The following is a 72089-nucleotide window of genomic DNA, read 5'->3' on the forward strand; positions in this document are numbered from 1 at the left end:
CCGTTTTGCTTCTCCCGGTGCGTACCTGTAATACCCCTAATTTTAAAAAGGATATTCCTGGTATTTAATGGTATTTAATTTATTATTTAAGTGCATTTTATTTGATTATGTGTCATTATTTTTTTATTAGGTGCTTAATTATTTTCTTTTGTGGTGATTTAATTTATTTAAATGATATTTATTTTTAGTTATTTGATTGGAATTACTTGTTAGTGTTTTAATTATGTAAGTGACATTAATGGTTTAAGTGTAATTGGTTTAGTTATTTGATTGGAATTACTTGTTAGTGTTTTAATTATTTAATTGGCATTAATGGTTTAAGTGTAATTGGTTTAATTATTCTATGTGTGTCTTATTTTATGTGTATCTTATTTGGGTTTAATTGGGTTTACTAATTATTATTTTGTTCAATTAGATTATTTGTTAAGTATTTAATGGTGAAAAGGGTAATTAGGCAAATACATCTAACTAGGGTTTTAATTACAGTATAAATTAGGGTTTTATATTATAGCCGTCGTAGGTTTCTACGTTCATTGGCTGGGTCGGTTAGGATTGTGAGTTGGACTTAAATGAACCTAGGGTTTAGGAAAACTCTATAAGTATAAGGTAGACGTCTGTGTAGGGTTTTTTTAAACAAAGCACACGTTTTATGGAAGTGGAGAAGGAAAAATGCAGTTTTTCACATTCTGCCAAGGTTTGATTAAAGGTCCGATCCCATTTCGTCCGTGGTCCGATCGAGCTGAATTTTGGAAGAGAAGTTCACGACTCAGTGACGCACAATCTGAACGGTGGAGATCAGAGTTTGACCTCGGGAACAGTGATTCGTACTCATGAACAGTAACTGGGTCGCACAGGTTTTTTTCCATTCTGCCCAGATTTCATCAAACATCCGATCCCGCTTTGTCCGTGGTCCGATCGTGCTAAAATTTGGAGGATAGGTTCATGACTCAGTGTCGCACAATCTGAACGGTGGAGATCAGATTTTGAGTTCGGGAATAGTGTTTTGTACCCTTGAACAGTAACCGGGTTTTGGAACTCGCCGGGATTTTTTAAGAAGACGATGTTGAAACTTTGAACAAAAGTTTCTGAGGCAAGATTCTATCCTTACTCTTTCCTTTAGGCTTCATACTCTTTGCACTCTTAAATGATTTCAGGATTAATGAAGATTAAACCAAACTAAAATGATATCTGTTTTGCTATGAAACTGGTAGTTACAGTAGTGTTGTATGCTTGTTCAACATAGACTAAGCATGTTTGTGGATGCATTGTGGTTCTGTGGTTCACGTTTTTCCTTACCACTGCTAGTATAAATTATTGGAAGGATGGGTCTAGATGATAGCTATCTTAACTTCTGTAATAGCAACTGTTGGAACTTAAATACTAGGAGGATTTGAGTTTAACACTAGATCGGTTTTGTGGAACACTATAATTTGAGCATGTCTATATACATACTGTGAATATAGTTTTGATGCTTACATTATCACAGTTAGTATCAACTGTGGAGGTTAGGATTTTGTGATACATACCCTACATATCTGTATGTCATTTGTAAGGTGTTAAATGGAAGTTTTAATTAATTCTGTCTTTATATCAGACTAAAGGGAACAACTTAAATTGGGCATGTATATGTTGTTGTTGTGACCCTGTTTATCAATGCTTATTTTATCACTGCTAACATTGAATGTTGGATGTTGGAATTTAGTTGATATATACTTGATTTATTGGTATTATTGACTACTGGAGGATTGGAAAGTAGGCACCGGTATGGGACGGTGGCATACTAAGGATGGGTTTGGTTTTTAAAACAATACCATTACCCACCTACTTGGAATAAGGATGGGATTAACTAAAAATTAAGTCCCGTGGATTTGAATTGTCATGGCAACTACTTGTTGAGCAGCAATACCAGGGATTTTGGATGGATTTTATATATGTACTGTTATGGTGCCTCGGTATGAGCTTGAGCCTCAGGACCGATGGCTAGGGAGCGTATATGCATCGGGATGTGTAGCTGGCTACGATGGTTGGAGGTGTACCCTGTTTAGGTATAGGTACATATGCCCACTTCGTGTGCGTTTTAGCATGTTACCTTTATTCAGGTTGAGACCGGCCTGTAGTCCAGTGAGAGTCCTTTAGTGTGACTATATATATATATTTACGGACTATTAGCTATTGTTGAATTGTTTAGGATGTACATGCGTATCGGGCCTCTGTTTGGATTGTAGTAGTATAGAACTTGCGCGTGGGCCTGACCCACTTCTATTTTTCAGGTACACGACAGTTCCAGGCTTAGACGTGTTCGTGCTGAGTAGAGGTCTCTATTCACTCTTCCGACGATGTAGGGCTCTCTCTATAGTTTTATTTCTGGACGTTTATTACAGTTGTTCTATTTTCCGTTTGGATGTTTAATAGGGGTCCACTAGAGATGGATTCCCAAGTTGTAAACTGATGGAGTTTTGGAGTTTGGGTTTGATGGATTTTAATAATTATAATATTTTGCGGATTCTATTTTTAGTTCCTTCCAGCTTTAATTTCATTTCTTAATTTATTTTGTATTCCGTGTTCATTATAAAATATTAATTGTTTGATATTCCCTCGGGTTTGGGCCTGGGCCTGATTAACCCGTGTCGCGGATCCGAGGGGTATCTCAGTTGGTATCAGAGCACTCCAGGTTCAAGTGTCTCTAGGATGTTTTCGTATTAAGTCTTCCGCGTAGCGTTTTCTCTTGAATAGAGCTTAAGTTAGGATTCATTGTATTCCTTATGGTTCGTATAGAAAGGGTACTGACGTCTGTCTTTTCGTGTTAACAGATGGTTAACGCTAGAAATGGACAGAACATGCAAGGAACTAGGAAGAAAAGGAGAACGGCACGTAGGCAACAATATCTCCTACGGCGTCAGCAAATGGAGGAAGAGCAGCAAAGGCTTGGGTTTCAAGATGACATGGATCAGTTTCAGGAGGAACAGGAGAATGTTCAACAGACTCTGGACCAGGTCAGAGATCCAAAGATTCCTCCTCACCTCAATGACCTCGTTGCTCAGGCTATAGAGGCTGGGGTAATAGCTGTACTTCGGAATCAGCCTCAGGTACAGCCGGCACCTGTACCAGCACTAGTGGTTCAGACGGATTCTTGGGGAAAGGCTAGGAGCTCTTTTACAAAGGGGAGTCCACCTGTGTTCTCAGGCTCAACCGATGCGAGAGCAGCTCACCAGTGGAAACAGGACATTGAGCGTCATCTTCGTTTGGTTCAGTGTACAGAGGTTCAGAAGCAGATGCTTGCTACTTTCAAGCTAGTTGGGGATGCACTACAGTGGTGGGAGTCAGTTACCACCTCAGAGGAGAGGATGACATTGTCTTATGATGAGTTCAGTGCTCGCTTTGATGAGATATATTTTCCCTATGCAGTCAGGGCAGCTATGAAGACCGAGTTTCTAAGTCTGCAACAGGGAAACATGACAGTGGCGGAGTATGAGCAGTAGTTCACACGCTTGTCTCTCTTTGCACCGGAGGAGGTGGATACAGAGGAGAAGAAGCGCAACAGTTTTGTCAAGGGACTGATGTGGTCTATCAAGAGAGCTATTACAGGTAGTCCAGCCTATACTACCTATGCTTAGGTGGTAGACGCCGCTCTACAACAGTATCAATTGACTGTGGACATCAGATAGGCTCGTGGTGAGAAGCGGGGAGATAAAGACTCTACTAATCAGTCAGCTGAAAAGGGGAATGGCAATGGTCACCGGCAGAATGACAAAGGCAAGTTCTAAGGACAACAGCCTTGGAAGAAGCACAAAGGTGGTTCAGATGCTCACCGGAATGGGGCACCTATTCAGAGGCAACAGAATGGGGGACCACAGGCAGGGCAGGGTCAGCCACAGGCTAACCGATAGAGGAGGCCATTTGGTACTTTCCAGGGTAGTTGTTACACTTGTGGAGAGTATGGTCATACCACCAGGCAGTGTCCTAAAGCAGGACAAGGACAGGGACAGAGACAGTATGTGTAGTAGGGACAGAGGGCGCCAGTGCCTCTACCAGCTCCACAGGTTCCACGGATTTAGGGACAGACACATCTGGCTTTACCGGCACCGCCGAAGACTCAGGGATAGACACCAAAGCAGTTGCACTATGGCAGGGTGTATAACCCCGTGCCACAGGATGTTTAGGCACCTCAGACTATTGAGGGTAAGTTTCTTATTCATGGTTTGCATGGACGTGTTTTATTTGATACGGGTGCTACACACTCATTTGTAGCTAGGACTTTTGTTACTTTGTCTGGGATGAGGACGAGGGTATGCACTAGACCTCAGGGTATTTCTACACCATTGGGTGATACAGCTATTATACATGAGAGTGATGGGCCTGTGACACTAGATATTGGCAGACTCAGATTTCTAGCCAATCTATTGGTCCTGGACATGCACACTTATGATGTGATACTTGGGATGGATTGGTTGTCTCACTACCATGCCCAAGTTGTTTGTTTTGATAGATCTATTATTTTTACCATACCTGATCAGGATATATATGTAGTAGCTATGCCACGTTCTAAAGGGGGCGGTAGCACTTATTTTTTCCATGTGGAGGAGGAAAATGAGGAGGGGATTACTGTGTCATTGGATAACATACCGATTGTACAGGATTTCCCGGATGTATTTCAGGAGATTCCAGGGTTGCCACCTAGTCGCGAGATCGATTTTGTGATAGACTTAGCTCCAGGCACTGCGCCTATTGCTAGGGCACCCTATAGGATGGCACCGGTAGAGATGAGAGAGCTGAGGGATCAGATTCAGCAGTTACTCAGCCAGGGTTTTATTCGTAGGAGTATATCACCTTGGGGAGCACCGGTTCTGTTTGTAAAGAAGAAGGATGGTTCGCTTCGTCTGTGTATAGATTACAGGGAGTTGAACAAGGTTACGATTCGTAACAAGTATCCTTTGCCCAGGATTGATAACTTGTTTGATCAGTTAAGGGGAGCCACATATTTCTCCAAGATTGATCTGCGTTCTGGGTATCATCAGCTAAGGGTCAGGGAGCAGGAAGTTCCTAAGACAGCATTTCTCATGTGATATAGTTCTTATGAGTTTCGAGTTATGCCGTTTGGGACGACTAATGCACCTGCAGTATTCATGGACTTAATGAATAGAGTCTTCCGGGCTTATTTGGATCAGTTTGTTATTGTCTTTATTGATGACATCTTGATCTATTCTCGGTCGGAGGACGATCATGCTAGACATCTTCGCATAATCTTGCAGACGCTTCGTGAGCACCAGTTATATGCCAAGTTCGAGAAGTGTGAATTTTGGTAGCGGGAGGTGAAATTTCTGGGTCACGTGGTGTCAGAAAAGGGGATAGCAGTGGATCCGGCTAAGGTTTCAGCGGTGGTTGAGTGGGGACAGCCTACATCACCTACTGAGATTCGGAGTTTTCTCGGTCTGGCAGGATATTACAGGAGATTCATCCAGGGGTTCTCCAAGATAGCTAGACCACTCACTCATCTGACCAAGAAGGGTGTACAGTTCGTGTGGGATGAACACTGTCAGCGAGCTTTTGATGAGCTGAAAAGGAAGCTGACTTCTGCACCGGTTCTAGCTACTCCGCAGAGCGGGATAAAGTATCTTGTTTACACGGATGCTTCGTTGTAGGGTCTTGGATGTGTATTGATGCAGGAGGAGCGACAGATTTCTTATGGATCTCAGAAACTTAAGCCTCATGAGCTTAATTATCCAACACATGATTAGGAGTTGGCAGCAGTGGTCTTTGCCTTGCGTATTTGGAGGCATTATCTGTTGGGTGAGTCCTTCAGATTATTCAGTGATCACAAGAGTCTGCAGTACTTGTTCACTCAGCGGGAGCTAAATATGAGACAGCGCAGGTGGTTGGAGTTTGTAAAAGACTATCATTTTTCTATACAGTACCATCCAGGGAAAGCGGATGTAGTGGCGGATACACTCAGTCGCCGACCTGTTGGTAGTCTTTCTGCTCTATTCACTACTGAGTGGAATGCTTTAAAGAGTGTGGATGAGTTATCGGATGCTTTTATGGCTTGCATGGTGGTTACACCTTCCATCATTCGCAAGGTTTTACAAGCACAACTCATCGATCAGCAGTGTGTCGACAAGGTCGCAGAGATAGCTTCCGGAGAGGTTCCATTCTACTATGTTGGGGCTGATGGAGGTTTAAGGTACAAGGGACGGTTAGTGGTACCTGTAACGACCCACTCCACCATATGGTATGATATTGTCCGCTTTGGGCCTGAGCCCGCACGGTTTTGCTCTTGGGCTTTATCCCAAAAGGCCTCATACCAATTGGAGGTGACACACTTTCATATAAGTACTTCACCTTTCCTCTACCCAGGTGATGTGGGACTGTGCACCCGTAGCTCGCCAGTGTGGTAGCCTGACAGTGTCTCTCGCACCCGCCCACGGCACACCCGCCCACAGGGTCATCACAATCACCCCCCCTTTGGGGCCCAACGTCCTCGTTGGCCACACTTCCGGCTGGGTCAGGCTCTGATACCATTTGTAACGACCCACTCCACCATATGGTATGATATTGTCCGCTTTGGGCCTGAGCCCGCACGGTTTTGCTCTTGGGCTTTATCCCAAAAGGCCTCATACCAATTGGAGGTGACACACTTACATATAAGTACTTCACCTTTCCTCTACCCAGGCGATGTGGGACTGTGCACCCGTAGCTCGCCAGTGTGGTAGCCTGACAGTGTCTCTCGCACCCGCCCACGGCACACCCGCCCACAGGGTCATCACAGTACCTTCTGCTGATAATTTGAGGAAGGATGTGATGACTGAGACTCATCACTCTGAGTTCTCTGTTCATCCAGGAGGCGATAAGATGTTTCAAGATATGAAGCGGCAGTTTTGGTGGGCAGGTATGAAGAGGGACATTGCTCTTTTTGTTTCTCCTTAGGTTATTCCTTTGGTTCATGTTCAGTGGAGTCATCACAATGAGTCTGAGTCCACTTAGGAACGAGAGGATGTCATTCGCTCACAGTTTCCTGAAATATTGGAAGAAGGTAAGAGTGAATTCCGAGGACGGAATTCCTTTTGTTAGGGGGGAAGAATGTAATACCCCTAATTTTAAAAAGGATATTCCTGGTATTTAATGGTATTTAATTTATTATTTAAGTGCATTTTATTTGATTATGTGTCATTATTTTTTTATTAGGTGCTTAATTGTTTTCTTTTGTGGTGATTTAATTTATTTAAATGATATTTATTTTTAGTTATTTGATTGGAATTACTTGTTAGTGTTTTAATTATTTAAGTGGCATTAATGGTTTAAGTGTAATTGGTTTAGTTATTTGATTGAAATTACTTGTTAGTGTTTTAATTATTTAATTGGCATTAATGGTTTAAGTGTAATTGGTTTAATTATTCTATGTGTGTCTTATTTTATGTGTATCTTATTTGGGTTTAATTGGGTTTACTAATTATTATTTTGTTCAATTAGATTATTTGTTAAGTATTTAATGGTGAATAGGGTAATTAGGTAAATACATCTAACTAGGGTTTTAATTACAGTATAAATTAGGGTTTTATATTATAGCCGTCGTAGGTTTCTAAGTTAATTGGCTGGGCCGGTTAGGATTGTGAGTTGGACTTAAATGAACCTAGGGTTTAGGAAAACTCTATAAGTATAAGGTAGACGTCTGTGTAGGGTTTTTTTAAACAAAGCATACGTTTTGTGGAAGTGGAGAAGGAAAAACGCAGTTTTTCACATTCTGCCAAGGTTTGATCAAAGCTCCGATCCCGCTTTGTCCGTGGTCCGATCGAGCTAAATTTTGGAAGAGAGGTTTACGACTCAGTGACGCACAATCTGAACGGTGGAGATCAGAGTTTGACCTCAGGAACAGTGATTCGTACTCGTGAACAGTAACTGGGTCGCACAGGTTTTTTTCCATTCTGCCCAGATTTCATTAAACATCCGATTCCGCTTCGTCCGTGGTCCGATCGAGCTGAAATTTGGAGGATAGGTTCATGACTCAGTGTCGTAGAATCTGAACGGTGGAGATCAGATTTTGAGTTCGGGAATAGTGTTTCGTACCCGTGAACAGTAATCGAGTTTTGGAACTCGCCGGGATTTTTTAAGAAGACGACGTTGAAACTTTGAACAAAAGTTTCTGAGGCAAGATTCTATCCTTACTCTTTCCCTTAGGCTTCATACTCTTTGCACTCTTAAATGATTTCAGGATTAATGAAGATTAAACCAAGCTAAAATGATATCTGTTTTGCTATGAAACTGGTAGTTACAGTAGTGTTGTATGCTTGTTCAACATAGACTAAGCATGTTTGTGGATGCATTGTGGTTCTGTGGTTCACGTTTTTCCTTACCACTGCTAGTATAAATTATTGGAAGGATGGGTTTAGATGATAGCTATCTTAACTTCTGTAATAACAACTGTTGGAACTTAAATACTAGGAGGATTTGAGTTTAACACTAGATCGGTTTTGTGGAGCACTATAATTTGAGCATGTCTACATACATACTGTGAATATAGTTTTGATGCTTACATTATCACAGTTAGTATCAACTGTGGAGGTTAGGATTTTGTGATACATACCCTACATATCTGTATGTCTTTTGTAAGGTGTTATATGGAAGTTTTAATTAATTCTATCTTTATATCAGACTAAAGAGAACAACTTAAATTGGGCATGTATATGTTATTGTTGTGACCCTGTTTATCAATGCTTATTTTATCACTGCTAACATTGAATGTTGGATGTTGGAATTTAGTTGATATATACTTGATTTATTGGTATTATTGACTACTGGAGGATTGGAAAGTAGGCACCGGTATGGGACGGTGGCATACTAAGAATGGGTTTGGTTCTTAAAACAATACAATTACCCACCTACTTGGAATAAGGATGGGATTAACTAAAAGTTAAGTCCCGTGGATTTGTATTGTCATGGCAACTACTTGTTGAGCAGCAATACCAGGGATTTTGGATGGATTTTATATATGTACTGTTATGGTGCCTCGGTATGAGCTTGAGCCTCAGGACCGATGGCTAGGGAGCGTATATGTATCGGGATGTGTAGCTGGCTACGATGGTTGGAGGTGTATCCTGTTTAGGTATAGGTACATATGCCCACTTCGTGTGCGTTTTAGCATGTTACCTCTATTCAGGTTGAGACCGACCTGTAGTCCAGTGAGACTCCTTTAGTGTGACTATATATATATATTTACGGACTATTAGCTATTGTTGAATTGTTTAGGATGTACATGCGTATCGGGCCTCTGTTTGGATTGTAGTAGTATAGAACTTGCGCGTGGGCCTGACCCATTTCTATTTTTCTGGTACACGACAGTTCCAGGCTTAGACGTGTTCGTGCTGAGCAGAGATCTCTATTCACTCTTCCGACGATATAGGGCTCTCTCTATAGTTTTATTTCTGGACGTTTATTACAGTTGTTCTATCTTCCGTTTGGATGTTTAATAGGGGTCCACTAGAGATGGATTCCCAAGTTGTAAACTGATGGAGTTTTGGAGTTTGGGTTTGATGGATTTTAATAATTATAATATTTTGCGGATTCTATTTTTAGTTCCTTCCAGCTTTAATTTCATTTCTTAATTTATTTTGTATTCCGTGTTCATTATAAAATATTAATTGTTTGATATTCCCTCGGGTTTGGGCCTGGGCCTGATCAACCCGTGTCTCGGATCCGAGGGGTATCTCAGTACCAGCCTTATGTGGGTATTTGCAAGCCGATGGATGATCTTCCCGCAATACTTAGAGTAGTTAAATGTTAATAGCTGATTCCATTGGCCATTTTATTTGCTTTATCTGTCATTTATTTATTTATGCGATGTATGAAATGCATGGAATATATAATTGTTAATTAATTATTATTCATGCATTGGATCCATGATATTTATTTAAATGGCTTGATTTATATTAATTAAGTTATGAAAATTAATTGGATTTGATTACTAATTAATTTGAGGGCACCTATTAGGAAACGCAAAATTATTTTTGAAGTGTGCCTCAAATTAAATATTAGTAAATCATTTAAGTCCAAATATTTTCTAAATTTAATTGGATTAAAATCAAGACGTTTAGCATGCATCATATCATGTATTTGAATAAAATGAAAATCCTAATTATGAATGATAAAAAAAAAAATTGAGTGGGAGCGGGGATTTTTATACATTGCCCCATGGCCTTCGTTATTAACACTATTGTAATTAGATCTTCAAAAATAAGGCCCCACGCATGATTTGAAGAGTCTTAATATTACAAGAATGGTTGTCTCATGAAAATAAAAATATTAAATGTTCATTGTAATTAGATCTTTAAAAATAAGGCATTACGCATGATTTAAAGAGTCTAGATTATAATGATAACATATTTAATGTTTTATTTTTCGTTAGAGTTTTAATAACGTTATACACTCAATCTAAAATCAATAGTGTTAACTTCCCAACGGAGTGGTCTATACTAGGTGATTTTAGAAAGGCTAAATAAAATCGGGAATCATTTCATATGATAGACAAGGCATTGTCTTAAGAGATATGGAAATGATGAGATTTGCCAGCCAATAGCAATAATGAACTTCGCCAACCGAATAAGTTATTGGCGTATTGGTTATTCGATTTTTCATGCAGTAGTTAAGGGACCCACATATTATTATTTTAATGGAAGTGCTCATCTAATAGCAAATGAATCTCTACAATAGTAATAATGAACTCCTCCAACATGATAAGTTATTGACATATTGATTGGTTGATTTATTATGATACAGAGTTGAGGGACCCGCATTAATTAAAAGGGATTGTTCACCAATAATGATAATGATCTCTTGTTCGATTGAGATTCATTATATTATGTGGTAAACAAACTCATTTTAATTTTAAATATGCATGACATTATTAATAATTCACCTTGCATATTGTATGAATGCATTTATATTAAGATTAATTATGGCTAAACCAGTTTATCTGCTTGCTTACATATTCAATGTAACTGGACCTCATTAATATTGACTGGGAAAGGAACTTAGATATTTTATTCACAACGTAAGGGTACAAATGTATTTATTACTCCTAAACCTAATCCTTTTACTTTAAGATACCCAAGAGAACATTAATGCTTTGAATAAGTGAAATAGGGCAAATGAGATGACTTGGTGTAATATTCTAGAGTTTACCTTGAATACGCTCCAAAGCTAACATTTACATTATTTTATTTTCTTGAAGTATCATGTTAAATGTCAATAAGATGTTTTGGTGAGATTAGATAGAGAGTATGCCAAAATACTATGTCACACTTGAATAGCATCAAGATAGCCTAAGGAACTTCAGTATGAAATGGAATTTTGGAAAATGATTGTTTATTATTTAAAAATTAGCTGGAGATCAATAAGGCTGACTTGGGTGGTAAGTTTCAAGTTGACATGATTATTGCCTTGTTACCAAACTCGTTCGACTCTGTTAGAGTGAACTAAATAAGGAATCAGTTTGAGTTCACACTCGCTGATATTCTTATAGAATTGGTAACAGATGAAGGGATAATCAAGAGTATGGACGTTTCTATCAATCTAACCTAGTCTATACCATTTTCTTCTAGGCCCAAGTGGACGGGCAAAGCAAAGAAGAAGGATGATAATAGGACTAGGCTAGCACAAAACATGGGTATTCAAAAAGGTTAAAGGGAATAAGGCAGTATATGTTGAGGGCGAAGAAAACTGTTTTTTTTGTCGCTAACTAAAACACTAAAGGACGAACTGTTTAAGCAATGACATGGCATAGGAAAATATATATTTAATCATTGAGCCATGTTATGTGGTTGCGTCTATTAATTCCTAATGGATAGATTCTGGAGCCACTAAACATGTTTGCAATTCATTGTAAGGATTTCAGGAATCCAGAAGCCTTGATGATATGGATATATATTTATCTTTTGACCTGATGCCAAGGTTGTAGTTAAGTCAGTGGGAGTATTACATCTGAAATTAGAGAGTATGAGGATATTAGTATTAGAGAACTATCTTTATGCACAGAAGTGAGACGCAATCTCATTCTTATTTCACTTTTGGTTTATAAAAACTGTGTTGTTATTTTATAAAACTGGTTTTATAAAATTGAATAGATATGCGATTGCTTCTGGTGCATTGAAAGATGGTTAATATACTATAATCACAAACTCTTAAGATTTGCAGGATGTAGAAACTAATGTTGCATATTCTAGATTGAATGTTAAGAGAAAAATTGTTATTCCTGACTCATTGTATTTTTAGTGTCTATTTTTGGGTTATAATTAGTCAAAATGAGATTCAAAGATTGGTCAAAGAAGGTTAATTACCTAGTGAGGCAGAGGAGCCTAATCCAAACTTGTGAATCCTGTTTTGAAGGATAGATAACTCTAAGGGCTTAATCAGCCAAATGAAATAGACATAAAGGACAATTGGAGTCGGTACACACAGACACGTGTGGTCTTATGAACATCCAAGCAAGATTACTCACGTTTTGGATAAATTTATCTGATATGACACGAGTCTTAAACTTATGGTACATTCTGAAAGTGTCAAGACTGATGTGGAGCACATATTAGGTAAGCTTATCAAAACAATCCGATCTGATCGTGGAGATGAGTATTTCTTGGGATAGTGCAAAGATTATATGGTCAATGAGGGTGTGGTGTACCAGGTTTTCCGCAATTGACGCTAAATGGATTGAGGTGTCAAATAGGAATAACAGAATTCCGCTTAACATGGTTAGATCTATGATCTGTTATGCTATATTATCTCTTTCATTTTAGAGTTTAACTTTGACGATATTAATGCACATTATGAATTGCATTCCATCTTAGTTTGTCTCAAGGATACTGTTGAGCTGTGTTTTTGACTAAATCTTAGTTTAAATCACATGCATATATGGGGTAGTTTTGCACATGTGCGCTTGATATGGACAAGTAAGTTGGAAACAGATCATACGCATGATAGATTTGATAGCTACTCTAAAGGTCACTAGGACTGATTATTTTATGATCTCAATGATAAAAGTTGATTGTTTACACTCACCGTTTATCTATAGGAGAATCATATTATGAATCATATACCTAGTAGCATAGTGTTAGAGAATATGGTATGAGTACCAGATGTACCACATATGAACACACTTATTATAATAGAGATTGAGAATAATATATGAATTCCCTATTGATGCGTTAACATCATCTAGTACACAGATTCCTGCATCGGTACATTGATGTAGTGGGAGGATTATCATCTAATCCGACAGAATTATGTTTTAGGTGAGACCGTTATGGACATCCCTGTTAAACATGAGTTGGACCCAGTAAGCTACACGGAAGCGTGAACCGATATGGATACAGATCGTTTTGGTGAGTTACTATGAAATCAGAGTTGGAATCTATGTATTCTAATAAATTCTAGGATCTTGTAGAACTTTCTAGTAGGGTGATACCTATGGAAGCCAAGTTAATCTACAAAAAGACACCAGAAGATTTCTTACTGAATAAATTTTGAGTGTACAAGGGAATGTCATTATTTTTCTAATTTTATATATATTGATGACATCCTACTCATTTAGGATGATGTGGAAGTTTTGTCATCAATAAAGAGGTAGTTGTTCAATTACTTTTAAATGAATGATTTTTCAAGATGTAAGCTATATTCCTAGGATCAAGCTTTTGCAAGATCGGGTTAAAAGGAAAATAGGCTTATCTTAATAATCCTACATTGATAAAGTTTTGACTAGGTTTGGTATGTATAACTCAAAGAATGAGTTCTTGCTTTATTAATATGGATTGCTCTCTCTAGTAAGTAGTTTTCCAAGACTAGCAGAGGAGATTGAGCAAATGAGACTGGAACTATATGCTTTAGCATATGGGAGTCTCATATATGCCATGGTCTATACCAAATAGGACATCCGCTACATAGTAGGGATAGTCAAAAGATATCAATTCAATTCTGGACTTGATAACTGGTCTGTTGTGAAAAATATCATTAAGTATCTAAGGAGGACCAAGGATATCATACTCATTTATGGATGTGATGATATGGTCCTAGTCAGGTATACTAGTTCTGATTTTCAATCAGAAGTAGATACTATGAGGTTCATGACTTAGTATATGTTCACTTAATGGAAGGGAAATCAGTTGGTAGATTGTTAAGCAGATTTCAACTGCTGACTCAAACCTACAGGTGGAATATATTGCAGCCTTAAAGGCGGCAAAGGAAGCCTATTGGTTTGATCTCACTGATTTGGAGGTTGTGGAGTACACTAGCCTGCCTATTGAGTTATGTTGTGATAATAGTGCAAAAGTAGTCCAAACCAATGACCCAAGGTTCTATAGAGGAACAAGATATACTGAGAGGAAGTATCATGTTTTACATGATATTGTCCGGCAAAAAAATGTACTTGTAGCTAGAACATTGCATTGGAACACAACTTTGTTGATCCATTATCAAAGGTGTCATTGATCAATAATTTTGATCATCATCTGGATAACATTGGAGTTAGGTGCAATTTGAATTGGCTATGAGGGCAAGTGGGAGCTGTTGGGATTTATATGCCCTGGCATAACAAATTCCTGTTTGGATTAAAGTGACATATGTTCCTGATGTTTCTGAAATATTTATGTTTTATACAATTGGTGAATTCAATGTATTATATTTCAATTCATTATAGAATTGATAGTGTCCATTTGATTACTAGAGATATTTATTTATATGTATGTGATGGCAATCAATGTATGATATATAAATAGTAATCATAAATGGTTCATAGTCGGTAATTATGGATGGACTCATAATTAATTAAGACTTGAACTGGATCCGCGTTAGGTTGAGATATATTGCGAGAGCCGTCGTATGCAATTGCTCCCTATCACCGTCATGGCATTTGACTCTTAAGCATGAGAAAATTATAAACTCTTTTATTAATTAATAATTACTTTGATTTGTTCGGCGGATTCTTCGGGATCCTTAGACCGACACTTTGGGTAGTTATATAATTAATAGTTAGAGAGTTATATTTTCAATATTTGCATCATTGCTACTTGTATTTATTTTGTATTGATTATGGTTGATCACAAAGTAAATTCGAAGGCCTTCGTATGTTTTTAGACAAAATGATTTATTATATATTTATTTATTTAAATTATTATTTTTGTCAAACAAATATTTTTATTGTGATCGAGCCAGAAATAATCAAAGATACCAAAATAAATATATTAATTAAGTAGTCGGATTGATGGCTTTATTTATCCGATAACTAATTATGCATAGAGGGGTCAAAGTGCAATATTGACTTAGAGGTTATTTATTATTTAATTGGAGTTCAATTAATTTCTTTTAGTGGAGTAGGAATTAATTTATGAATTAATTGAATTGGGTCCATGGACCGGGCCAATTATTAATTCATTGTAGCCAATAAAATAATAGGCCCAATGGATTCTCACTCATAGCCTAACTTGATATTGGAATCATATTAGATTTGAGACATGTGAATTAGAGATTGAGAAGGATTAGTTGTTTCCTTTTCTTTACCTTTATGTTGCCTATAAATATACATGGTCTATGTATATTTTAGTGGTGATTTTTATGTGAAGGAAAAAGGAATAAATTTTCTCTCTCTAGAAAATTAGGGTTAGTGTTCTCATCTAATGGAGGCTCCCACAAGCCCAATTTTCCAAGGTCATTCATGGAGGCTTATGAGTGATTCCTAAAGGCAAGACCATTACCAAGAAGATGGAGATCCATGGAAAAGGTGTCTAACAAAAGGGATCTACAATAAGTGAGAACATTCACTTTAGAGGAGAGATCTAAGGTTTACTCAAACCTTGATGTAAGTATTCAATCTTTTAATTGAATGATACATCATGTTTTATTTTTGCATAAAACTTGTCTCTATGTGATGAATCAAGATTTATGAATTAAAATCCCTCGAAAAGTTTTTAAAACTAGCACGTTTCCCAACAGTTGGAACTCTTAAAAAAAAATCCCGTAAATATCTCTTTCTCTTTGACTCATTTCCAACCATGTTATATTCGGAATTTTTTTTTAAAAGTTCCAATATGATCCAACCACGTTGTATTTGGAAGATGAGTCGACAATTGAGGTCGAAAGACTTACCACTTCTCTACATTATTAGTATAAAACATAAAACAATAGAATATATTATGTATAATATATAATTTATAAACTAAATAATCTCAAACTAAATTAAATATATTATTTTAATATATGATTTTTTTATTATTAGGTTCAATCCGAGTGCACCCTTGCCCATTTTTTCATTGGCATCATGCAACGAATCAAATTCAATTTCACGAGCCTTGTTTGTAAATGGGGGCCAAATTGCACAAAATTCTCCAACCATCTCATTTATTTTAAAAAAAAAAAAAAAAAAAGAAGAAGAAGAAGAAGAAAAAGAAGACTATCTAAAATGACTAAATTGATGGGTAGACAAAATAAAATGACAATACTATCCTTCTGTATCACCCAAAATAACCTTTGCACAAACCAGCGGGTGCACGAAGATCGAAAAACCAATGACAATCTCAACAAGTACTAACCGTTCTTCTTAGAGACGAAGATGTTGTTCGCTCTCTCAGGTTGCAGCGTTTTACTGCTCAAAACCACATTTTAAAGGCTGATGGAAAGTTGGAAACCAATCAGCGTCGCTTGCTTCTCAGGTGCTCGATCATCTTCCCGTTGTCGATCCAAGGTTAGGTGAACTCCATGCTCAAAATTACTGAAGATGTCAGACCCATATAATCTCTAAATATGAGGATTAGTTCACGGTGTGAGATGTAGTTTTGATTTTGTCATGTGGTTTTTCCGATAGGTCTTGGTTTCTCCAGAGTTATTTATTTATTTTTTAGATAAGTATTATTTAGGGTTAATTACAACGACACCCCCCTGAGGTTTGATATAATGACAACCATATACAACTTAGTTGTTTTTTTGACAAAGACACCCCTTACGATAATTTTGATCCAAACAAGCCCTTAAAACGTTAGAAAAGACGAGATTGCCCTTCAATATTTAATTCATTTTTATTGTAAAATATCAGAACTCATGAAAAGTCAAATTTGTCCTCATATATATACATTATTACCCTTAAATTATTACTCTAATATTAGTGTAATATATTAAAATATTAGCATAATATACATATAATATATAAATATAAATAAATAAATAAATAAATATATATATATATATATATATATATATATACAACGAGGAAGAGAGCACCAGCCGCCACCACTCTCATCGACGCCGCCCTACTACGCTGCCACACCTAATTCCCTAACCTCTCTCCACTACGCTGCCACACCCAAATCCCCAATCTCTCTCCACCCACCACTGCAAAGCCACACAAAACCCAACAAACATGTTGAAGTGGAGGAACGGTGGAGATTGATCTCTTTTCAGTCCGGCGATGCCGTTGATGGAGGCGGTAACAGTGGGTTTTAGATTACGGTGCAGGTTCGGGCAGAGGCCATTGCCGAAGAGTATACCGGAGTTTTTGTTGGCAGAGGCCGTTGCCGAGCAAATCAGAATTCGAGCCGGCCATAAGGAATCAGTCGCGATTCTAGCGACGATTTTCTGGTTCACGATTCGCGAATCCTGCAATGGCTCGATGGTATCCTCGTCAGTCCACATCAGTTGAAAGAACCTCCGAGACTCATCAAGGCCAACAGCTTCTTCTCTTCGACAACGGTGGCGATCGAGACGTCCTCAACGCAGAGCTCGGAACGGTAGCGGTGGCGGCGAGGCATGGCGCAGAGCTCGGCCTTTACTCCACCGGTCATCGAGTTTATCTATGAATCTGTGTGTTTGTGCAACAATTAGGATTTTTTGTGGGTTTTTCATGGGTTCAATTGGCTGGATTTTTTTTTGGTTTTTCATGTGTTCAATTGATGTGTTTTGGTTGTGGTGGCAGACGTTATAGTGGTGGGTGGAGGAAGAGAAAGAAGGGGTGGTAGTATTGGTGGCGGCGACAAGTGGGTGGTGGTTGTGGTGGTGGCTATGGTGGGGTATTTTAGTCAATAAAAAAGTAATTATATTAAATAAATTGGTAATTGAATGTGTCAAGAGCAATAATGTCAATTCAGGATCATTGGGGTGTCTTTGTTAACTTTATCAAACCTAGGGGGTGCCATCGTTCATAAATGGCTCAACCTATATATTGCTGTCATTATGTCAAATCTCAAGGGGTGCCGTTGTAATTAACCCTATTATTTATTTTTATATATATATATATATATATATATATATATATATATTTGTTAATACCAAACGAAAACACAATATCATCCAAAAGGAGGAAAGATACATAGTGTTGAGTGCCATTTGACCGAAAATGGAGTGCACATAACAACTCCATCATCACTGTTCTTATCTTATTGCCTTTCCCTTTGGGTCTGGCGCAAAGTTTCCGAAGTCTTCCTTGCCGTTGACGCAGTTGTCCCAATAAATTTAAGATACGCAATAATGCGACGTCTCTCTCTTAAATAAAGTACAAGGAAATTTTGTTCAGTAGACTTTTCGTGCATTGCTGACTTTGGCTTAGTCCAAGTCTAGTGCCCTGGTGTGAGAACTTCTTGAAGCATATACATTCATACATATATACATGTATGTATGTGTACCAGGTCTTCTTTTGAACTGTTAAGCGTAGGATTCCAATTTTAAACTCCAAAAATAGTCAGTTGGTATAATTAATGATAAATATTTGAAGAGTTCCTCGGTTAATTAATGAAGAAAATACTTGTATTATTGTATATATACAGTGTACAAATACGAGACACAATATAATATATATAATCACTTCTATAAGTTAGAAGCATCACACAGCTTGTGGTAATGGAGTCTTCTTCTCTTCATACCTTGAAGAAAACTATGATCATGGCCATGAAGTACTCTTCTTGGACAATCGCCTCTTCACAAAGGAGGTATCAACTCACATGGTTTAGTTCTTTCTTGCTTCTCCTTCTTGTCACTCTCCTCTCAACCACAGTCTCTTCTTCTACAACTCCACCCTCTTACATCGATCACTGCAGTTCAACTGTTCCCGAATCGGCCGCAACTGTTCCAGACTACACGACCTTCCCACACCTCCGAATACCGTCAGGTATCTACACTGGCGGTGACAAAATTCTTGGCAACAACTCGTCTCAATTCTTTGATTACCAGAAATATCTCTCCTTTCGTACCACTAGACAAGTTTATAAAACAGAAGCCAACGGTGTTTACAAGATTCAGGCCTACTTGATCTTCCCATCCTCCTATTCCTATGTTCTGCATAATTCAACTTATGGCCAATCGCGCTTTCCTGAATTTCGAAGACGTACACTGAGATTTCAATTACATGGGTTCTGGTCTGAATCTTCTGGGAAGCTTTGCATGTTGGGCTCAGCTAATTGGCACTCAAGAGAAGGTAACTTTCTTAAACTTGACGCTGTTCTTAAACTTAATTATGCTAAGAATGCAACTATCTTTACTAGTTTGGTTGGTGGAACATTGGAGAGCTTGAGTTCTTCTCATGATTCGAATTACTTTGAACCAATTTCAATATTGGGGTTTCCTTCCATGATTTACTACAAATACACGTTGGTTTCAGAGGAATTCAATAGTGGGTGTCCTGGCGGAATTGATATTCCACCGAATCGCTCTCTTGAATTGCAACCGAGAAGTATTTGTTCCATGCTCTCGAGGCAAATCAGTCCTTTTATGTTGGAATATTCCAGCGAGTGCAATTCTTCTCAGAATTGTACTCTTTTTGGCAAGGGTATTGGGTATTCGTTCATGTCCTTGTCTGAAATTCAGTGTTTTGTGAGTGTACAAAAGGCACAACTACGCTATCTAGTAGAGTTTTCAAACAGTAGCTATATTGAGCGTTACCAACCTTTCAATCCCAACACGAGATTGATTGCTGAAGGATCATGGGATGGAAAGAAGAACAGGCTATGCATCGTTGCTTGCCGGATCTTGAATCCCTCTGATTCTTTGGAAAATGCTCAAGTTGGGGATTGTTCAACTAGGCTGAGCTTGAGATTCCCTGCAGTCTGGTCAATCAAACAAAGATTGCATATTGTTGGGCAAATTTGGAGTAACAGAACTGAAAATGATTCTGGGTACTTCCATAGGATCAGGTTTGGAGGTTATTCCCATGACAGGTTTGGTGTTCCTGGTTTGAAGTATGAGTACACTGAAATGGACAGAGTCAAAAAGTTATGCCCAGTAAAGAAGCCTTCTGAAAACAAAGGGATGAGATACCCAAGTGGAAATTCTTATGATATGAGGTTCGACATGTCGGTGAAAGATTCTAAAGGAAGAAGTGCTTGGGGTTCTGCTGCCCCCATCTCTGTGGGTGATCAGTTTTATGAGCCTGGGTATGTTGGGATCATTGATGCAAACTCTATGGTTGAAGAAAGCTCAACTGTTGAGACAGAAGCTAACCATAGTAGTCCATTAAATATCAGCTACAACATAAGGTTTTATCCATTAGCTGGTGGCATATCTAATCTGAGTACTGATGGTCTAGAGGAAATTTCTGCTGAGGGGATCTATGATGAAGAAACAGGACACCTCTGTATGGTAGGCTGCAAAAAGCTGGGTTCATACTTTCAGGAATCAACTATGGACTGTGAAATTCTTTTGAAATTTCAGTTCTCTCCACTAAATGCAACAGGAGGTGTTATTAAGGGAAGCATTGAAAGCACAAGGAAACATTCAGATCCTCTTTTCTTTGAGCATTTGAACCTCTCTTCATCAGCTTTCTATACTGTAGAAGCTAAACGATCCATCTGGAGGATGGATTTGGAGATCACAATGGCTTTAATCTCCAACACACTCGCATGTGTCTTTGCGGGGTTGCAACTCTTTTATGTCAAAAAGCACCCTAATGCACTTCCTTTTATTTCACTGGTCATGCTTGTGATCCTCACTTTGGGGTACATGATTCCTCTTCTACTCAACTTTGAAGCCCTTTTCCTGGAAAATCACAATCGGCAAAATGTGTTGCTTGGCAGTGGTGGATGGCTTGAAGTGAATGAGGTAACCGTGAGGGTTATTACAATGGTGGCTTTCTTGCTGCAATTCCGTCTTCTCCAACTGGCACGGTCTGCACGGTCTGGTGATGGGAACCAAAAGGGCATGTGGGTTGCTGAAATGAAGGCACTTTTTGTGACTATTGCATTCTACATTTCAGGGGCACTTATAGCATTGCTCCTGAATTGGACGAAGAACAAAAATGGCAAGCTAGCATTGTCTAATCATTCTGTTCCTTACCAACAACATGGCCTCTGGGGGAATTTGAGATCTTATGCTGGTTTGGTCATTGATGGTTTTCTATTCCCTCAAATCCTTCTCAACGTATTCCAGACGTCAAGAGAAAATGCTCTCTCTCGTTCATTTTACGTTGGCACTACCTTTGTTCGATTGCAACCACATGCATATGATCTTTACAGGGCTCACAACTTTGTTCCCCAGCATTTCAATGGGTCGTACATTTACGCGAATCCTACTTCAGATTTCTACTCCGCTGCTTGGGATGTGATCATCCCTTGCGGGGGTATAATCTTTGCGGTGATCATCTTCTTGCAGCAGCGATTTGGGGGTTGTTGTATCCTTCCTCGGAGACTCAGGGAATTGGAATTGTATGAGAAGGTGCCTATAGTCACTGATGGGTAATCCGTAGTTGCCAAGAGGATCTAGCATTTCAATTTGCTGTTGAGTGTTTACATGTTGGCCTCTTTATGTATTGTTAGCACTTTAGTTTGCGTTTTACAAATGTAGGCCCTCTTAATAATACGTGCAAATGTTGTCTGTTTCTTTTTTTTTTTTTTACTTGAATATTTGCTAGTTGCAAGTCATGTTTTGGCTTCTTAGAAATGGAGGGCCGTGAAGGTGCAGCTGTTCAGGTTTATCCGACTGTTGACAGTTGTTCGGGTTTATCCGACTGCTGACGGGTGGGCGGCCGTACAGGCTATGATTCGGTAAAGAAGGGTGGAGACTGAAGAGTCAAAAGGTTCGTGTCTGATTGGGTTGAATGGGTTTAAGCGCCTGCGGTCGTGGAGATGGTTATTAGAGGAAGTTGCAAAAATTCACTATCGCTTGTAAATTATTTGTCACCAACCCTTGCAAATTATATTTAGGGAAGTTTGATTAACAATAACACACCCATCTAATTCTAAGCTCCAAATTAATAATTATATTTATGATAATGTAAATAAAAAATAAAAATACTCCTTTTTTACTATTCCCAGTCATCTTATTTATTAGTTGTCTCCATCTCCCATACACGAGAGGAGCTCAGGGACAATTCACTCTAACTCTTATCAATTTGAAATAAAGTTGCTGTTGAGAGTTCTCAAGTCAAGCGAGTCTAGCCTGTGCCGTCTAACAGGAGGCAAGGGAAATATAAAAGACATCTTCCTATACTTTGTTTACTAACAACACGCTTACCTTTTGCTATGTCCACCCTTTCAGAGTCCTCTTGACATTGTTGGTTACGATTCAAAGTATCAAAAGTGCAGGGAAAAATTGTTCAGATCATGCCATGCGCATTGCTGTGTGACCTTTTAACATTTACATTCGTGGCAATGGAGTAGTCATCTTCAAGAATCACTTCATGTATGAATTCAAATGCTTTAATTCTTTGGTTAATTTCACTGACACTTCTCAAATTTGGTCAAAAGTCACCTTCAAACATTTTTAATTTTTGTTCTGTTTTTCACTCACACCCTAACGGTTAGTTTTACCATTATAACATGATGTAAAATGACTTAAATGCCCTTTAATTTTGTCAAAACAATATTTATACCTAAAAATTATATTAAAAGACTAAAATATCGTTAAAAGTTTCGTGTATTGTAATATTTGTGTCTTATATATGTATGTGGTGCATTTTGTTTATATGTGGAGTATTTTGAAACAAAAAGAAAAGAGAAAACAAATTAAAATTTTGGTGGGACCCACCACCACACCCAAAAAGGGTTTGAGACCACAATTGGTCTCCATTTTTCTTCTCTCCCGCTGGCCCTTCCTTCTGTCTCTATTTCTTGATTTTTCTTTTTCTTTTTGAACTCAAACTTCATTCTTAGATTACTCCTTCACCTTTTGTCCGATTGAGGTACCGTTTGAGGCAAAACGAAGCTCGTGTCAAGCTCTACACATCCATACAAGCAATTTTAGATTTTGTGCCCCTTTGGATTTCGAATCTTGAGACCCATTTTCTAGGGTTTTGGTGCAATCTTGAGGTAGGGGCCCTTAATTCATGAAATCTTGTACCTTAGTGAGTTAATTGCTTCTAATTGTTGTTTAATTTGATTAGTTGTTTAAAATCTAGAGAATTGTTGATATGTATGCATATATGTTAGTTGTGTGACTATATTTGTTGATTGTTCTATGTGAAGCATGTTTAGGACTTGATTATATATGTTCATTGTGCTAGAACTTGTTATGTATAAGCATGTTATGACTTTCTTGATTATTCTTGCGAATTATGCCATGTTGCTTAAATTGGATAAAGTATGGAATGATGAACTTGTGTATATCATTGAGGTATTCATGCATTAACATTGGGCAGGAAAAGGGAAAGAATTGATTTACTTCAAAAAGGGGAAATTTCGGGAAAGTGTTTTTGATGAAATGATTTTATGCGAAACTCGGTCGCTGCGGGGTTACCAACGGGCCGGAGGTTAATATAGCCTAGAGGGGACTAGGGAGTCGCCCTAGCTAGGCCCCATAATGACGCCGCGGGGTTACCAAGGGTCAGGGACATTAGCCAATCCTCCTCTCGTGTCGCGGCGGGGTTACCAAAGGGCGGGCTGTATTAACGTTTGAAAGTGATGGTTTTGAGAATGAAAATGGGAAGTGTCGTTGCATTTCATTGCATTGCATTGTTTATAATTGGAATTGAATTGTATGTTGTATTTGATCCCCTACGTTGTATAATCCCTATCTCCCATTGGCCTATGCTTTGCTTGAATTCACAAGGACACAAGATTTGTGTCTTAAGTGTCACCTACTGAGCATATAGCTCACCCTACTAATTATATATTTTTTTCAGGTCTTGGAAAAGAACCGGTGGACGACAACCCACCTCAAGCTTGACCGATACTAGAAGCTCACTTTTGTGTCTTTTGTATATCTCCCATTATTTTTGCAAAGCACTAAAAGTGTGAAGGTGTATATGTATATTTTGCAAAAACTTTGTCATGTAATGTAATTAAGGTATTTGATGATATTTTGGATGTAAATTTGATAACATATAAACCTTATTGATGAATGGGGAGAGTAATACTAGTTTGAAGTATTATTGAGGTTATTTGATTGTGTATCGTCATCTACTATTGCCGTGAATTCGGAATTTGAGCCATGACAGGTTAAAAATGCAATTAAACAGGTTGTGATAGGCCTATTTTTAGGGGAGGTCATGCCTATTTTTTTTTTGTTTAAAAAGTATTAGTTTTGAGTCGTTACAAATTTGGTATCAGAGCAAAGGTTCGAAAACCTTTAGGACGACGGGTAGAGGCCTACATAGAGTCGCATGGAATGTTGTTTGTGTTGCTTACTTGACTACTTGCTACGTGGTATCTTATTTAAATGAGCATGCTTAACTGCCTATGTGCTTACTTGCTTACTTGTTTATGTTAAAATGTTTCTTGCATAGTCTTACATGCTAAGTGTTGTACGGTATTAATTCTTGTTGAGTCGTCCACAGTGGACCTTAGTGTAATGTTTCAGAATCGTTTTCTCGTTTTATAGCACGATGTCACGGCGTGAGGAACCTAGAAAAGTTGGCCCTAGGCCAACAAGGGGCGATGTTGGTGAGAGCTCTAGCTCCAATCCGGCGGAGCCAGTTGATGAGAACATGCTTCTTAGGGACTTGATTCCCCCAAGAGCTGTTCCCCCAAGAAGAGAGAATGTTGAAACACCCGTACCCGTAGAAGTGGGTGAAGGTTCTGTGGCACTGGAGTTTAATCGTTTGTTGCAGAATGTCGTGAGGGCAACGATTGCTGCTCAGTCGCAGTCGGCACCACAACCTACAGTTCAAGTTGAGGAGACTCCAGCTCAGAAGCGTCTCAAGATCATTAAAGGGTTTTCTCAGCTGATGCCGGTTATGTTTGAGGGCGGTGCAGATCCAATAGTAGCCGACAACTACATGGATCAAGTTGAAACTCAGTTGACCTCAATGGATGTGACAGAGGATCACTTGAAGATCATCCTAACAACTTACTAGTTTGCTATGGATGCCAAGGTTTGGTGGAAGTCGATCACTAACCAGTACAAGATTGAAGAGATGAGTTGGGACAGGTTCAAGGAGCTGTTTTATGAGAAGTATTTTCCACTTTCCAAAAGATGGGAGTTACAAGACCAGTTTCATAATCTTATTCAAGGGAACATGTCAGTGGCGGAGTATGAGAACAAGTTCACCTCATTCTCCCGTTTTGCTCCAGAAGTGGTGAGAGATGAAGCTAACAAGACTCGGAAGTTTGTCTCGGGTCTTAATGATCGAATGAGGCCGTTAATCATGGCACAGTTTATTAAGGTTTACTCTGAAGCAGTGGAAAGGGCTTTGATACTGGAGGATGACAATAGAGAGAAGGATGCAAGAAGAAAGCAATTGAAGCAAAAGAGGGGTGTAGGGCCATCCTCAGAGGGATCTTCTTGGAAAAGGAATAGGGGCAGTCCATCTCAGTTTCAGGGGCAACAGTTTACAAGATCTGCTCATACCACTCCTATGCCAGCTGGACCTGACAGGAGTGCAGTTGTTTGTTATCAGTGTTAGCAGCCCGGACATTACAAGTCCAGTTGTCCGATGAGATCGTCTTCAGTTTCATCAGCTCCGAAGGCTTGTTATGGGTGTGGCCAGCAAGGTCACTTGATTCGTGATTGTCCGAGTCAGAGAGCAGGCACCATTAGTGGCAGAGGGTCATAGCACAGGCCGTCACAATCGGCTACAGTTCAGTCAGGTTTCAGACCACCACCACCACAGCCTACTATGTCTTCACAGGGTTCACGATCAGTTAGGAGGGATACTCCTACTATGTCAGTGCAGCAATCAGGTGTTCAGGTTGGCAGTCCTCAGGCACAGGTACCACAGGGACTTGTTTTTGCACTGGCACAGACCGATGCATCTTCTGGACCGTCAGTTCTTCGAGGTATATTTCCAGTGTTTGGTTATTGGGCCCGTGTTTTGTTTGACTCTGGTGCATCTCATTCTTTCATTTCATCATCATTTGCACTTGCATCGGGGTTAGAGGTTAGTTTCATGGATCGGGCATTATGTGTTGATACGCCAGTTGGGGTTTCAGCGTCATTGAGCCGAGTTGTGCGGGATTGCTCCATTGTGATAGCCGGGGGGACTTTTGTGTTTGACCTTATCCTCCTGGAGATGACTAGCTTTGATGTCATTCTCGGGATGGATTGGTTGGCTTCATTTCATGCCATGATCGACTGTTACAGAGGAAGGGTTACAGTTTGCACTCCCGAGGGAGACTGTTTCTTTTTCATGGGAGATCGGAGTGATTCCCACATTTCATCGTTTTATGGAGTTCGTGGACGAAGTCATAGTGATTATTTCTTAGCTAGTCTTCTAGCCGAAGAAGATGATGTCGTGGGAGAAGTTTATCCGGCGATTGTTTGTGACTTCTTGGATGTTTTTCCAGAAGATTTGACAGAGTTGCCTCCACACCGAGAAGTGGAGTTCACTATTGATTTGATGCATGGTACTGCGCCGATTTCTATGGCACCGTATCGTATGGCACCAGTTGAATTGGAAGAATTAAAGAGGCAGCTTGATGATTTGAGAATAAAAGGTTTCATCCGACCGAGTGTGTCACCGTGGGGCGCACCGGTCTTGTTTGTTAAGAAGAAAGATGGTTCGTTGAGGTTGTGCATTGATTATCGGAAGTTGAATCATGCCACCATCAAGAACAAGTATCCTTTGCCAAGGATAGATGATTTATTTGATCAGTTGAGGGGAGCCAGTTGTTTCTCGAAGATTGACTTGAGGTCTGGCTATTATCAGTTGCGGGTTAGGGATGAGGATATCCCGAAGACAGCATTCCGTACACGGTATGGACACTATGAGTTCCTTGTTATGCCTTTTGGTTTGACTAATGCGCCAGCGGCGTTCATGGACTTGATGAATCGCGTCTTTCACGATTACTTGGACCAGTTTGTGGTAGTTTTCGTGGATGACATTCTTGTGTACTCACGGACTCGGGAAGATCACGAGGTCCATTTGAGTATTGTTTTACAGATTTTGCGGGAGCACCGATTGTATGCCAAATACGAGAAATGTGAGTTTTGGCTACAGGAGGTGAAGTTTTTGGGGTATGCTGTTTCAGAAGGTGGAGTATCAGTTGATCCATCAAAGGTTGAAGCAGTTTTGACTTGGGAGCGACCCAAGAATGTGTTTGAGATCCACAGTTTCCTTGGTTTAGCGGGTTACTATTGGAGATTTGTGAAGGATTTCTCCCGTTTGGCAGCTCCTATGACCCGTTTGACCCGGAAAGGGATCAAGTTTGTCTGAAATGAGGCCTATGATTCATCTTTTCAGGAGTTGAAGACGAGATTGACTACAGCTCCAGTGTTGGTGATACCTAAGCGTGGCTTGGGTTATGTGATCTATTGTGATGCTTCACGTGACGGGTTGGGATGTGTGTTGATGCAGGATGGTAGAGTAGTGGCTTATGGGTCTCGACAGTTGAAGACTCACGAGTACAACTACCCTACTCATGACCTGGAGTTAGCGGCAGTTGTATTTGCCTTGAAGTGTTGGAGACATTACTTGTATGGTGAGAGATTTGAGGTATTTTCAGATCACAAAAGTCTCAAGTACTTTTTCTCCCAAAAGGACTTGAACAACAGACAGAGGTGATGGGTCGAATTCTTGGAGGACTACAATTTTGACTTGCAGTATCATCCGGGCAAGGCGAATGTGGTAGCGGATGCCTTAAGCCAGAAATCTTGTGGAACTTTGGCCAGTTTAGCTATTTGGAAGTGGAAGATGCTTGAAGACCTGGCAGAGATGGGATTACAGTGTTGTGATGATGATGCTTGCAGTGAGTCGGTATTCTTATTTAGTCTTGTGGCTTAGCCTACTCTTATTGTATGAGTGATTAAGTCACAGAGATAGGACCTGGACTTAGATGCTATCCACGCTTTGATCTCTAATGGTGAGACAGTGAAAGATTGGGCCTTGCATGCAGATGGGGGTCTACGGTTCAGGGGTTTGTTGGTGATTCCCACATGTTGTCGTGAGGACGTCCTACGGGAGTTTCACACTTCCCGCTTTGCAGTTCATCCAGGTGGTACTAAAATGTATCACAATTTGAGACGTCAGTATTGGTGGAGCGGGATGAAGAATGATGTTACACAGTTTGTAGCTAGATGCCTTACCTGTCAACAGGTGAAGGCCGAGCATCAGAGGCCAGCAGGTTTGTTGCAACCATTACCTGTAGCGCAATGGAAATGGGAGCATATTGCTATGGATTTTGTGACAGGTTTTCCAAGGTCATGGAGGGGCAATGAGGCCGTATGGGTCATCATTGACAGATTGACCAAAACGGCTCACTTTTTGCCTATTAAGGCAACAGATGATGCAAAAAAGCTTGGTGTTCTTTATGTAAAGGAGATTGTAAGGTTGCATGGAGTTCCATTAACTATTGTCTCAGATAGGGATGCTAAGTTCACTTCGAAGTTCTGGGAAGGACTTCAAGCAGCGTTTGGTTCAGCGTTGCATCTTAGTACGACATTCCATCCACAGACAGACGGTTAGTCAGAGCGTACTATCCAGATTTTGGAGGATATGCTTCGGGCATGTGTACTTGATTTGGGAGGTAGTTGGGAGGATCACCTTCCACTTATTGAGTTTGCCTACAACAACAGTTATCAGACGAGCATCCAGATGGCTCCATTTGAGGCGTTGTATGGTAGACCTTGTAGGTCTCCTGTTTGTTGGACTGAGGTAGGCGAGACAGTCGCCTTAGGACCTGACATTGTACTCGAGACTACTGAGAAGATTAAGTTGATAAGACAGTGGTTACTTACAGCTCAGAGCCGACAGAAGAGCTATGCGGATAAGCGGAGACGACCGTTATCCTTTGAGGTGGGAGACCACGTTTTTCTACGGGTTTCTTCACGGAAGGGGTTGATGAGATTTGGGAAGAGTGGCAAGTTATCGCCACGATTTATTGGACCATTCGAGATTTTGGATCGGGTAGGAGAGGTTGCCTACAGACTTGCTTTACCACCACAGATGGATAGAGTTCACAATGTCTTTCATGTATCGATGTTATGAAAGTACGAGTCGAATCCATCTCACATTTTGAGTTGGGTTGATGTGGATATTGATGAGGATGTTTCCTACGAGGAAGGACCAGTTCAGATTCTTGACACACAGCAGAAGGTGTTGAGGAACAAGACAATACCAATGGTGAAAGTCCTTTGGAGACACCACGGAGTCGAGGAGGCTACTTGGGAGCTTGAACAGGAGGTTCGGTCCAAGTATCCAGCGTTGTTTTCTTCTTCAGGTATGTCTTGATTTCGGGGACGAAATCTTTTAAAGTTGGGGAGAATGTAATGTTTGTGTCTTATATATGTATGTGGTGCATTTTGTTTATATGTGGAATATTTTGAAACAAAAAGAAAAGAGAACAAATTAAAATTTTGGTGGGACCCACCACCACACCCAAAAAGGGTTTGAGACCACAATTGGTCTCCATTTTTCTTCTTTCCCGCTGGCCCTTCCTTCTGTCTCTATTTCTTGATTTTTCTTTTTCTTTTTGAACTCAAACTTCATTATTAGATTACTCCTTCACCTTTTGTCGGATTGAGGTGCCGTTTGAGGCAAAACGAAGCTCGTGTCAAGCTCTACACATCCATACAAGTAATTTTAGATTTTGTGCCCCTTTGGATTTCGAATCTTGAGACCCATTTTCTAGGGTTTTGGTGAAATCTTGAGATAGAGGCCCTTAATTCATGAAATCTTGTACCTTAGTGAGTTAATTGCTTCTAATTGTTGTTTAATTTGATTAGTTGTTTAAAATCTAGAGAATTGTTGATATGTATGCATATATGTTAGTTGTGTGACTATATTTGTTGATTGTTCTATGTGAAGCATGTTTAGGACTTGATTATATATGTTCATTGTGCTAGAACTTGTTATGTATAAGCATGTTATGACTTTCTTGATTATTCTTGCGAATTATGCCATGTTGCTTAAATTGGATAAAGTATGGAATGATGAACTTGTGTATATCATTGAGGTATTCATGCATTAACATTGGGCAGGAAAAGGGAAAGAATTGATTTACTTCAAAAAGGGGAAATTTCGGGAAAGTGTTTTTGATGAAATGATTTTATGCGAAACTCGGTCGCTGCGGGGTTACCAACGGGCCGGAGGTTAATATAGCCTAGAGGGGACTAGGGAGTTGCCCTAGTGTGGTTGAGCTAGCTGGGCCCCATAATGACGCCGCGGGGTTACCAAGGGTTAGGGACACTAGCCAATCCTCATCTCGTGTCGCGGCGGGGTTACCAAAGGGCGGGCTGTATTAACGTTTGAAAGTGATGGTTTTGAGAATGAAAATGGGGAGTGTCATTGACATGCATTGCATTTCATTGCATTGTATTGCATTGTTTATAATTGGAATTGAATTGTATGTTGTATTTGATCCCCTACGTTGTATGATCCCTATCTCCCATTGGCCTATGCTTTGCTTGAATTCACAAGGACACAAGATTTGTGTCTTAAGTATCACCTACTGAGCATATAGCTCACCCTATTATTTATACATTTTTTTCAGGTCTTGAAAAAGAACCGGTGGACGACAACCCACCTCAAGCTTGAGCGATACTAGAAGCTCACTTTTGTGTCTTTTGTATATCTCCCATTATTTTTGCAAAGCACTAAAAGTGTGAAGGTGTATATGTATATTTTGTAAAAACTTTGTCATGTAATATAATTAAGGTATTTGATGATATTTTGAATGTGAATTTGATAACATGTAAGCCTTATTGATGAATGGGGAGAGCAATACTAGTTTGAAGTATTATTGAGGTCATTTGATTGTGTATCGGCATCTACTATTGCCGTGAATTCGGAATTTGAGCCATGACATGTTAAAAATGCAATTAAACAGGTTGTGATAGGCCTATTTTTAGGAGAGGTCATGCCGAATTTTTTTTTTTGTTTAAAAAGTATTAGTTTTGAGTCGTTACATGTATATATATATACACACACACGGGCGGCGGCAGAGAAGATAATTGAGGTTATGATAAATCTGATTCAGGTGTCAAAAGTTTTATGAACCGAAAGCAGTCCTTTTAGCAGTTTACTCGACTCCTAAAAGACTACTCATTATCTCAATTTTCTTTTGAGCATTACATTTACACCTAACACCCTGAGTTCACACATGAAATATGTAAATGAAAATGAAGCTAAAAGGAAAAAATATTAAAGAAAGATTTGAAGAGGCTGTTGACATACCAAGATGCACCATAGTTGATCACTGCCTGGAAAAAAACATTTCCAGAAGCAAGTATGAGCACCCAAAAGAAGAATTAGGGGAAAAAAAGAAAAAAAAAAACCAATTTAAATTTTAATAAAAGAAGGTGCCCAAATTTTGGTAATCCAAAGTTGGATTGAAAAGGAGAAATGAAATTTATAAGTGGGTTTGCTTACAAGGGTTTTGGAAGTTCTGATGTGGTGAAAGATGTCCTTGAGGTTTTCATCACTTGAGGCACTCGTAAGGTTGCCATGGCGATTGCTTGGCAGATTCAGTCACAAGGCCTCTGTCGCAGCGTCCATGGTGGATGAGGATGGTGGTGGTAGGTGGGTGTAGGGTATAATGGTTATTTAAGTAATTTGATATTTTAGAATAAATGAGATTAAAAATTTAATGGTGAAAGTTGTCTTTTTCTATGCATTTAACAGAGTTTTTAACTTAAATGAATCTAAACGATGATTATTTTTAAAATATATTTGGAAGTGAAAATGGCTAAAATTGAAAAGCGTGAGTGAAATTAACACTTAATTCTTTCTTTCTTCTCTTTCTCTTCGCTGTACTTTCCACATTCTCGGTCTCTTCTTCTAGACTCCGCCCTCTTACACTGATCACTGCGGTTCAATATCCCCGAGTCAACCCCAACTGTTCCCGACTACACCAACGTGCATGCCACATCTCCATATACCCTCAGGCGGTCAATAGGTATTTATTAATTATTATTTTTTTATTGTTTAGAAATTTGGATAGATCACAGTGTTCAGTGCAATTTGACCTAAAATGTAGTGCACATGCATAACAACTCCACCACCACTGTTCTGTTCTGTTCTTGTTGCCAATGGGTCTGCCGCGAAGTTTCCAAAGTCTTCTCCACAATGCAACTTCGCTCTCTTAATTGGAGTGCGCAAAAAAATAAAAATAAAAAAATAATTTGTTCAGATGACTTTGTTTTGGCTTAGTCCAAGTCTGGTTCATGCTGTGAGACCTTGAAGCATCTACATTCATACCTATATACATGTATGTATGTGTATACCAGGTCATTCTTTTGGACTGTTAAGCATTGGATCTCAATTTTGAACTCCAAAAATATTCACTTTGTATAATTAATGATAAATATTTGAAGTGTTCCGTTAATTAATGAAGAAAATACTTGTATACATGTGCATATACAGCGTACCCACAATACTATACACACACACACACACATATATATCTATCTATCTTTAACCCGATTGAACACTATAAAATATATTATCACTGCTATAAGGTAGAACTTAGAAGCATCACACACCATATGCAATGTGGTAATCGAGTCTTCTTCTCTTCATACCTTGAAGAAAACTATGATCATGGCAATGGACTCTTCTTCGACAATCAGCTCTTCAGAAAGGAGTTATCAACTCACATGGTTTAGTTCTATATTGCTTCTCTTTCTTTCACTGTCCTCTCCACAACCTCAGTCTCTTCTTCTACAACTCCACCCTCTTACACCAATCACTGCGGCTCAATTGTTCCCGAGTCAACCCCAACTGTTCTCGACCACACGACCTTCCAATATCTCCGAATTCCGTCAGGTCGCTACACTGTTGGTGACGATATTCTTGGCAACAGATCGTGTCATGTATTTGACTACGACAAGTATTTCTCCTTTCTTCCTACCCAAAATGTTCATAAAACCGAAGCCACTGGTGTTTACAAGATTGAGGCCTACTTGATCTTCAGATCTTCCTATTCCTATGTTCTGCAGAATTCAACTTATGACCAATCTAACATGCATGAATTTCGTCCTAACTTATATGAATTTCGTCCTCCTCCGAGACGCCCACTGTCACTGAGATTCCTATTAAATGGGTTCTGGTCTGAATCTTCCGGGAAGCTTTGCATGTTGGGCTCGGCTTCTTGGTACTCAAGAGAAGGTAACTCTTTTAAACTTGATGCTGTTCTTAAGCTTAATTATGCCAAGAATGCAACTATCTTTACTAGTTTGGTTAGTGGAACATTGGAGAGCTTGAGCTCTTCTCATGATTCGAATTACTTTGAACCAATTTCAATATTGGCTTTTCCTTACATGAGTTCCTACAACTACACATTGGTTTCAGAGGAATTTGATACTGGGTGTCCTGGTGGAATTGATATTCCATCGAATCACTCTCTTGGATTGCAACCAAGAAGTATTTGTTCAATGCTCTTGAGGCCAGTTAAAACTTACAAGTTGGAGTATGCCAGCGAGTGCATTTCTTCAAAGAATTGTACTCCTTTTGGTAATGGTATTGCATATCCGTTCATATCCTTGTATGCAATTCAGTGTTCTGAGGATGTACAAAAGGCAAAGCTACGCTATCTAGTAATTTTTTCAAACAGTAGCTATGTTGGGTATGACCAACCTTTCAATCCCAGCACAAGATTGGTTGCAGAAGGAGCATTGGATGGAAAGAAGAAACAGATGTGCATAATTGCTTGCCGGATCTTGAACCCCTCTGATTCTTTGGAAAATACTCATGTTGGGGATTGTTCAACTAGGCTGAGTTTGAGATACCCTGCAGTCTGGTCAATCAAGCAGAGATTAGGTTTTGTTGGGCAAATTTGGAGTAACAGAACTAAAAATGATTCTGGGTGCATCCATAGGATCAGGTTCAGAGATTCTTCCTATGCAATGTCGGGTGCTGCTGGTTTGAAGTACGAGTACACTGAAATGGACAGAGTCAAAAAGTTATGCCCAGTAAAGAAGCCTTCTAAAAACAAAGGCCTGAGATATCCAAGTGGAAATTCTTATGATATGAGGTTCGACATGTCGGTGAAAGATTCTAAAGGAAGAAGTTTTCGGGGTTCTGCTGCCCCCATCTCTGTGGGTGATCAGTTTTATGAGTGGGGGCATGTTGAGACAGAAGCTTACCATAGTATTCCATTAAATATCAGCTATAACAAAAGGTTTAGTCCGTTAGCTGGTGACATATCCAATCTGAGTATTGATGGTCTACAGGAGATTTCTGCTGAGGGGATCTACGATGAAGAAACAGGACACCTCTGTATGGTGGGCTGCAAAAAGTTGTGTTCATACATTCAGGAATCAACCATGGACTGTGAAATTCTTTTGAAATTTCAGTTCTCTCCACTAAGTGCAATGGGAGATTTTATTAAGGGAAGAATTGAAAGCACAAGGAAAGATTCAGATCCTCTTTTCTTTGAGCATTTGAACCTCTCTTCAACATCTTTCTATCACGTAGAAGCTAAACGATCTATCTGGAGGATGGATTTGGAGATCACAATGGCTTTAATCTATAACACACTAGCATGTATCTTTGCGGCATTGCAACTCTTTTATGTCAAAAAGCACCGTAATGTGCTTCCTTTCATTTCATTGGTCATGCTTGTGATCCTTACTTTGGGGCACATGATTCCTCTTTTGCTGAACATTGGAGCCCTTTTCCTGGAAAATAACAATCAGCAAACTGTATTGCTTGGAAGTGGTGGATGGCTTGAATTGAAGGAGGTGATCGTTGGGGCAATTACAATGGTGGCTTTCTTGCTGCAATTCCGACTTCTCCAACTGGCATGGTCTGCGCGGTCAGGTGATGGGAACCAAAAGGGCCTGTGGGTTGCTGAAATGAAGGCAATTTTTGTGACAATAGCATTCTACATTTCAGGGGCACTTGTAGCATTGTTTATGAATTGGATGAAAAACAAAAATGGAAAGACAGCATTGTCTTCTCATTCTGTTTCTTTCCAACAACATACCCTCTGGGGGAATTTGAGATCTTATGCTGGTTTGGTCATTGATGGTTTTCTATTCCCTCAAATCCTTCTCAATGTATTCCAGATGTCAAGAGAAAATGCTCTCTCTCGTTCATTTTACATTGGCACTACCTATATTCGATTGCAACCACATACGTATGATCTTTTCAGGGCTCGCAACTTTGTTCCCCAGCATTTCAATGGGTCATACATTTACGCGAATCCTACTTCAGATTTCTACTCCACTGCCTGGGATGTGATCATCCCTTGTGGGGGTATAATCTTTGCGTTGATTATCTTCTTGCAGCAGCAATTTGGGGGTCATTGTATCCTTCCTCGGAGATTCAGAGAATTTTTATTGTGTGAGAAGGTGCCTGTAGTCACTAATGGGTAATCCATAGTTGCTAAGAAGATCTGGCATTTCAATTTGCTCGTGTTTACAACAGTTGGCTTCTTTATGTATTGTTAACACTTTAGTTTGCGTTTTACTAATGTAGGCTTTCTTTATAATATGTGCAAATGCTGTCTTTTTAGCTGCAAATGTGTAGCTGACAAGCAAGCAAAGTTGTCTGCTTGGCTTGCGCCCCCCCCCCCCTCCTCCTTTCTCATATGTTAGATTATATGCAGACTTCAATCATAACTTGCGAGTTGCACGTCATGTTTTGGCTTCTAAGAAATGGAGGGCTGTGATGGTACAGCTGTTCGGGTTGATATTGTGATAATTCTAATTTTCAGCATTTTAGAATTTTCTAAAAATTCGTTAATGCAAGGGCATTTTCGTCTTTTCACTTTACCATCCGGGTTTGTGGTTGGGTCCAGTTACATTTCCTACATTTTAATTTATGTGGTGATGTAGCATTTGTACGGTGCAATTGTGTATTTGTGGTGTAATTAGAGACAAAAAAAAAAAATAAAGAGAAAAGAAAAATAATTTCAAGTGGGGCCCACCACTAACTTATTTGGCCAAGAAATCTTCTTTTCTTTCTCATTTTCTTTCTCTTTCCCGTATGCTCTCTCTCCCTCTCGGTTCCTTCTCTTTTTCTTTCATTTTGTAGACAAAAAACTTTGAGGTTTGATCACTCAATCATCTTTCATCGGATTTAGGAACCGTTTGAGGCGAAACGAAGCTTGTAGCGAGCTCTACGCATCCATACTATCAATTTTCAGATTTGAGTCTTCCTTGGAGCTCGAATTTGGAGGACCTATTCTAGGGATTTCGGCTTGGATTGTGAGGTAGGGACATTTTAAGCCATGGAATCTTGCTCTATAATGAATCATGCTCCTCTATGTGTGTTATAGCATGTTTAATTGTTGTTGATTTTGATTAAAATGATTTAATTGACAACATGCTAGTTATGTAAATGTGTATAACATGGTTGAATGAAAAGTATGTCTATGTGATGGTTGTTTACATTTTTTTTTTTTTTTTTTTTTGAGGTTACTAACATGCTATAATGATGCCATGAGAACATGCTTATTTATTATTGTGCTAAGTTTCCATTTGTCATTATATTGAGATCATGACATAAGCCTACATCTCATTGGGTTGCATGAAAAAGGGAAGTGGTTGTCTTGAAATGAAAATGGGGATTTGGGAATGAATGTTTTGAAAAAAAGAAAAAATTGGTTTTGACAAACCCGGTCGCTGCGGGGTTACCAACGGGCCGGAGGTTAATGTAGCCTAGGGAGGACTAGGGAGAGTACCCTAGCGTGGTTGAGCTATTCGGGCCCCTCGACGGCGCCACGGGGTCACCAAGGGCCTAGGGACGGTAGCCAATCCTCCTCTCGTCGCGGCGGGGTTACCAAAGGGGGTTACATTAACTTTGAACGTGATGGTTTTGAGAATGAAAACGGGGAGTGACTTTAACATGCATTGTATCTCACTCCATTTGCATTTGTGTGTGATTGAATTTGACTTGTACTTGTAATTATTTTTCCCCTTCAATGCATGTCCCCAATCTCCCATTGGCCTATGCTTTATTTGGATTCACTAGGACACAAGAATTGTGTCTTTAGTGTCACCTGCTGAGCTATATGCTCACCCCTATATCTATATATATTTTTTTCAGGTCTTGGAAAGGAACTGGTGGATGACAACCCACCTCAAGCTTGAACGGCGTTAGAAGTCCACTTTTGTATCTTTGTATATTCCCCATTATTTTGTAAAACACTAGAAGTGCAAAGATATATAATTATTTTGTGGAACTTTGTCATGTAATATAACTAAAGTATTGATGATGTTTTGGATGGGGATTTGATAGTATGCAACTTGTTGATGAATGGATGGATAATCCTAATTTGAAGCATTGTCTAGATTAGTTAGTTGTATCATTATCTTTTGTTGCCGTGAATTCAGAATTTGAGCCATGATAGGTTAAAAATGCAATTAAACAGGTTGTGATAGGCCTATTTTTAGGGGAGGTCATGCCGAATTTTTTTTTTTTGTTTAAAAAGTATTAGTTTTGAGTCGTTACAAATTTGGTATCAGAGCAAAGGTTCGAAAACCTTTAGGACGACGGGTAGAGGCCTACTTAGGGTCACATGGAATGTTGTTTGTGTTGCTTACTTGACTACTTGCTACGTGATATTTTACTTAAATGAGCATGCTTAACTGCCTATGTGCTTACTGCTTACTTGTTTATGTTAAAATGTTTCTTGCATAGTCTTGCATGCTAAGTGTTGTACGATATCAATTCTTGTTGAGTCGTCCACAGTCTTAGTGTCATGTTTCTGAATCGTTTTCTCGTTTTATAGCTCGATGTCACGGCGTGAGGAACCTAGAGAAGTTGGCCCTAGGCCAACAAGGGGGGATGTTGGTGAGAGCTCCAGCTCCAATCCGGAGGAGCTAAATGATGAGAACATGCTTCTTAGGGACTTGATTCCCCCAAGAGCTGTTCCCCCAAGAAGAGAGAATGTTGAAACACCCGTACCCGTAGAAGTGGGTGAAGGTTCTGTGGCACTGGAGTTTAATCGTTTGTTGCAAAATATCGTGAGGGCAACGATTGATGCTCAGTCGCAGTCGGCACCACAACCTACAGTTCAAGTTGAGAAGACGCCAGCTCAGAAGCGTCTCAAGATCATAAAAGGGTTTTCTCAGTTGATGCCAGTAGTGTTTGAGGGCAGTGCGGATCCAATGGTAGCAGATGACTACTTGGATCAAGTTGAAACCCAACTAACCTCAATGGATGTGACAGAGGATCACTTGAAGATCATCCTAGTAACTTACAAGTTTGCTATGGATGCCAAGGTTTGGTGGAAGTCGATCACCAACCAGTACAAGATTGAAAAGATGAGTTGGGATAGGTTCAAGGAGCTGTTTTATGAGAAGTATTTTCCGCTTTCCAAAAGATGGGAGTTACAAGACCAGTTTCATAATCTTATTTAAGGGAACATGTCAGTGGCGGAGTATGAGAACAAGTTCACCTCACTCTCCTGTTTTGCTCCAGAAGTGGTGAGAGATGAAGCTAATAAGACTCGGAAGTTTGTTTCCGGTCTTAATGATCGGATGAAGCCGTTGATCATGGCACAGTTCATTAAGGTTTATTCTGAAGCAGTGGAAAGGGCTTTGATGTTGGAGGTTGATAATAAAGAGAAAGATGCAAGAAGAGAACAATGGAAGCAAAAGAGGGGTGCAGGGCTATCTTCAGAGGGATCTTCTTGGAAGAAGAACAAGGGTGGTTCATCTCATTTTCAGGGACAACAGTCTACAAGATCTGCTCCTACCACTCCTATGCCAGCTGGATCTGACAGGAGTGCAGTTGTTTGTTATCAGTGTCAGCAACTTGGGCATTGCAAGTCCAGTTGTCCGATGAGATCGTCTTCAGTTTCGTCAGCTCCGAAGGCTTGTTATGGGTGTGGCCAGTAGGGTCACTTGATTCGTGATTGTCCAGGCCAGGGAACAGGCACAGGTAGTGGCAGGGGGTCACGACAGAGGCCGTCTCAGTCGGCTACAGTTCAGTCAGGTTTCAGACCGCCACCACCATAGCCTGCCATGTCTTCACAGGGTTCACGGTCAGTTAGGAGGGATACTCTTACTATGTCAGTGCAGCAGTCAGGTGTTCAGGTTGGCAGTCCTCAGGCACAGGTACCACAAGGACATGTTTTTGCACTGGCACAGACCGATGCATCTTCTGGACCGTCAGTTCTTTGAGGTATATTTCCAGTGTTTGGTTGTTGGGCCCGTGTTTTGTTTGACTCTGGTGCATCTCATTCCTTCATTTCATTATCATTTGCACTTGCATCGGGGTTGGAAGTTAGTTTCTTGGAACGGGCGTTGAGTGTTGATACGCCAGTTGGGGTTTCAGTGTCTTTGAGCCGAATTGTGCGGGAGTGTCCCATTGTGATAGTCGGGCAGACTTTCGTGTTTGACCTTATCCTCCTGGAGATGACTAGCTTTGATGTCATTCTCGGGATGGATTGGTTAGCTTCATTTCATGCCACGATCAACTGTTACAGAGGAAGGGTTACAGTTTGCACTTCTGAGGGAGACTGTTTCTTTTTCGTGGGAGATCGGAGTGATTCCCACATTTCATCGTTTTATGGAATTCGTGGATGAAGTCATGGTGATTACTTCTTGGCTAGCCTTATAGCCGAAGAAGATGATGTTGGGAAGGAGGATTATCCTGCGGTTGTTTGTGATTTTCTGGACGTGTTTCCGGAGGATTTGACAGAGTTGCCTCCACACCGAGGAGTAGAGTTCTCTATTGATTTGATGCCAGGTACCGCGCCGATTTCTATGGCACTATATCGAATGGCCCCAGTTGAATTGGAAGAATTGAAGAGGCAACTTGATGATTTGAGGATGAAAGGTTTCGTCCGACCGAGTGTGTCACCGTGGGGCGCACCGGTCTTATTTGCTAAGAAGAAAGATGGATCTTTGAGGTTGTGCATTGATTACTGGAAGTTGAATCATGCCACCATCAAGAACAAGTATCCTTTGCCAAGGATAGATGATTTATTTGATTAGTTGAGGGGAGCCAGTTGTTTCTCCAAGATTGACTTAAGGTCTGGCTATTATCAGTTGTGGGTTAGGGATGAGGATATCCCGAAGACAGCATTCCGTACACGGTATGGACACTATGAGTTCCTTGTTATGCCTTTTGGCTTGACTAATGCGTCAGCGGCATTCATGGACTTGATGAACCGCGTCTTTCACGATTACTTGGACCAGTTTGTGGTAGTTTTCGTGGATGACATTCTTGTGTACTCACGGACTCGGGAAGATCACGAGGTCCATTTGAGTATTGTTTTACAGATTAGGCGGGAGCACCAGTTGTATGCCAAATACGAGAAATGTGAGTTTTGGCTACAGGAGGTGAAGTTTTTGGGGCATGTTGTTTCAGAAGGTGGAGTATCAGTTGATCCATCAAAGGTTGAAGCAGTTTTGACTTGGGAGCGACCCAAGAATGTGTTTGAGATCCGCAGTTTTCTTGGTTTAGCGGGTTACTATCGGAGATTTGTGAAGGATTTCTCCCGTTTGGCAGCTCCTATGACCCGTTTGACCTGGAAAGGGGTCAAGTTTGTCTGGAATGAGGCCTGTGATTCATCTTTTCAGGAGTTGAAGACGAGATTGACTACAGTGCCAGTGTTGGTGATACCTGAGCGTGGCTTGGGTTATGTGATCTATTGTGATGCTTCACGTGACTAGTTGGGATGTGTGTTGATGCAGGATGGTAGAGTAGTGGCTTATGGGTCTCGACAGTTGAAGACTCACGAGTACAACTACCTTACTCATGACCTGGAGTTAGCGGCAGTTGTATTTGCCTTGAAGTGTTGGAGACATTACTTGTATGGTGAGAGATTCGAGGTATTTTCAGATCACAAAAGTCTCAAGTACCTTTTTTCCCAAAAGGACTTGAACAACAGACAGAGAGGATGGGTTGAGTACTTGGAAGATTACAACTTTGATTTGCAGTATCATCCGGGCAAGGCAAATGTTGTAGCTGATGCCTTAAGCCGAAAATCTCATGGAACTTTGGCCAGTTTAGCTATTCGGAAGTGGAAGATGCTTGAAGATCTGGCAGAGATGGGATTACAGTGTTTTGATGATGATGGTTACAGTGAGTCGACATTCTTATTTAGTCTTGTGGCTCAGCCTACTCTTGTTGTACGAGTGATTGAGGCACAGAGACAGGACCTGGACTTAGATGCGATCCACGCTTTGATCTCTAGTGGTGAGACAGTGAGAGATTGGGCCTTGCATGCAAATGGGGGTCTACGGTTCAGGGGTTTGTTGGTGGTTCCCACAGTATGTCGTGAGGATGTCTTACGGGAGTTTCACACTTCCTGTTTTGCAGTTCATCCAGGTGGTACTAAAATGTATCACAATTTGAGACGTCAGTATTGGTGGAGCGGGATGAAGAATGATGTTGCACAGTTTATGGCTAGATGCCTTACCTGTCAGCAGGTGAAGGCCGAGCATCAGAGGCCAGCAGGTTTGTTGCAACCATTACTTGTAGCGCAATGGAAATGGGAGCATATCGCTATGGATTTTGTGACAGGTTTTCCAAGGTCACGAAGGGGCATAGAGTCCGTATGGGTCATCATTGACAGATTGACCAAGACGGCTCACTTTTTGCCTATTAAGGCAACAGACGATGCAGAGAAGCTTGGTGTATTTTATGTGAAAGAGATTGTAAGGTTACATGGAGTCCCTGTAACCATTGTGTCAGATAGGGATGCTAAGTTCACTTCGAAGTTCTGGGAAGGACTTCAAGCAGCGTTTGGTTTAGCGTTGCATCTTAGTACGGCATTCCATCCACAGACAGACGGTCGGTCAGAGCGTGTTATCTAGATTTTGGAGGATCTGCTTCGGGCATGTGTACTTGATTTGGGAGGTAGTTGGGAGGATCACCTTCCACTTATTGAATTTGCCTACAACAACAGTTATCAGGCGAGCATCCAGATGGCTCCATTTGAGGCGTTGTATGGTAGACCTTGTAGGTCTCCTGTTTGTTGGACTGAGGTAGGCGAGACAGCCACCTTAGGACCCGACATTGTACTCGAGACTACTGAGAAGATTAAGTTGATAAGACAGAGGTTACTTACAGCTCAGAGCCGACAGAAGAGCTATGCGGAAAAACGGAGATGACCGTTATCCTTTGAGGTGGGAGACCACGTTTTTCTACGGGTTTCTCCACGGAAGGGGTTGATGAGATTTAGGAAGAGTGGCAAGTTATCGCCACGATTTATTGGACCATTCGAGATTTTGGATCGGGTAGGAGAGGTTGCCTACAGACTTGGTTTACCACCACAGATGGACAGAGTTCACAATGTCTTTCATGTATCGATGTTACGAAAGTACGAGCCAGATCCGTCTCACATTTTGAGTTGGGTTGATGTGGATATTGATGAGGATGTTTCCTACGAGGAAGGACCAGTTCAGATCCTTGACACTCAGCAGAAGGTATTGACGAACAAGACGATACCAATGGTGAAAGTCCTTTGGAGACACCACGGAGTCGAGGAGGCTACTTGGGAGCTCGAACAGGAGGTTCGATCCAAGTACCCAGCGTTGTTTCCTTCCTCAGGTATGTCTTGATTTCGGGGACGAAATCCTTATAAGTTGGGGAGATTGTGATAATTCTAATTTTCAGCATTTTAGAATTTTCTGAAAATTCGTTAATGCAAGGGCATTTTTGTCTTTTCACTTTACCATCCGGGTTTGTGGTTGGGTCCAGTTACATTTCCTACATTTTAATTTATGTGGTGATATAGCATTTGTGCGGTGCAATTGTGTATTTGTGGTGTAATTAGAGACAAAAAAAAATAAAGAGAAAAGAAAAATAATTTCAAGTGGGGCCCACCACTAACTTATTTGGCCAAGAAATCTTCTTTTCTTTCTCATTTTCTTTCTCTTTCCCGTATGCTCTCTCTCCCTCTCGGTTCCTTCTCTTTTTCTTTCATTTTGTAGACAAAAAACTTTGAGGTTTGATTACTCAATCATCTTTCATCGGATTTAGGAACCGTTTGAGGCGAAACGAAGCTTGTAGCGAGCTCTACGCATCCATACTATCAATTTCCAGATTTGAGTCTTCCTTGGAGCTCGAATTTGGAGGACCTATTCTAGGGATTTCGGCTTGGATTGTGAGGTAGGGACATTTTAAGCCATGGAATCTTGCTCTATAATGAATCATGCTCCTCTATGTGTGTTATAGCATGTTTAATTGTTGTTGATTTTGATTAAAATGATTTAATTGACAACATACTAGTTATGTAAATGTGTATAACATGGTTGAATGAAAAGTATGTCTATGTGATGGTTGTTTACATTTTTTTTTTTTTTTTTGAGGTTACTGACATGCTATAATGATGCATGAGAACATGCTTATTTATTATTGTGCTAAGTTCCCATTTGTCATTATATTGAGATCATGACATGAGCCTACATTTCATTGGGTTGCATGAAAAAGGGAAGTGGTTGTCTTGAAATGAAAATGGGGATTTGGGAATGAATGTTTTGAAAAAAAAAAAATTTGGTTTTGATAAACCCGGTCGCTGCGGGGTTACCAACGGGCCGGAGGTTAATGTAGCCTAGGGAAGACTAGGGAGAGTACCCTAGCGTGGTTGAGCTATTTGGGTCCCTCGACAGCGCCATGGGGCCACCAAGGGCCTAGGGACTGTAGCCAATCCTCCTCTCGTCGCGGCGGGGTTACCAAAAGGGGTTACATTAACTTTGAACGTGATGGTTTTGAGAATGAAAACGGGGAGTGACTTTAACATGCATTGCATCTCACTCCATTTGCATTTGTGTGTGATTGAATTTGACTTGTACTTGTAATTATTTTTCCCCTTCAATGCATGTCCCCAATCTCCCATTGGCCTATGCTTTATTTGGATTCACTAGGACACAAGAATTGTGTCTTAAGTGTCACCTGCTGAGCTATATGCTCACCCCTATATCTATATATTTTTTTTTCAGGTCTTGGAAAGGAACTGGTGGATGACAACCCACCTCAAGCTTGAACGGCGTTAGAAGTCCACTTTTGTATCTTTGTATATTCCCCATTATTTTGTAAAACACTAGAAGTGCAAAGATGTATAATTATTTTGTGGAACTTTGTCATGTAATATAACTAAAGTATTGATGATGTTTTGGATGGGGATTTGATAGTATGCAACTTGTTGATGAATGGATGGATAATCCTAGTTTGAAGCATTGTCTAGATTAGTTGGTTGTATCATTATCTTTTGTTGCCGTGAATTCGGAATTTGAGCCATGACAGGTTAAAAATGCAATTAAACAGGTTGTGATAGGCCTATTTTAAGGGGAGGTCATGCCGAATTTTTTTTTTTTTTGTTTAAAAAGTATTAGTTTTGAGTCGTTACAGATATGACTATTGATGGGTGGCCGGCTTGTGCATACGGGCTATGACTCGGTAAAGAAGGGTGGAGACTGGAGAGTCAAAAAGTTCGTGTCTTGTAACAACTTAAATCCGGTGGATCCGGATCGCTACCGGTTGGTGCAACTCAACCGGATCCTTACCTGAACCCGATGACATACTAGGGGTGAAACAATCTTTTCATGATAAGGAAGAAAGGTAATTTTTCTCTTCAGAAGTTCAATGCGGTTTATTCAAGTCCTTTTTATCATGAAGTTGCATAGGGTTCTAGAGGCTAAAATAAGGATTTCCCACAATTGGGTAATCCCGGTGTAGGAGTTTTCATGACCATGCCTCACTAAAATGGGTATAACTATATGTGTGTTTGGAAATTGGAAATGAGATTGATAGCAATGGAAAGATGACTTCCAGACAGTCAGTTTGGACACAAATTTGACCCCATATGGATTTAAAATGAGCAAGTTATAACCGTTTGAAGTCTGATGTTGATCTTAATTAATTAGGATCGATCTTAATTGTCCCAAAATGCCTAAAATCACCTTGTTTTGGCACAAAATGCTAATTTAACCCTTTGGACCCAATTGTGGTCATGTAATAGCTCAAAACCTGTCCGCAAACACTACAATGAATAAATGAAATGCCAATATATGTCTATATACATGAAAATACCAAAATAGATGCATTTACATTATAACGACCCAAAAAGATACCAAAATAATAATAATAAAAATATAAAATTTCGGCATAACCTTCGCAGAAAAGTCCCTCTACAACCTGTTGAAATACAAAAAAAAAAGATGCAATGGCCTCACTGGGCCTTAAAAATAACCTATCATGTCCCAACGCACAATACAGATATTATGTCACATTTCCAAGATGGTTACATACATATGAAATGTCCCCTTCCTCCATCTCATCCAAAAAAAGGAGTACACCTTAGTTATATCAAGTTAAAGTCCATAAAATGTAGCTAAAATTTAATAGTCCATACCTTACAACATTATACTAATTAAATTAAAGTTCACGAGATAGTTAATATTACATTTACAAAATATTAGTGTAATGCTTCCAAATTTTCCTATTTATTGGGACATAGATGAAGTTTCAATGGTTATAGATAGACAAAAGAGTAACTAACCATAAAGTATAATTCACACACATTTTGACAAGTGGCATTCTTAGGACCATGGAATTAAATTCATGAAAAATCAACCCAATTCTCCTCCTCTTCAATTCGGCCGAGACTTCCTATCTCTCTCATTATTTTTATTTTTTTCTTTCTATATTTATATATATCTATATTGCATGATGCTTCCAAGCCATTTTTGGAAGATTTAAGTTATGTTTTTGCTGATAATCAAAAGGAGAGAGTTGATCCACTTGGAGAGGGCTTCCATTTGATATCAATCTTGCATAGGTTTGGGGGCTGTTTTGAAGATCTTGCTTGGTTGAGATAGGAGTTATCCTAAACCCCAATTCCTTTACCTCTTGTGAATTAATCTCTTAAGTTTCGAACTAATATATGTCTAGGATTGAAATTTTTTACAAGCATGTATATGTGAATTAAATCTGAAATTTTGTAGTTTATATAACAATGATGTGTTATGTGTTATAAGTACTGAAATTGAGCTCTTCTAAATGTTGGTCATGTTATATGCATTAAACTGAAAATTTAGTAATTTCAATGGTTATGTTGTTGTTGCTTACAAGCTGAAATTCCATGTTTAATTTGCTTCAAATATTGGATAGTTTTGTTGCAAGCTTGGTGGAGTTGTTGTGAATTAAAAACTGTCTTCATAGTTTGTTCCTAAAGCTAGAATTATGGTTGTGATACTTGAGGCTGAAATTAGCATGTAACATAACATTGAATAGCATGTAATACTCATGCATTGCATGACTAGAATTAAATTTTCTTTACAAGTATGTTGTGTAATTGAAATGTTGAAAATTTTAGCTTCTATATTAATGATGCATTGTGTGCTTTAAAAATTGAAGCTGAGTTCCTTAAATTGTTGAATGTGTTGATGTGTATAAAACTGAAAGTTTAGTAATTATAATGGTTGGGTTGTTGTAACTTACAAGTTGAAAATTTTATGTTAAACTTACCTCACATGTGGGACTATTTTGTTGTAAGGATTGTTGTTGTTGTTGTTTTTACACAAAAACTGAAATTTTTAACTTCTTTTATGGTGCGTATTGTGTAGTTAGAAACTGAAATTCAAGCTTCCTCAATGTTGGTGTTATTTGATGAGTTCGAAATTGAAAATTGCATGCTCAATTGTATTGTGTAAAGTGACACTAATGTTGAAATCAATATTATTTTTATATGTTTAAAGTACCTTGGTGATGCTGCTGATTTGCTGCATGAATGATTGAGTTGTTATGTTTTAAAAAAAAAACTGCCATGTTGACTTGTTATTAAAACATGGTGTATAGAACTGAAATTTTGATGTGGAATGCTATGACATTATGAGACCATGAAGTGTGTCGTTCATGCATTACATTGGGTACTACATGGGGCATAACATATTTTTAAAAAAGAGAAGATTGTGTTTTTGAAATGTGTGATACCCCCGGATTTCCGGATGCAGGTTGGCCAGGCTCACGCTCGATTACCCGAGGATATTAATCCAATTAGCAATTAACGAACACAGAATACAATTAAGATAGAAGGAATGAATACAAATTTACTGAAAAGAAACTAAAATGAAAATCCTTTATAGAAAAAACCTCAGAATAAAATTTTATAAATAAATAATTAGTCTGATACATCCAACTTCTCTAATTCTAAAACAACTCGGGAATCCATCTCTAATGGACCCCTAATAATAATCCAAACTGAAATGAAAGCTACTTAAAGAACATCCAGAGTAAACCATGGAGAAAAGTCCTACGTCGTCGGAAGAGTGAGTAGTAGTCTCTGCTCAGCACGATCAAGTCTAAGTCTAGAACTGACGAGTACCTGAAAAATAGAGGTGGGTCAGGCCCACGAACAAGTTCTAACCTACTACAATCCAAACAGAGACTCGATACGCATATACATTCTAACCAACTCAACAATAACTAAATAGTCCGTAGATATATATATATATATATATATATATATATATATATATATATATTCACACTACAGGACTCTCACTGGACTACAGGCCCGTCTCAACCTGACTAGTAGGCACCATGCAAAACGCACCTGAAGTGGGCATGACTACCTAGACCTAGCAGGGTACACATCTAACCATCATAGCCAGTTATGCATCCTGATGCATATACGCTTCCTAACCGTCGACTCTGAGACTCAAGCTCATATCGCGGTACCATAACATAAATATATAAAGTCCGTTCCAAATGTGTCATTCAAAAAGTTTGTTGACCTGACACCTAGTTATAAGTACGACTTAACTTTTGTAGTTAATCCATCTTATTTCAATATAGGTAGAACTTAGTGTGTGAATTAATCCATCCCCAATATAGGTAGGTCTCAGTGTTATGAACTGAGCCGTCCCTAGTATGCCACCGTCCCATACCGGTGCATAGACATCCATATAAGTAGGACCTAAATTTTTATAGTTAATCCAACTTATTCCGAAATATGTAGGATTTAGTGTTTTACTAATCCATCCTTAGTATGCCACTGTCCCATACCGGTGCATACAATCCATCCACCCAGTAGATGATAATACAAATATATATATATATGTAAATACCAACTAATCCATAACAAAAATAACAAGAGTCCATCACATGTATAACCAGTATATGTGTATAACATGTTTGTTCCGTTCTACCAATACATGATTCTCCAAAAAGATCAAAAACACAGAGAACAGGTATAATCCAATCTGCAATTCACTATGAGCATAATAATAATATTATCAGAATTAACATGCTCACTTTAAACCATTCTAAGATATTCAGTAAGTTTATAAGACACAATACTGTATATTTAGCAATTAGGTTCCCATTAAGCATAACAGAGTAACCAAGTTCCAGTAATTGACCATACATGTCATACATATAAACATCAATTTAATTCCAAAATAGCACAACAAAATATACCAATTCACATGCTTCCTTTTATACCAAACCAACACTAACTGAAACAAGTTAAATTCTATACGTCAGTTAATCCGTAGCTAACAGTAATTAAAGCTTAAGCACACTTGTTCCTACCACTGTTCCATGATTAACATATTGTAACCATCTATAGTAATCTGCTAAATTAGTTTTTAAGCGATTAAACTCTTTATCTCCAATGACAGTATCTGGATTTTCATATACCGACTTATATTTTGTATCACCCTGAACAATGGTGTTTTAATACATAGTAATCAACTCTTGAAGTTATAATATGAACTTAAATCATCTCAAAACACCTCAATATAGCTCCTGCCAGAATTTAAAAATCCCAAAATCCGAGCACCACAGCCCAAATAGTCGCCCAAAAACTCAGAAAACTGAAGAACTGAAGAGAGGCTGCTCCAAACAAGTTGGAGCCGCCTCCAACCTAGATGGAGCCGGCTCCAAACCACTTAGAGCCACCTCCAAGTCACTTTGAGCCAGCTCCAAAACATTTTGTAGCCGCCTCCAACCTTCTCCCCTCCTCTCTACTTCATCTCTTCAACTATGTCTTCTCCGGTGACGTCTTGTTTGATCAGTCCTTAACTTTAATGATTTCTACTGATTAAAAATTAAGTTCCAATGCCCCAGATATTTTAAAACCTTTAATCTTAAATCCATTCTAATTAGAACAGAAAAATTCAAGAAAGAAGTAAAACAAGCCAATACGAAACATGAAAAATATATACAGTTGCAAACGATCCTAAACATGCAAACCAGTTTAAAATTAATACTTTCCAGTGTTACAAGCTAATTTAATTCCTTGTATATCAATTCATATGCATTATACATCCCGTTACGTAAATTATTTTATGTGTTGAAATACGAAAAACCATAAAACAAGCAGTATAACTCATGGCTACCTTCAGTGGAAAATAACAGAGACGTGTAATCCAGTTTAAGTTTGATTCTTATTTAATCATGGAGTTGAATTAGACATGCAAAGAACACAAGTCAACGAGATAGAGTTAGGATTAGAACTTGTCTGTGAGTTTTCAGTTAAAAACCTCAGCGTCGTTTTCCTAAGTTTCTCCGGTGAACTAGGAAATCCTCCTCTGTTCCTTCTCTGCCTCCACTGTCGTGAATAGGGTTCTAAAACCCTAGGCAGAACTTCATACCTATATTTATAGGTTTACACAAGACCTAGGTTCAATTCAAACCCTACACTAAATCCTAGTTGGCCTATAGAAAACCCTATTTAAAATCTACGTCTGCCAACATACGTGACTCCTCAAAACCCTAAGTAGTGAACGTATTTTAAAAATCTCATTTAACTTAATTACCTAATTAAACAATTCCTTACAACAGTGAGATTAAAATAAAACAAAACAGTGAGATCAAAATAAAACAAATAAACAAGTAAGCCAATTAAATACAAATTAAACATATAATCAAATTAAACCAACCGGTCAATTCACACATCACGTAATTCAAATTTCACACGTAGCCACATAAGCACCTAAAAATAATAAAATAAATACTGAAAACAATAAAATAAATAATAAAATTTCGATTATATCCCTTTCAAAACCAGGGGTATTACAAAATGAAAGCAAAATCTGAAATTTAAGGAAAATGTTCGATAGAACTTTGGATAATGGGGAGAGACATTGGCACCTCATTAACATTGCATTCCGTTGCGTTTACGAGATTGTATTATGTGATGATTATTACTTCCCGAACAAGCATGACCCTTTTTCTTATCGCTATTTTTTGTTTGGATTCACGGAGGCATTAAGGAGTGCGTTTTAGGCATCTTAAACTGAGCCGTTGTGCTCACTCCTTACTATTATTTTTCAGGACATGAAAAGGATGTGGCGAAAGAAAATCCCTACAAGTTTAGACAGGACTAAATGGACTTTTTTGTGTTAATTTTTCTGTTGCATATATAAGTTTTGTAAAATTTTAAACTTGTTTTGTATCTCTTTCGTAAACTTATGTTCAGGGACTGTAGTCGGATGTAATGTATCATGTAAATGAACTTTTAGTTTTTCCTCTGTGTGTGAGATTATGAATTTTACCATTATAGATGCATGTGGTGACTGTTGTGGGACAGGGTTAGCCTTTAACATGGTTCACAAATGAGTTCGGAAATTACAGGACTTTAGAAACTTAGAATCCATATTTCAGTTTTCAGATTTGGTACGATGTGTTTCATTGTAGTTTAGAGTTGGTAATGACTGTAGTAACAGTAGATGACCTCGGATTCGAGTAAGGACCCGAATACGGTTTGAACCTTTGGGTTCGGGTCGTTACAATTAGAGTTCTAATACAAAAGATAGCAAAAATAAAATAGATCCCCAAGCTCGTCTAAACTTGTGGTTGATCGTCGTCCGCCACCTCTTTTCCATGTCCTGAAAAATGTTAAAAATAATGGGGTGAGCATAATGTCATGTCCCGCAACCAAGAGGTTACGCCACACAGACGCCCAGCAGACGATGACATGGAGCCTGCTTGGACCGGAGCTTTCTAGACTTCTCTACACAAGTAGGGAACTTTCCAGAATTCTCTAGATTAGTGTGAAATTGTCTAGCCTTTTCTAGACTTGTCTAGAGTTGTATAGAATTCTCTAGACTTATCTTGTACATTGTAGATAGTCTTAGAATTGTGTAGATATATCTTTGGAGGATTCTAGACACTTATTCTAGGTCATATATTTGTACACATCTAGAATGTTTTTGTAAGGCCAAAGGCCTATAAATAGGAGGTGGGAGTTTATTTGTTCTACACCAAGCAACCTAAGGTGTAATCTCCTCTAAAGTAATACAAGTATTCATACATTCCCAAATTCTCTTGCTTACTTGCCTAATCTCTTCTGACACACCCAAGTAAGCAAAACACTTGTCTAGCTTTAGTCTTCACTAAGTTAGCACACTCAAGTAGGCTGACTTAGCACTTCAAAGGGGCTTGAAAGTGTCTAAGGCCGTACGCGAGTTTGGAAAGGTCCAAGTCCGTGACAATAAGCTCAGTAGGAAGTGTCTAAGACACTCTTCTTATATCCCCTTGAATACAATGAATAGATAAAAGTGAACAGGATCATGCCATAGGGAAACGCACATTCTCAACACAATAACAAGTATGTAACAAATATCAACCAATCACAAGTTTACCATAATGTCATAAAGTGCAATGTTATGCAAATGTCACTCCCCATTTTTCGAAACATTTCCGTTTCAACTTCCAAACCGTTAGTGTAATCCGACTCAAGGTACCTCCAAGGCGTCACGAATGGAGGGTTGACTAACTATCCACGACCACAAGGCACCTCCAAGGCGTCGCATCTGGCCTAGTTAGCTTAACCATACTCCCTTCTAAACTACACTAACAACACAGACCGATAGACGCCTCCTAGGCGTCCGGTTTTCGCAAATTCCTTTGAATTTTTAATTATTTTTTTTATTTTTCCCAAGAACAAATTCATTTATTTTAAAACATTTTTTCCCCTTTGTCTTTCCCAATGGATGCATGAATGCTTCATGCTTCATTTCATCAATTTAATCATAAAGTTCCCACATATTTTTTCAAATAAATTAATAAATTACCAAAAATACACAACTCATATTCTCATTCCACATTTTGCTAACGATTTAAATATACAATTCACAAATTTATTTCCCTAATCATAATATAAATTTTCATAGCAATTGATATCATGAAACAAACCAACACTAAGCATACTTCTTTACAAATTGAAAATCATCATACTAATAAACCCAATTAACACATAACACACATTTATCACCATAAATATAAATAACCCTAACAAACATAATCACAAAAATTAAAATTAAGCATGCTTCAACTCAAATTAAAGGTGAAAATTCATAAGAAATCTAAGAAATAGTGGATTAGAGCACCCCTATCTCAAATTTGATGAAAATCCCCAATTTGAGCCCAAGAACCCTAGAATTTCGAAATCCTTAGAGTGCACCAAAACTGAAATTGCTGGTACTCACATGTAGATCTCGCCGTGCTCTTCGATTTGCTGCAAACAGCATTCAAAACTTCCAAGAATGGAAGGAGGAATCAAATATTGAAGTTGTATAAAAAAAAATAAAAAATAAAAAATAAAAAGGCTAGAGAGAGAGAGAGAGAGCTGTCTGCCAAATGGTAATGGTAAGCCATTACCTTTGTTATAATAGGAGGTGGGTCCCACCACTTTATTTCTTTTTCTTTTATAATTATTTTTAATAATATATATATATATATATATATATATATATATATATATATATATATAAAAAGCATAACAATACATACATTCATAGAGTTCGTCCAACTCATCCTTTTCACATTATTTATACAAAAATGACATTGTTGCCATCATTTATATGTCCCAAAATATATAAGAGTATCCAAGGAGTATGATTATAAAGATGAGACCAACTTAGTCTTATATACAATGCCTTTACATCAAATTTCAAAATAAGGACATTTACAAAACGGTCATCCATCTACTCTAGCTTCAACACCGAAAATGTTTTCAAGGTCTATACACCTCTGTCTACACTTGTGGGGATACGTCCTCTACTATTTCCTTTCCGGTTTCTGAAAAATGTTAAATAAGGAGTTAACACGACGGCTCAATAGAGAATGTCTATAACACATACTTTAGACTCCCTTAAGCCTAGCACCCAATGAAAGGGTTAAGAATGGATTATGGGTCATGCTTTTGAAGGGAAAACATGAGACATGGATATTACATAATTTCATAGCAATCAATTTACAAACAACTAAGTATTGAATGTCAATGATAATGAGCCATGCAATGAATGCAATCCCGACTCCAACCCAAACTCACACCCAAAATCGCTAACCAACTTTACCGAGTCGAAGTTAACCAACTATCCCTGGCCTCTCACCGATGGCCATTTGAAGCCTATTTAGTTCAATTATACACGTCCTACCCGGTACGTACTCCCTCTAGGTTGAATTAGCCTTGGATTCACCTTTCCCTTTCTTGAAATTCATTTCACAACTTTTGGAAATCAATCATTCCCCTGGCCAACCCAACTCAATACCAATGCCATCATCAATGCCAATGCCAATACTATTGATTAGAATGGATGCTATATCATATTCATCATATAAGAATACTCGTTGGAAACCAAGAAATCAAGACATTGATATCCAACTAATACATACTTTCATGAAGGCTTTTAATCGAAACAACTTCTGAACATGATAGAAAAATAAGCATGTGTTGAGAACAAGGTTTAACTTCATAATTTGCAAGTAAAAAGTACATTTCCACATGCATAACACAACTATCATATACACATACTTTCAATTACAACAATTGAACACATATGGAAGTAATTAAGCAAGTAAATGACAAGACTTCCATCTTTATCAACTAAGAACATGAATTTTCAAATTTCTAAACACAACTAAATCAATCACATCAAAATTTATAAAACTACCATGCTCAACTTGAGATTTAGACCAAAGAAAAACTTACAAAGAGGCAAAGTTATATGGTTTAGACATCCCTACCTCAAAGGAAGATCAAAGTCCTCCAAAATCAAAATTGTCCAAATGGCTTCAGGATTGCTATAAAATCGAACCCTTTAATGAGTAGAATATTTTCTCTAAGACTCTAACTAGCACTTTGCTTGATTGCTTCCCAAACTAGATCAAATCATGATTTAAAAGGTTAAAAAGTGAAAGAAAAATGAAGAATGAGAGACAGTGTATAGAGAGAGTACACGGATGAGAGGGAGAGGTGGTGATGAAAATGAAACCCGAAAAAACTGATATGTGGCCCTTCTTTCCTCATATTGGTCAGAGGGTGGTCCCATCCTAATCACTAAAATGTACTAAAATATCTCTCCATTGAATATCTGTCTACAACATGACACACAAGCCACGTAAATGCATTTAAATATACACCAATAAAAAAATAATAAAGTGCTAACGAAGTAAGGAAAATTTCGAGCACCGAAACCCGATCTCGGGTCCACACAGAATCTTCGAAGTTCAAAAATTAAAAAATAATAAATTAAATTAAAATATATTTTTAATAATTCTAACTTCGAAGAAATATCTCAATTGAATCTCATAACTCGGTTAACATGTAAATCGATGCACAATATAATAAATACTGAAAATAAAAAAAATTATCAAAAAATTCAAAAATATTTGGGACATTACATATATATGAGTTGAATCGGTTTAAGCGCATGGAGATACTCGTTGTGATGGAGACGGTTATCATTTTAAGTTGCAAAAATTCAACTCAAATGTTTGATTTTTGTCACCAACCTTGCAAATTATATTTAGGACTTTAAACCAACGTTCATGAACCATTTGGCTTCAAATAAATTAAAAACAGAATATGATTTCATAACTGTTTTCCGAGTTGATCAACATTTTCAATTCTGTTACGTATATAATTGGAGTTAAAATTTGCTCATGATTTTGCGTAATTAGGACTTGTTTAGCTTTATATCAGGGTGTGTTTTTTTTTTTTTTTTTCAATGTGCTCGAGATTAGCCTAACATTAGCCAAGTAAATCTCATGATCCAATTAGTTTAGCTCGATAAATAATCTTATTGTTATTTTTTTATTTTGAAAATAAGTTCACACACTTAAATTGTCTTGCAAGAATAAGGGTCTAGACTATTATTAAAGGTTCTTATTTTACATTAAATCCGAATAAAAAAATTTCTTAAATTTATAAAGATTTATAGATTGATCTATCTAATAATATAAACTTTGAATCATATGAATACCCTTTCCATTATAAATAATGTGAGAACAGGCCACGTCGTTATTATTTTTAGATCATGACATGACGACAATGTAGTCTTGTAATTATTTTTTTCATAAAAAAAACATTATGAGCTAATTGCAAATTAATAATAATATAAAATTTTAAAAAACAATAACGACAGCAACTAATTCTAAACTTCAAATTAATTATTATATCCCAATCATCTTATTTATTAGATGTCTAGGAGAGGAGTTCAAGGCTACTCAACTGCTCAAGCCTTATTCAATTCACTATTAGTCATCGCCTTAAAAACATTGACCTAATCAATTTGAAATAAAGTTGCTGTTGACTTCTCAAGTCAAGTGATTCTAGCCTGTGTCGTCTAACAGGAGGCAACGGAAATATCAAAGACATCTTCCTATACTTTTTTGTTTACTTCAATATGCAGCGTACAAACAACGCTTTCGCCTTTTTGCCATCTCGACCCTTTTAGAGTTCGCATTACATTGTTTGGTTACAATGTAAAGTCGAGATGACAAAGTTTTATACAATTCGTCAATTTTAATCGAACACGTAAAGAACAGTGAATTTTAATTAATCTTAAATGAGTTAATCATATTGTATTAGGGTTTAATGATTTAACTCATGTAACCAGTTTATACCCATTTAATTATAAATTATTAAGTTATTTTAACATAAAATTACATAAAACTATACGTTAATTCCTTCGCTGTCGTTACTAATTGAATTATGTGATGGTTTAGTAATTTTGTCAAGGTTGAGATTTATATTTTTTTAAAGGAAAATGATAAGATCACCGAATGATTTTGTTGAATAAGTTCCGAATCTAACTGGTTTTTGTCCACCTCATATATTTAAACAATTTTTAAAAAATAATTGTTTAAGTAATAAGTATAACTAACCACGGTAAATTCGGTGTTAATTCGGGAATATCTTTTCGATTCCTCTTATTATTATTATTTTTTTAAAATGATGATTATAAATAATATAATCTTTGTTTTAATAAATATGTTATTAAATAGATTAATACTAATAACCTGTTTAATAAATATGTTAAATTATCAAACTGGCTGTGTTTGGCTTTACCTCTATAATTTAATTGAATACTCTTATATGAACACGACTTGCAAATACAAATCTGCACTCTTATATTGTAAGATCAAATTCAATTCCACGGGACTAATAACGTAACAACTCCATCATCACTCTTCTGTCTTCTCGCCGTTCCCTCGCGAAATTTCCAAAGTCTTCTTCCTTGATGTTATCGCCCGTCTTCGCAATAAATTAAAAGATAAGCCATAATCCGACGAACCTCTCCTAATCATAGTACATAGTAAAAAATGTTCAGATCGTGACATGCTCATTGCTGACTTCGGCTCAGTCCATGTCTAGTTCTTGCTGTGTGACCTTTTAGCACATACATTCATACATCAAGAAAACTATGATCATGGCAATGGAGTACTCGTCTTCAAGAATCACCTCCGCACAAAGGAGGTATCAATTCACATGGTTTAATTCTCTCTTTTTTCTCTCTCTCTCCACAATCTCGGTCTCTTCTTCTTCTACAACTCCACCCTCTTACACTGATCACTGTGGTTCAATTGTTCCGGAGTCGACCCCAACTGTTCGCGACTACACGACCGTGCCATATCTCTATATACCGTCCGGTCGCTACAATGGTGGTGACAATATTCTTGGCAGCAACTCAACTCATTTCTTTAATTACGGGAATTATCTCTCCTTTCGTGCTACCGGAAACGTTTATAAAACCGAAGCCACTGGTGTTTACAAGATTAAGGCCTTCTTGTTCTTCAAATCCTCCCACTATACCTATGTTCTAAAGAATTCAACTCATGGCCAATCTTCCTACTATTCTGGATATCGTCTTCCACTTAAATTCATATTAAGAGGGTTCTGGTCTGAATCTTCTGGGAAGCTTTGCATGTTGGGCTCAGCTTCATGGCACTCGAGAGAAGGTAACTCTCTTAAACTTGAGGCTCGTCTTAAGCTTAATTATGCTAAGAATGCAACAATCTTTACTAGTTTAGTTGGTGGAACATTGGAGAGCTTGACTTCTTCTCATGATTCGAATTACTTTGATCCAATTTCAATATTGGCATTTCCCGTGATGAGTCACTACCACTACACATTGGTTTCAGAGGAATCCGATAGTGGGTGTCCTGGTGAAATTGATATTCCATCGAATCACTCTCTTGGATTGCAACCGAGAAGTATTTGTTCAATGTTCAGAAGGCAGTCTAGTCCTTTTAAATTGGAGTATGCAAGGGAGTGCAATTCTTCCCAGAATTGTAGTCCTTTTGGCAAGGGTACTGGGTATTTGTTCATGTCCTTGTTTGAAATTCAGTGTTCAGAGGTGGTACAAAAGGTACGATATCTATTAGAATTTTCAAACAGCAGCTACGGGTATTATTATCAGCCTTTCAATCTGAGCACGAGATTGGTTGCAGAAGGATCATGGGATGGAAAGAAGAACCGGCTATGCATCGTTGCTTGCCGGATCTTGAATCCCTCTGATTCTTTGGGAAATGCTCGTGTTGGGGATTGTTCAACTAGGTTGAGCTTGAGATACCCTGCAGTCTGGTCAATAAAACAAAGATTGGGTATTGTTGGGCAAATTTGGAGTAACAAATCTGAAAATGATTCTGGGTACTTCCCTAGGATCAGGTTTGGAGGTTCTTCCCGTCACATATTGGGTGCTTCTGGTTTGAAGTATGAGTACACTGAAATGGACAGAGTAAAAAAATTATGCCCAGTGAAGAAGCCTTCTAAAAACAAAGGGCTGAGATACCCAAGTGGAAATTCTTATGATATGAGGTTTGACATGTCTGTAAAAGATTCTAAAGGAAGAACTGCTTGGGGTTCTGCATTCCCCGTCTCTGTGGGTGATCAGTTTTATGAGCGTGAGTATGGTCAGACTCTTGAAATCGCTATAGCCGTTGAGCCAAGCTCTAAAGTTGAGATAGAAGCCAACCCTAGTACTCCATTCAATATCAGCTATAAGATAAGATTAAATCCCTTAGCTGATGGGATATCTAATGTGAGTAGTGATGGTCAAGAGGAAATTTCTGCTGAGGGGATGTACAATGAGGAAACAGGACACCTCTGTATGGTAGGCTGTAAAAAGCTTGGTTCATACATTCAGGAATCAAAAATGGACTGTGAAATTCTTCTGAAATTCCAATTCTCTCCAGTGAATGCAAAGAAGGGAGGTTTTATTAAGGGAAGCATTGAAAGCACAAGGAAACATTCAGATCCTCTTTTCTTTGATCATTTGGACTTCTCCTCAACAGCTTTCTATACTGTTGAAGCTAGACGATCTATCTGGAGGATGGATTTGGAGATCACAATGGCTTTAATCTCTAACACACTTGCATGTGTCTTTGCGGGGTTGCAACTATTTTATGTCAAAAAGCACCAGAATGTGCTTCCTTTCATTTCACTGGTCATGCTTGTGATCCTAACTTTGGGGCACATGATTCCTCTTTTGCTGAACTTTGATGCCCTTTTCCTGAAAAATTACAATCACCAAACTGTATTGCTTGGAAGTGGTGGATGGCTTGAAGTCAATGAGGTGATCGTTAGGGTAATTACAATGGCAGCTTTCTTGCTGCAATTCCGTCTTCTCCAACTGGCATGGTCTGTGCGGTCAAGTGATGGGAACCAAAAGGGCCTGTGGGTTGCTGAAATGAAGTCACTTCTTGTGACTATAGCATTCTACATTTCCGGGGCACTCATTGCATTGTTCATGAATTGGATGAAGAACATAAATGGCAAGACAACATTGTCTTCTCATTCTGTCGCTTACCAACAACATAGCCTCTGGGGGGATTTGAGATCTTATGCTGGTTTGGTCATTGATGGTTTTCTGGTCCCTCAAATCCTCCTCAACATATTCCAAATTTCAAGAGAAAATGCTCTATCTCGTTCATTTTACATTGGCACTACTTTTGTTCGATTGCAACCTCATGCATATGATCTTTACAGGGCTCACAACTTCGTTCCCCAGCGTTTCAATGGGTCATACATGTATGCGAATCCTACTGCAGATTTCTACTCCACTGCTTGGGATGTGATCATTCCTTGTGGAGGTATAATCTTTGCAGTGATCATCTTCTTGCAGCAGCGGTTTGGGGGTCGTCGTATCCTTCCTCGGCGATTCAGGGAATTGGAATTGAATGAGAAGGTGCCTGTAGTGTGCAACGGGTAGTTGTTGAAGGGCCCTAGTATTTCAATTTGCCAGTTGAGTGTTTACTACTGTCGACTGTTTTATGTATTGTTGCATATTAGTTTGTGATTTAGTACTGTTGGCTTTCTTTATAATATGTGCTAAAGTTGTCTCTTTAGCTGCATATGCGTATCAGACAAGTAAACGATATTGGATGCTTGCTTCCCCATAAGAAACTTTATCACTTCCTCTGTCTCTTGTGTGTGTGCAGTCTAGAAGAAAAGCCACATTGATAAATAATGGCAATTCTCTCACACGTTTGAACTGTAACGACCCGAACCTGAGGGTCCGAATCACTAACCGGGTCCTTATCTGAACCCGATGTTAATTAAAGACACTACCGTCCTTTCCTACGTCAATATATAATATACGAGTCATACCATGGTTTTAAAAAAAATTAGAAAATAACAATAATAATGAAATGAAATCATAGCTACGAAATATGTCAAAACAGTCCACTAACCCATCAAACCCTATGGAGGAGCGTCGTCCGCCACCTGCCATCCGTGTCCTGAAAAATGTTAAAATGATGGGGTGAGCTAAACGCTCAGTAGGAAGTGTCTAAGACACACCTCTTATGACCCCGTGAATCCACATAGAGAATAGAAAGTAAGAGAACGGGATCATATCTTAGAGGTCAAGTAAAACTACTGTATCATTAACAAACATACCTATCTTAACCCATTACCAAATGCACCACATATGCCAATTATGTGCCATGTTATGCAATGCCACTTCCCGTTTTTGAAACTATACCGTTTAAACTTCCAAACCGTTAGTGTAATCCGACCCAAGGCACCTCCAAGGCGTCACGAAAGGGGGATTGGCTAACCATCCACGACCACAAGGCACCTCTAAGGCGTCGCATCCGGCCTGGTTAGCTCAACCACACAGGGTCTCTCCCTAATCCCCTCTCTAGACCACACTAACACCACGGACCACTAGGCGCCTCCTAGGCTTCCGGATTTTCACAAACACTTTTCAAAAACTTTTCCCCGAAACAATTTCATTGGTTTTAAAAAATATACTTTTCCCTTTTTTCTTTCCCAATGGATGCATAAATACTTTATGATTCCAAATGCCAAATTCAACAACTATATTCCATACATTTTACCCATATCATAATCACAACTTGTAAAAGAATATTTTAAATATTTATTTCATCAAATTTCCATAGCAATTGAAATATATAAAATAAACAACTTGTCATTTCTAAGCATGCTTCTTCACTACAAGGATGTAATTAAATTTACAAACTCATTTATCACATAGCATACATCTACTACTTTACATATAATCTACCACAATCACATAGTCAAAATAATTGAAATTAAACATGCTTATACTCAATTGGAGAAGGAAAATTCCCATAGAACCTAAGAAATTGTGAATTAGAGCACCCCTACCTCCAAAAGTAGCCAAAATATATCCCCAGCCGAAAAAGTCAACGCCGGTCAACACGGTCAATGCCGGTCAACGGCGGCGGAAAGGAAAACTGCTCGGTGGAAACGTAGCCATCAACGAGGTGATTCTACTGTTCCAAAAGGTGAGCTCCGGAATCCGACTTCAAGTGGCTCAAAACCTCATCCGAAGCCTTAGATCGAAAAATTTTCAAAAATTCGTAAAATAATCACCGCTCCTCCAAAAATTAAATCATTTGAGTATGTGATAGAGAACGACGAGAGGAACATTTTCTATCAAGGAATCAAAATCGGAAACCCTATCGTTTGGCCCAAAAATGGAAGAGAATAATAAAGCTCAAAGAAAAAAGAAAAGAAAAAGACAGAGGGACAGAGATATTGCGCCAGAGAAAGAGATAGAAGATGGTCTACAAAATGACCATTGGTCATTATAATGACAAGTCAAAGTGGGGCTCATCAGAAAAATAAATAAAAAAGAAATATTACAATCTACCCTCCTTAAAAAGATTTCGTCCTCAAAATCTACCCTCCTAAAAAGAAAATTCACGGCCACACGACTTTCTGAAAAACACCCCACAAAACTGCAAGATTAAGAGCTCACTAACCTCATTGCCTTGTTACCGGACGTCAACAGGCAATCACATACCACTGCCACTAAATCACAATGTTCACCACCTTATGAGTGTACTCATCACTCACAACATCAGAATACAAAACCAACTGATACGTTTTACACTATACCCGACTCAAAACGGACATCGATCCACTCTACACTGCCACGAAAGGCTCCAAAACCCGAAAGAAGAACAGTCATCAGACCACTGAACATGACAACATCCAAACTCCACTCATCCTTTAAAGGACACACAAAACCCCAGACTAGAACCCCGTCCATCACACAATTAAGCTCAAATTCAAACCTACACATCCTTGTTAAACCAAGCACTCGCTATCTACTGCATAGCTATACCATCACATAACCGCAACAGCGACTACTAACCGCACTATACGACAACCATCATACTAAACAACTTTAAGATGACTAAACGAAAGATCTCCCAACGACTACATAATCATAAGTCACCAAAACAATAAAGCGTATTATCCTGTACCCAGGACTCAAATCCTCAAAACAAGATCTTCAATAATCAACGATCGTACCGCAAACCCCTTTGTTGGACACTTGGTCCTACCTAAAACACCTCGTAACCTGAGTCTACACCGACACAACGCGCAATACCATGCTCTCACTATCCTTGACAAATTGAAACAATCATTGACCTTTGACCAGACATCGTGCTAAGAGGGATTGATTCAGGAGAAATGGTTGGCCGAGCCATTCCCATCATCGATTCGATCTCAACACAGAAATCGTTCTTGTCCTCAGGTCCAAACCTCAAACATAATCTCACACAGTCCATAAAACTACAATGAGATCCACTCACTATCAATCCATCGTTCTACGTAACCACAATGGCTAAACAGTCACATACTTACTCCAAAAATCCCAATCATGCTTTAATCATACAACCCTAACAAGCTAAAACCAATAGAACACCAAATACCACAATCATCAATCAGCATACAAGCTCTTGATCTTTTCATAACATCCATACTAGGTAGGCAACTCCATAACATTATTCAATTTAATTCTTACCTCGTCAAAACATACAATACAACTATCCCATACCTGAGATCTCGAAACCAGAGTTAATCTTTTCCATTATTCCTCAATGGAATCCCATATTCACTTCCTAGTTGCATAGCACTTAAACAATACAAACACTTGTCCTCGAGACACTGTTCAAATCAAGTATCAATAAAAACACCCAAGTACTTGACTCACATCACGTCACCTAACCATCCTCAAACTTACCATTCAGGATACACCCCTAGCCATCACTGACAAAACTAGGCACTGGAAACACAATCCCTATTCGGCAACTTGTGCCGTCAAACCACTCTCAAAACAAGCACCACTAAGAACCAATGACTTATTCCCCTACGTGGGAGTGAGTCGACTAAACCAACAAAACCTTAATGATGAACTCAAACAGCGCAACAAACCACACATAGGTCCGTCCATCCGTGGACGCGCACAACTCCAAAGGGAGAACAAGACTCACAACAAACGACGTCCTTGCCAGGACTAGAACAAATGGAAAGGGTAACAAACCCCACTCTCATAAGAGACTGACGACTCGTGTAATACCCCTAGTTTTCAAAAGGATAAAATGGGAATATTTTGGTTGTTTTTCATTTTTATTTAAATTATTGGACTTATTTGTTATTTGGTTAAATTAGTTGATTTAATATTATTTGTGTGTATTTAATTTAATTGTTGTATTGTAATTGTTTATGTATGTTAAATTAATTATTTATCTATTTTATGTTAATTGGCTGTGTTGCTTTAACTATTTAATTTTGCTTTAATTTAATTGTTTTTTTTTTACTTAAAAGTAAGATTAAATGACGTATGTTTTAATAGGACTTATTTGGCATATATTTTTTTGTATGGTTATATAGGATTAGGGTTTTCTTTTATAGAGATAAATAAGCCGACTTATAGTTAGCTAGGAATTGGAATTAGGTCTTAGTAAGTGCCTATATATATAATCTTATATGTCTGTTAGGGTTAGGAGAACAAAACCCTTTTCACGTATTGTGAGATAGAGAGATACAGAGACATGTAATGGGTGTTTGAGGGAAAAACAGTGGGGCGCTTGAAACTGATAGAACCACCAGATGGGATTTCAGCCATAGACTGTGGGTTGAACCAAGGAAGGATAGGAGTGTTGTTTGTATGAGGAACCAAGGAGGAAGCAAATAAGTTAGAACAGTGCGGAATCGCCGGAAAATCTAGGAAGACGGCGTAGGGATTTTAATTCAAAAATCTCAAAGGCAAGTTTCATTCTGTCTCCTTCCTATAAACTTGTGTTTTGTGCATTCTATATAGTCTCCAGGGATTAATTCAACCTTTAAAACTAATAATTGATGCATGTTATATTAGACTGTAACCTGTTTTACGGTTAAATAACTGAAATTGGGTTTTTCTCAAACTGTGTTGTTTTTTATTTAAACTTCTGTCAATCAAGTTCATAATAGATTTTTAAAAGTTTCTATGATTGTTGGGACTTGTATTGAACCTTAAGAACTTTAAGGGAACTTGGAGCAGAGGAGTGGTCTTCGCCGAAAGCGAAGAAGATAAACAGAGGAAAAGAAAATTGTTTCGGTTGAAACTTTGTTAATAAATTCATATTGGAATATGTAGGATTTCTAGGACTTTAGGAACTTGAATAGAACCCTAGGAATGTTAAAAATATTTGGGATAGGACATTGGGCTTCGCCGGAAGAGCAGACGACAACCGGATGAAGCAGAAACGAAGCAGTGAAGCAGAGAGGGGTTCTCAGGGGTGAGAGCCGGCTCCTAAATGGTGGGAGCCGGCTCCCATGAAGAGAGAGCCGGCTCTCCATGAGGGAGAGCCGGCTCTAGAAGCCTAGGAGCTGGCTCCAATAAAGGGGAGCCGGCTCCCATGGGAAAAAAACCCCTACGGGTGTTTTCTGTAATTTTTCTGAAGTTCAGGGGCTTAAAGGTAATTACTGGAAAGTGATGGGGGGTTTTAAATGATTAAAATTAACTTGTTAAAGTCTTCAAATAGTTGGTTTATGCTAAGGTGCTAAACCTAAATGCATGTCATAAAACATAAGCTTATAATAGGCCTACTGTCAAGGAAGGAGGAATGCTTGTTTTGCTAAGTTGTTTTGACAATTTAATTTGGACTGACATTGTAATTATTGTTAGAATTTATATCAATGATATATTTAGCATAGTTCAGTTCCAGGAATGTTGGTTATGACGTCATGTACTCGTATCTAATAAGTTGTATATTGTCGGGAATAGTGGAAGGTTAGTTGCTAGTTTCGTGTTAGCAAATTAAATGAAACTAGTACTAAAATACTTTTGAAGTTTCATATGATGTACTTAAACTTTGGAGTGTCATTATATCCGACACAGAATTTATAATGGGGAATTACATAGATGCCATGAGATTTAATTATAAATTTGCATGCCGTAAAGGATTTGGGAGGATGTAAATGCTAGTCATCATTTTAACATTTAAAACGAACTAGTATGGATGTGTTGATTTGGAATTCTAGTATAATGTGAAGTTTAAAATTCTGATATTCATTATATTATGTTATGGAGGATAATTGCTGAACTGTCTTAATTTTGGTTCTGTCAATTACATGGAAATGGATGGTTTAAATTGTTTATTCTTATTTTAACAATTTTAAAAGGAGGATCTATGATTATAAACATATACTGGATGCATGATAGGATCTTATCAATATCTGATTTCTATTGTGTTGGTTTCCGGATGGATTTGATGTTCAAACATGTGTGCATCATTGATGGATCATTTGCATTATATGTACCGGTATGGGACGGTGACATATTAGGGATGGATTAGATCAAAAAAAGCTAAGTCCTACCCCTTTCATACATATGGAATGGATTAACTCAAACAGTTAACTCCTACATGGATGCATGTCCTGTCAACTAAAACAGTTGAACGACATAATGGATGGTTGCTTTACTTTTCTGTATTAGGAAGAGATTTAAATATATACTTAAGTGCCGTGATACGAGCTTGAGTCTCTTGATCATGGTTAGGGTGCGTATATCGCCTAGGATTGATAACCAGGCCTGATAATGTTTCCTTGGTTGTTCTACTCGGGTTGAGAAGGATTATGTGGGCTGGTGAACGTCCTATAGTGTGTACTTATATCTATATGGATTATCTTAGCTATTGCTGAGCTATCTAGGATGTATCTGCGTATCGGGTTTATGTATGGATTGTAGTGGCGTGGAACTTGCATGTGGGCTTGACCCACCCTTATTTTTCAGGTGATCGTCTATAACAGGTTTAGAGTTTGTTCGTGGTGATGCAGATACAGTCATTCACTCTTCCGACTAAATAGGATTTTTCTTTCTGGTTTTAGTTTTGGATTTTATTCTGTAAAGTTTTATCAGTTGAGATTATTAGGGGTCCACTAGTTGGATTCCCGAGTTGTACGGATTGGAAAGTTAATTTATATTAAAACTTTTATTTTTGGAGGTTTTACAATTAGAATTCTTTTCAGCATATCATTATTTTATTCTTAATTCAGTTTTATTCCTGCTTGTTTATATATTGATTGTCTGATATCCCTCGGATCTGTGCTCGGATTTGATCACCCGTGGCTCTAGAATCGAGGGGTATCACAACTCGCACCTGAATGCACCCGACACTTTGTCACATGCTACACTCCAATTGTCTAACCATGGACACCCAATCTCACCTGAGATGAACTAAACTCCTTACACGCAAAGAGAAGAACCAAATGGATACCCGTATAGAACTACGAACTCCATTCTAGGCGACCTCGCCACTAACGGACTGTCATACACTATCAACACAGAAACCTCGCATACAATACCCCACAACGACTATACTAACCAAAACCAATCAGATCCCTACCACTCATTCGTCGAGTACTAAGATACAACTCACGACACAACCATCAGACAAGAGCATCAATGCTCACAACATACCAACACTAGAAACGATCACAATCCATTGGATACCGCATCCCGTCACTCCCAATTAACAACCCCTATGCCATAAAATGACAATTTACCACCCGTTCCATCACTACCTTCCCAGAAGATACTACTTCGATCACCGTGTACACCCGACTCTTGACCTCAGTCATAACAACCCATTGACTCGTCAAAAGAAAAAGGTGCTTACATGTCAACATCTTTCTCTAGTTCTAAAGACTAAGTTGTCCACAATCGCCTCAACTGGTGTACAATCCCATCACATAACTGACAAACAACTCAGAATCCCTAAACCACATTCGGATCATACCTCAAACCATTATGCTCATCAGCACTAAACATCACCCTATAGCGCCTCAACTACCATCATCCTCGAATGATACTCGAACCTCTCATCTTTACCGCACCATCAAGCTACTACCAAACTATTCATCCTCAAACATCCTTCAGGTAACACCATCATAACAAGAGAATAAGCAACACTCTCGATACTCTTCCACAACGGCCACGATTTACCACTAGAAAAGAACCTCCATACGGCAATGCCACACCGACAAATCCTCAAAACAAAAATGTGCATAAAACCCAGAATGCTCAACACTCAACTACTTCCTCAAAACTATCCACAATGTAATCAATCACCAATGCTTAACCGGCCACCCTAACCACTCTTTCTAAGATAATATACATGCCTTAACAAAAAAAAAGCTTCATACCTCAGGTTCAACGTCACTATTTCCCCTCTTCCCGTTCCTCAGAACCTCCTTGGCCCCGACAAAAGTTAAATGGGGCTACCAACTAGACCTATGAGATCACCCTCATCCCAATCATTCTAATCATCAGTCTACCTTTTCAAATCCTCAAACACCAAGCACTATCTCCTGATACTTCAGACACAACTTGAATTACAACTCCAGCCCACAACTTTCAACTTCCAATACATAGTCCATTTGGTAGCATAGTACCTACTATCTATCACTTCATCCGCAAACAACCAAGTACTTTAATGACCCCAACTACCTACCTTATCGTGCAATCCTGCACCACACCACTAAAACAAACCATTATACACCATCTCAAGACTCTTTAGACAGCCGCGCCAAACCAGAATCCCGCTCATCAACCGAGCCATACAACCAACTTACCGATAGTAAATTTCCCAAAACACACTCCTATAACTCTTCGAAATGAGAATCATTCCTCGACAAACCAGTCTCTAAAACAGACTCATACAAGACCATGAAATGATCTACATCCGGCAACCGGTCCTAAATCACCATAGACCTACAGAATCCAACGAGTTCCTACGACAGTCAAAACCAACACACCGTTCCAAAATGCTCGAAATACACATTTATAATCCATGGACTACACTCATGACTCAAGCAACCTCTATCACACTCATCACAAACCGACTCGAAGAGAACCTCAGTACCAAACCGTGACCCAAGTCACAATTACTAACCCCTTAAGGTCATACCTCTCCCCTACAGTGCACACCTAACCTCCACAGTCACAAAAACCCATACACTAACACCTAAAACTTGTACGTCACACCCCGGATATCGCACTGTACTATGCCCCAAGCACTACGCCCCAAAAATAAGAAGAAAAATGAAGCAACCATTCACCGAATAGCTCGATCCACGAGCTAAAAACTTATGCCATTAGTTCGATAAGAACCGACACCTAACAACCCTTGACCAACCAAGCCCCTCGCCTACTCAGGTCAAAACTCACACAACCATCAATGCCGCAACAAGTACTCTACCGTACTAGCAACCATCCCGTACCCAACCGTATGTACACACGTGAACACACATACATAATAACCGTACCCCATACCATGATACAATCATGTCCCATCATTTAATTTAATTTAAATATTATTATTGTTATTATTATTATTATTATTATTATTATTATTATTATTATTTTATTATTATTATTTTTTTAAAAATACCCCATCTTTCATTTTTTTAAAAAAATATACTTGCATAATCATGCCTAATAACCATCACAATACCATATGAGACATGCTTGCACCTACCGTACTCACTATCTGCCACATTATCATTTAAAATAAAACTGTACGCACTGTGCCTACCACTTGCCATTACCACCTAAATCACACTTGTCATCATATCATAATTAATATGTTTTCAATTGTTTATACATTTCATCGTCATAGCCATATAACACACATTTTAGCAATTAAACACGTAAACATGTGAACACTTAGCAAATAAGCATGTCTTTTAAAACCGTAAATACATAAGCAATTAAGCAAGTAAGCATGCTTCCCAGATAACAAACACTTTAACACATAAACAGTGCAATCCACCTTCCACACAACCCTAGGTAGGCCTCTACCCGTCGTCCTACTGGTTTTCGAACCATAACTCTGATACCAAATTTATAACGACCCGAACCCGAAGGTCCGAATCACTAACCAGGTCCTTATCTGAACCCGAGGTCAACTAAGGACACTACCATCCTTTCCTATATCAATATATAATATACGAGTCAAACCATGGTTTTTAAAAAAATTAGAAAATAACAATAATAATGAAATGAAATCATAGCTACGAAATATGTCAAAACAGTCCACTAACCCATCAAATCCTATGGAGGAGCGTCGTCCGCCACTTGCCATCCGTGTCCTGAAAAATGTTAAAATGATGGGGTGAGCTAAGCGCTCAGTAGGAAGTGTCTAAGACACACCTCTTATGACCCCGTGAATCCACATAGAGAATAGAAAGCAAGAGAACGGGATCATATCTCGGAGGTCAAGTAAAGCTACTGTATCATCAACAAACATACCTATCTTAACCCATTACCAAATGCACCACATATGCCAATTATGTGCCATATTATGAAATGTCACTCCCCGTTTTCGAAACTATACCGTTTCAACTTCCAAACCGTTAGTGTAATCCGACCCAAGACACCTCCAAGGCGTCACGAAAGGGGGATTGGCTAACCATCCACGACCATAAGGCACCTCCAAGGCGTCGCATCTGGCCTGGTTAGCTCAACCACACAGGGTTTCTCCCTAATCCCCTCTCTAGACCACACTAACACCATGGACCACTAGGCGACTCCTAGGCGTCTGGGTTTTCACAACCACTTTTCAAAAACTTTTCCCCGAAACAATTTCATTGGTTTTAAAAAATATATTTTTCCCCTTTTTCTTTCCCAATGGATACATAAATGCTTTATGATTCCAAATGTCAAATTCAATAACTATATTCCATACATTTTACCCATACCATAATCACAACTTGTAAAAGAATATTTTAAATATTTATTTTTACGATCATGACATCAAATTTACATGACAATTGAAATATATAAAATAAACAACTTGTCATTTCTAAGCATGCTTCTTCACTACAAGGATGTAACTAAATTTACAAACTCATTTATCACATAGCATACATCCACCACTTTACATATAATTTACCACAATCACATAGTCAAAATAATTGAAATTAAACATGCTTATACTCAATTTAAGAAGGAAAAATCACATAGAACTTAAGAAATTGTGAATTAGAGTACCCCTACCTCAAAAGTAGCCAAAATATATCCCCAGCCGGAAAAGTCAACGCTGGTCAACAAAAGTCAATGCTGGTCAACGACGGCGGAATGGAAAACTATTAGGTGGGAACGTAGCCGTCGACGAGGTAATTCTACTGTTCCAAAGGGTGAGCTCCGGAATCCGACTTCAAGTGGCTCAAAACCTCATCTGAAGCCTTAGATCGGAAAATTTTCAAAAATTCATAAAATAATCACTGCTCCTCCAAAAATTAAATTATTTGACTATGTGATAGAGAAAGACGAGAGCAACGTTTTCTATCAAGGAATCAAAACCAGAAACCCTACCGTTTGGCCGGAAAATGGAAGAGAATAATAAAGCTTAAAGAAAAAAGAAAAAAGAAAAAGAAGACAGAAGGAGAGAGAAATTGCGCCAGATAAAGAGAGATAGAAGATGGTCTACAAAATGGCCATTGGTCATTATAATGACAAGTCAAAGTGAGACACATCAGAAAAATAAAAAAAAAAAAAAATATTACATGAACTTCGAATGTTTCAACCATGGCTTCAAATTCAATAGCCAACTCTACTCTCTTGCTTCTAATGACATCTTTGTGAATTTCCACATGCTCTCTCTCTCTCTCTTATAGAAAAATTTTATTCATAACGAATTTGGCACGGTATTTGAATTTTGTATATAACTTTTATAAATTCATATATATTTTTTTTTAAAAAAATTAGGTCATTTTTTTGGGTGCAAGTAAAATTTAAATTTCGAAAAAGATCATTTATACTTAACAAACAACGAAAAATATATAACATACAGTACTACACATGCAGTTAGATTAAGATCCTATTTCTAGTTCTAGATGTGTCTTCTGGCAAAAGATAAATTATTTATTTATATATTTGTAGTAACGGTGTAACGGAATTGCCCGTATTGAATTAGTTTCTTGATTTTTTTTTTTCATCTTGCACATCATTACAAAAAAAATAGCAATAATAAATTAATAATAATAATGATAATCTATTTTTTACAACACAATTCAATAAAAAAATTTCTCTAACAATTTTTATTGGCAACCAGATAATTTTGACTCCAATCCAAAAACACCCAAATTAAAATGCCACCGATATTAAGATGTAAAAAATCCTATAACTTCAAATATTTATTTCTTATACTTTCTCAACAATCCAACAAAAAGAATTTACTAAAATCCTGTTAACCAAAAAAATGTTGTGTGAAAAATTAGATAGAGTTGGGATTTGGATCGGATCATGTTGCGAAGGACTAATAGGAGGAGACACCTCTCATTTCACTTCTCGCTCAATAAGCACAAACACAAAATTGAAGGGAACCATGTTAAGATCCATCGAAGCATCTCTGGTATGGAGAAGAAGCTTCCCTGCGTCATCAATAACTCACTTTCCATGCCGTAGTTAGTCATCTGAGTCCACCCCCATTGGAAAGTCGACGTCTTGGGTGCTGCCGGCAAGATCAATGAAGTATTTCTCATTTTTTCTATTTTTTTATTTTTTGGGATTTTTCAATTTTTTGGAATTATTTTATTTATTTTCATATTTTGCATACAAAGCCCTTTCTAGAATTAGTTAAGATATTTCTTTGAGTTTTGATATCTTAAAAATGCATCGTTAGCTATTTTAGTATTTTTTATTTTTTCCCGTAACTAATTTTATGATGTATCAAAATTATTTTTCAGGATTATTTGATGCATGCTTATTGTGGGTTATTTATTCTTTTATTACCATGGGACCTACTTGATGACTTTAGTCATGTAATGACGAAATGGTCATCCAATCCCATTTCCTAAGCCATT

General features: G+C 38.5%; 3 protein-coding genes and 4 long non-coding RNA genes across 7 annotated transcripts; 6 read left to right on the forward strand and 1 right to left on the reverse strand.

The window, feature by feature from the left end:
• Positions 1–18858: 18858 nt before the first annotated feature.
• LOC132309730 (uncharacterized) lies at positions 18859–21962 on the forward strand. The gene is made up of 2 exons (XM_059808014.1): positions 18859–21683; positions 21860–21962. The coding sequence occupies exons 1-2, from the start codon at positions 18859–18861 to the stop codon at positions 21960–21962; spliced, it is 2928 nt and encodes a 975-aa protein (XP_059663997.1).
• Positions 21963–22949: 987 nt separating this feature from the next.
• Positions 22950–24244, forward strand: LOC132310363 (uncharacterized). The gene is made up of 2 exons (XR_009482595.1): positions 22950–23255; positions 24068–24244. It is a non-coding gene; the product is annotated as an uncharacterized LOC132310363 (long non-coding RNA).
• Positions 24245–25531: 1287 nt separating this feature from the next.
• On the forward strand, positions 25532–35637 carry LOC132309731 (uncharacterized). Its single transcript, XM_059808015.1, has 4 exons — positions 25532–25642; positions 26060–26148; positions 26875–27452; positions 32972–35637. The coding sequence occupies exons 1-4, from the start codon at positions 25532–25534 to the stop codon at positions 35635–35637; spliced, it is 3444 nt and encodes a 1147-aa protein (XP_059663998.1).
• A 383-nt stretch (positions 35638–36020) lies between these two features.
• LOC132310364 (uncharacterized) lies at positions 36021–37506 on the forward strand. The gene is made up of 2 exons (XR_009482596.1): positions 36021–36476; positions 37313–37506. It is a non-coding gene; the product is annotated as an uncharacterized LOC132310364 (long non-coding RNA).
• Positions 37507–42978: 5472 nt separating this feature from the next.
• LOC132307701 (uncharacterized) lies at positions 42979–44357 on the forward strand. The gene is made up of 2 exons (XR_009482296.1): positions 42979–43333; positions 44164–44357. It is a non-coding gene; the product is annotated as an uncharacterized LOC132307701 (long non-coding RNA).
• A 2946-nt stretch (positions 44358–47303) lies between these two features.
• LOC132307702 (uncharacterized) lies at positions 47304–54462 on the reverse strand. Its single transcript, XR_009482297.1, has 3 exons — positions 54200–54462; positions 52561–52688; positions 47304–47546 (listed from the first exon to the last, which is right to left on the reverse strand). It is a non-coding gene; the product is annotated as an uncharacterized LOC132307702 (long non-coding RNA).
• A 2424-nt stretch (positions 54463–56886) lies between these two features.
• Positions 56887–59667, forward strand: LOC132309732 (uncharacterized). The gene has a single exon (XM_059808016.1). The coding sequence runs from the start codon at positions 56887–56889 to the stop codon at positions 59665–59667; it is 2781 nt and encodes a 926-aa protein (XP_059663999.1).
• Positions 59668–72089: the final 12422 nt, after the last annotated feature.

This window comes from Cornus florida, unplaced genomic scaffold, assembly GCF_030987335.1.
Source record: "Cornus florida cultivar Cherokee Brave unplaced genomic scaffold, ASM3098733v1 CherokeeBrave_3.0.0_Hap2_Chr05, whole genome shotgun sequence".
In the NCBI taxonomy this organism is placed as follows: domain Eukaryota; kingdom Viridiplantae; phylum Streptophyta; class Magnoliopsida; order Cornales; family Cornaceae; genus Cornus; species Cornus florida.

Coding starts and splice junctions, on each gene's coding strand:
- LOC132309730 (XM_059808014.1), top strand. CDS start 18,859: ATGGAGTCTTCTTCTCTTCATACCTTGAAGAAAACTATGATCATGGCC. Junction 21,684..21,859: donor GTGCCTATAGTCACTGATGG/GTAATCCGTAGT, acceptor AATATTTGCTAG/TTGCAAGTCATGTTTTGGCT.
- LOC132309731 (XM_059808015.1), top strand. CDS start 25,532: ATGGCACAGTTTATTAAGGTTTACTCTGAAGCAGTGGAAAGGGCTTTG. Junction 25,643..26,059: donor AATTGAAGCAAAAGAGGGGT/GTAGGGCCATCC, acceptor ATGTCAGTGCAG/CAATCAGGTGTTCAGGTTGG. Junction 26,149..26,874: donor ACCGATGCATCTTCTGGACC/GTCAGTTCTTCG, acceptor GTTTGTTAAGAA/GAAAGATGGTTCGTTGAGGT.
- LOC132309732 (XM_059808016.1), top strand. CDS start 56,887: ATGGCAATGGAGTACTCGTCTTCAAGAATCACCTCCGCACAAAGGAGG.